General features: G+C 39.3%; 2 protein-coding genes across 2 annotated transcripts; both read right to left on the bottom strand.

Moving 5' to 3' along the window:
- Positions 1–29,482: 29,482 nt before the first annotated feature.
- Positions 29,483–30,667, bottom strand: RBMXL2 (RBMX like 2). Its single transcript, XM_037133593.2, has one exon. The coding sequence runs from the start codon at positions 30,665–30,667 to the stop codon at positions 29,483–29,485; it is 1,185 nt and encodes a 394-aa protein (XP_036989488.2).
- A 7,927-nt stretch (positions 30,668–38,594) lies between these two features.
- Positions 38,595–63,542, bottom strand: NLRP14 (NLR family pyrin domain containing 14). Its single transcript, XM_037133595.2, has 12 exons — positions 63,251–63,542; positions 62,237–62,305; positions 61,820–61,828; positions 58,509–60,105; positions 55,005–55,166; positions 54,057–54,224; positions 50,583–50,753; positions 49,996–50,166; positions 48,324–48,494; positions 46,887–47,057; positions 39,421–39,591; positions 38,595–38,730 (listed from the first exon to the last, which is right to left on the bottom strand). The coding sequence occupies exons 1-12, from the start codon at positions 63,540–63,542 to the stop codon at positions 38,595–38,597; spliced, it is 3,288 nt and encodes a 1,095-aa protein (XP_036989490.2).
- Between the last annotated feature and the right edge of the window lie 8,547 nt (positions 63,543–72,089).

Below are 72,089 nucleotides of genomic sequence, written 5' to 3'. Positions count from 1 at the left end.
AGCATATACAAGATTACATGGTCGCTTATCAAGTTCTAAAGTCCAGATTCACCTGCAGACTTGTCTGGCTCTAAAACCAGTGCTCTTAACCACCATATTTTTCAAAGACAATCTGGGTTGAGTATCACTTGAGCAGAACTGTATTTTAGACTGAGAGCTAGGAGCATGAGATTTTAATTGTGTTTTCCCCTCAACCAGTTTTTTTTTTCCTCCTATCTTCTTTCTGCCACTGCTCCTCTGTGCTCTAGTGCAGATACATTTCTTGTATTCCAAAAGCATCGCAAGCAAGCTGAGCTTTTTCTGCTTCACTGACTGACCTGATAAAATCCAATACTTCTTAAAATAAGCTTCTAAATAGCTCATGGAATCATTCTCAGGCACTGCCTGCAGCATCCAGTTTGCTGTTGTTCTGAATCTCCCGGTAAAAGTAGCTGCCTCACCCTTTCCTCCAACTTCCCTCCTTTCTGAGCAGTGGTTTTCAAGTTATGTTAACAAGAAAACCCACTCATTATTATAATTAATCAAAAACCTCAGGTAGGGGTGAGTAATTCCTCAGCCTGTGATACCCAATGTCTTGCATTTTCATGACTTGGAGAGACTGAATTAATTCAGTATTGAATTAAGTTAATAATGAATTAATTCTGTTTAAATTCAGTTAATTCAAAATGGATATGGGAGATTCCTTAGAATTGTCAGCCATACATGGCTCCATAGAGACTGCAGTAAACAAAATGCCACACACACCAGCCTATTCTTTAGCAGTAATCTCTTAATAGTCCTTTGGGGAAAAAAATTGAATGTACATTAATTTAGTTATTTACAATGTTCTGGGCATTGTGCTGAGTTAAATACTGTAATCCTCCCCAAATCATCACCACGTGTTTATCATGCTCATTTGACAGAGGACAAACAGCTGAGAGGTGAGGAGGCTTGCCTCAGAACCACACTTGGGATGAGGTTCTGACTCACACAGTCTGATCAAGAGCCCAGAAGCTTAATCTTCATGTTTTTCTACTTCTTCATTTTAATTTATTTGCTTCTCTATTTTACTGATTTGCTTCCATGTGCATTTGGGGATCATTAGAAGAAAGCTGAAGTCAGGAAGAAAATGGAAGTAGAAGCCCTGGCCAGTGTAGCTCAGTGGATTGAACACAGGCCTGCAAACCAGAGGATCGCAGTTCAATTCCCAGTCAGGGCATATTCCTGGGTTGCAGGCCGGTTCCCTGCAGGCCAGTTCCCAGTAGGGGATGCACAAAAGGCAACCATACACTGATGTTTCTCGCCCTCTCTCCTTCCCCTCCCCTCTACAGATAAATAAATAAAATCTTTTTAAAAAAAGAAAATGGAAGTAGAGACAGTATCAGAGAAAGTGATTTTTATAATGCTTTCCAAAGCAAAAATAGTAAAAAGAATTCTAGTATGCCTTCAGCCAGGTTTTCTGTTGTTAACATTTGACATATTTTCTCTCTTTCTTTGTGTGTGTGTAGACACATTTTTTTCTAAATTAGTTAAGAATTAAGTTTCAGGCATGACCCATTTCTGCTTTCTTGAAGGACACTCTCCTACATAACTGCAAAATTGAAAAAAATTAACACTGAGATCATATAATCCAGAAGACCCAATCAAATTTCTCAAATTGTCCCAATAATGTACTTTATAGGAAAGGGAAGTACAAAGATCTCTGGTTCAAGATCCATCTGGTGACCAAGCGCTACTACAGTCCATTGTCATTTCTTTTTTCAGTCTGGAACAACATTTCCTGGTTTGTGACCTTGATGTTTTTGAAAAGTACAGGAGTTATTTTGTAGAATTCCCTTCAATTTGATTTTATTCATGTTTCTTCAACATTAAGTTCAAGTTACACATTTTTGGCAAGAATGTCACCAAAGTAATGCTGGGTTATTTTAGCAAGAACACAATGTTGATTTGTAACATTCCTGGTGATGTTAACTTTAATCACTGGGTGAAGGTGGAGCCTATCAAAGTTCTTCACTACAAACTTAGTCTTCCCTTTGTAACTAGTAAGTATCTTGTGGGGAAATCCTTTGAGATTACATTACTATCCCAGTAGTTCAATACTCTATTGATGACTCTGGATGAAATAATTACTATGAATGTTTGCTAATGATAATTTCACTTTGTAACTCTATCATTCTATGTTTATTCATTAGTATGGTATTGTAAGAAAGAGCTTTTCCCGTATTTATTGATTCACTAATTCATTTATAGACTGATCCTTATATAATCAGTAAGTTATAATCCATTATAATCCACTGATGATGAATTCAGTGTGTGATTGGTGAGTCTGAGCGGCCTACTAGATGTACAGAAAGATGCTGATCACTAAGATGCTGAGCAGTAGGGGCTTTGATCACTGAACAATACTGAAGATAAATCTCTGAGAGTCACCTGTGTATTAGTGATAGTGGAACTGGCGATAACAAATGATACAACCTAGAGAATTTTGTTCTGTGAAAGGAGATGCAATGACAGAGCCTGGAAACAAAAACACCCAAGACAAGCTCAGAAGTAGGACTTGCAACCAGGTTTCTCTGTCCTATTTCACTTTACTACCTCTTACAACCTCATTATGTTCTCTCCTCCTTTCTTCTGTCCCACTATGCCTCCTTACTTTTTTTCACATTTTTTATTGCTGTTCAAGTACAGTTGTCTCCATTTCCTCCCCCCAACTCGGCCCCAACCCCAGCCATCCCCACTTCTCACCCTTGATCCTACTTTTATGCTAGTATTCAATTATGCCACAGTCTCCCTTACTCTTATCCTATCAGAATTTCTATCTGCTCCTTCATTTGTGATTAACTTTACATTAGAAAAGCAAGCTGAGTAAATCAAGCCACCCATGGGTGTTAGTATCTGGGAACCAATTTACATTGTGGTGTTTGTTCATTCAGTCTCTCTGGAAAGATGTTTAGGGTAGAGAGGTTTTCCTTAAATCACACCAACTGATACCACTATGCAAAGACCAGGCTTGTGGGCTGAAAGGAATGTACAAGAGGATGGACTTCCAAAACCCTCAAACTTTCCGTGAAATAGGAAAGCACTGCTCTTACTATTTTTTCTTTCTCTAATCACTTTCTAGGGCTTGAGCTTTAAAAATCCCATTCAGAAAGAGAACAGGAGGATTATAGAGATTATAGTTTATAGACCCCAAAATGGAAGTGTCATAACACAGAACATTTAAAAATGGGACTCCCTCAGAAAATTCTAGAACTATTTGCAATGTGAAAATTCAATAGGAGATCAAACCTAGCCCAGGTATTACCTGTACATTCATTAAAAAGTTATTCAGTCCTCTTAAACCTTGGTCTTATCAAAGGGTGATTGTAAGAATGAAATCCTCAAAGTTCCATATAATGTAAAATCCAGAATTGACTCCTCAACCCTTTATAGATAGTATTGCATTAAATCTTCATAGGAATCTACGTGGGAGCTGATATTTCTTACTTCAACTTTACAGATGAGAAAACAGCCAGAAAGGTTCAGGACTCGGGCAGTCTGACTGCAGAGCCTGCACTTTCTAAGCACTACATTATTCTATTTATGGCAGAGTATGATACAGTATTCCATTTGGACCCAATGCAGATGACTGGTGATTTTCAGTGTGGGAAGCATGGGAATCCTGAGGTCAGGGCTTACATTGGATTTATCTTTGTACCCTTCCCTAACACCTCCCAATCTTGTGCTTTGATAGCTACTGTTTATTTTAGTTAAAGAAATAAAACATGAACTCAATAGTAAGTGGCAAATGGTTTTGAATGGAAAAATGTAGATCTTGGTCACTAAAATAGTAATTAAAGGCACAGGATTTTATTTAAGTAATAAGTATGCCAAAAAATAATATTGAAGCTAATTCTTCTGTTCGACCATTCCATCAAAAGCTCAGAATTCACCAATCTTAAAGCACAAATCCTTAGTAAGACTGGAGTTCAAACTAAGAAACTGATTTGCTCAAATTATTCTTTAAAAGCACAGAGCCAATTATAATAACATATTTGCTCTTGGCCTCATTCTGTCTTACTACTCTTAAAAAATGGAAGAAGATATGAAGAAATTGACACTTTATTTTTATGTGGTTCTAAAAATGTCCTAGCATAACATAATGCAAAAGCAACAAAGTGCCCTGCCATCAAATCCTGTCTCAGGCCTGTGCAGCTTGACGTTGTCTCCTCCAGAACAATGCACCTCCACGGTGATGCTGCTGCTCACAAGAATTACAACTTGTCGTCATTCCGTCAGCCACCTGAACATGCTGTGGCAATGTAGTAACTCTCTTATTCTGTAGACAGTGTATGGATTGGTCATCGGAGGTGACCAATCCATCAACACAGTACAATTTTGCAATGTGGATTCCATTCTTGAATAGGTAATTTCCCAGAAGCCCAGATGACCAGTAAGGACACTAATTTCTGACCTAGAACTTACATCGTAGGACTCAGAAACAGTTATGAGACTTGGAAAGATTACTATGTGTGATAGTTACAGTTGTCTTCTGTTTCCAGAATTATCTGTTTCCCAAGGGACCAGTTTTCAGTATGTTCACCTTGGTCATGTTACAGGCATTCCTTAAATATCTGGTGATTCATAGTTGTCCACTTCTATTTAATAATAAGGGAGTAAGATGACTAGAAGCTCCATAGATGTGGTTGGAATTTAACAACTGGCAGGCTTCACACCTTTTCAAATATATTAAATCATTGGTCCATGAGCCAAATTGGGACACACATAATAATTTTTATTTTAAAAATTATATTGTACTTACTTTAAAACTGGATTATTACACAGAAATGATACTCTGGCTGCTTTGGAAAAATAGAGACTATCTACCAGCAATAGTACCACATTCACAAATCCCACTTGGCCAAGTGGGATGGCTTTTCTGCTTGCAACCGTTTTCCAGTTGTGTGTGACCTATCTGGCTCCTAGTCACACTGGAACTTAACTATGTGTAGTGAGCCAGCAGGAGGCTGGACCTTCTTCTGGAGAATCCTTACCTATTCCAATAAAGAGGTTTTTATTCAGACCACATTAGCTGCCCCTGCTCTTTCTGGACAGACCATTTGTTTGTTTCTTTATTCTAGTCTATTGTTTTGTTTTTTAATGTGCCATCAACCCTTTTATTCCATTTTCTTTCATGGACACCAAGTCAAATGTCTTCTATAAGGTCTTGAACAAGTATTATATGGGAAATATCATATTACCTGCAAGTAACACGCAGCCTTACAGGAGAATAGTAACATTAAACCAGGCTTACCCAACCCTGACAACTAAATGAGAAAAGAAAAATAAACAAACACAAACTACAGACTAGACTCACTTTTGAACACAGATAAGAAATTATAAATCAATATTAGAACCTGGAGCCCAGCACTGCATTAGAAAAAATACATCATGATTAGGAGGGGTTTATCTGAAGATATTTGTACACTAGAAGTTTAAAGGACAACACACAGCTGTGAATGTTCAACAGACATTCCTGGTTAAAATGACCAAATAAAACCCCACTACTTTTAGCAAGTTAGGAATAAAGAAACCCCGCAGCAAACACCATGCCTCATGTGAAATGGTAGAAGCAAGCCGAACAACTGTAGCAGAGCGAACAAGGACTCTTATTGTCACTGGTACTAGTAAAAATTTATTGTGTTGCATCCATTTCAATAACAGAAAAAATATAAATAGACCTAATATTGGGGGAAAGGACAAAAAGTGCTATATTGCAAACCATCTAATTATCTCCTTGGAATGTATAATAGAAGCAACAGAAAAACCATTAGAGGTTAAGTGTTAAGTTGTCCCTAGATGAGAGGAGTCTACAAAAATCAACAGCTTCCTATACCAACCAGTGATAATAATTAGGAAAGACTGAGAAGGAAAAATGTTCACTGAAAAAAAGTAAAAATATTAAATACACTGGAATAAACCTAACAAAATCTATAGGAAGAAAATGACTCAATTTACTTAAGGATCTGAAAGGAACTTCATTAAATAGAAAAGTAACCTGCATTGTTGGATGAGACAATTCATATTATCTGCAAGTAGTTTAAAAATAGCAATTCATACCACATTTACCTATAATTCAGGTATATTCTCAATTAAAGTAGAAAATCATTTTTAAGGAACTTGACAAGTTGATTTCCAATCTTGTCATCCATGGGAAGATCCCACAAGACTCTGGAGATAGGAAACAGACAAATTTGGCTGTGAAGGGAAGACGAGTCATAGGTGAGAGCTAGAGAAGGTCTGGAGATCAAGAGAGATTTTTAAGAGACTTGAGCACAGTTAAATGCTGATGGGAAAAAGCCAGTGTAAAGGAAGAAGTTGACACTGAAAAATATAATAGCACAAACCTTCTTATTCAGCTGAGGGGCATAGTACATTACCAATAAAGTTATAGCAAAATGGATATTTACATACTGAATGCTTGTTCAGGGTGGTATCATGAACATATTAGTTTAAATCCTATCTTCAGTCCCTTCTGAATTCTCATTGAAAGGACCAAAAGGATATAATGAAGGTGGAAAGTCTCTGTGAGGAGACTATGGAACATATTTTTACCTGTCAGTTACAATGAGAATATACTGAAAGACATAATGGATATAAGACAGGAAAAAAATTACCAAACTGTAATTTCCTACAAGAGACAGAAAAGCCTATCTGGGAATAAGTGGAAAGCAATGCCAAGGTAATTACTAATTAATCACATCTGTTCTCTAGTCGCCTCCCTGTGCTTTTATTTGATGCTGAGAAGAGGGTGGTAAACTGGAGTATTTGCAGGGAAAGAGGTCTATGTAAATCCTACTGAAATATAAGGGGAAATGACATTGTTAAAACAAAGAATCCAGGCCCATCACAGATTACTAGCTAATTAAGATGAGGGTCCTGCTGTGGTGATATTTTTAAAAGGCAATCACATACATTATTTTTTAAAAAGTGCAGGCTTAAGGCTATTTGAACCCATCCCATATGCTCTATAGAGATTTAAAAAACCTCTTAAACATCTTGACATATATATCACATAATATTTTAATCTCCAGTATATATAACACATATGTTGACATTTATGCCAATATGTATATGTTGACATGTATATTATATAAAATATATATAAATGACATGTCATACATATCTCAAAATAAATTTTCTGTCCCAGCTGGTGTGGCTCAGTCGATTGAGTGCTGGCCTGCCAACCAAAGGGTCACTGGTTCGATTCCCAGTCTGGGCACATGCCTGGATTGCAGGCCAGGTCCGCAGTAGAGGGCATGTGAGAGGCAACCACACATTGATGTTTCTCTCACACTTTCTCCTTCCCTTCCCCTCTCTCTAAAAATACATAAATAAAATATCTTAAAAAATAAATATAAATAAGAGCAGTAATGTGATTATTCCAAAGTCAGGGAAATGGTTACGGTACTTCCAGGAGAAGGAGAGGAGTTCCATTTGGGGAGAGGCAATGGGGGACTGACCTCCTGTGTGCTGCCTTATCTAGTGAGCAATTATATGTGTGTTCACTTAACAATTTCTCTCTAAACAAATAATTTTCTACTCTCTTCTCCATGTATATTTTGCAATACACATTTAAAAGGTAAACCAAGACAAAAAAAAAAAAAACTAAGAGAAGGAGGGGGAGGATGACCACAGAGGAGAAGGACACAGAGGAGGAACAATGAAGGCACCAGGCTAACTTGCATGATTGTTTGTCACAATAAACAAGGAAACATGTCATTTGAGCAACAAGACAATGCTCCTTGCTTTGCCACTCCTCACTCTACAGTTTTAATTTCCCTCATAGGTTTCTGATCTTTAAAATGGAGAAGTAAAACTTGAGAAAATCTAAAATGTTTCCTTCTGCTTGGTGTTTCAAGTATTTAAAAGGAACTAACACAGTCTCTAACAAAAGCCACTCTACCTCCCTGCTTCTAAAACAGAAACACCCCCTCACCAGACAAAATGAAGAAAAATGGTACCCGTACTACAGAAATACTCATCAATGAAAAAGAAGAACAGAGCTGACAAATCCAAACGACGTGACACCAACTGGCCACCCCAAGTAAACTGACTTCTTGTCCTAAGAGAGAACAATCATCAGCAATCTCCAATTCACAAAACAGTATTTTAGAGTACATTCTGAAATGTACTCTCAATGCACTCATTTATGAAATGTGAGCATAAAATTATAAGAGAAGCACAATATGAATTAGGAGATGTTTTTCCAGGTTCGAAAATCATTAATTGCTGGAATTTTTAAATAGAGCCAACAAACAGGAGATTTGCCAAGAGAAAAAAGCTGAGGCAAAGTAAACACATGCTCAAGAAAAATTCTTAAACCTCAAAAAAATGGCCCAACAGAGAGAACTGATGAAATATTAGATACATGAAGAACAAATCAAACACATGAAATATGCATATAAAAAGCATTCTCAAAAAAGTTTGTATCACAAATGGATATTGAATTTTATTAATGATTCATTGGAATCTATGCATATAATCATGTGACCTTTTCTTTTGATCTACTGATAGAAAAGATTATATTAATAGATTTTATGAAACCACATTTCTATTTGTTCATGGTGTATTATTCTTTAAATGTGCTGTGTGGTTCAAAATCAATGAAATAAAAGCAAAACAGGCCTTGAACTAAACAACTACTTGAATTTTCAGGTTGAAATGTTTAATTTTACTCACAAGAAAAATGATGGAAAAAACAGCAGAACCTCATAAAACTCATGAATTATAAGGATTAAAAAGTAAATTCAAACCAGTATTTACATAAAAGATAAATCACAAAGAAAAAATAGAGTCCTGGTGATCTCAGATTTATGCTCCATAACAATAAATGCCAGAAAACCAATCTAGCATTAGCAACAGAATTTTTAAAACAATAGACACACCAACCTTTTCTATCTGGTCTTGTAAGCATTCATTCAACAACCCTCTGAAAGAAATTCCCAGAAAATCTACTCACTGTGTTTCCATCCTTAAAAGCTATTCCAGATTCTACTTTAGCTGACCACAAAATAAATTTACATTTTTAAAAAAATTAGTAAAAGAGATGGTATAAAAATTGGCAGCTAATATTAAAAATAAACAAAACTCATATGATTTAAAATATCCTAGAAGAATTAAATGAAATCATCAGTAATTATTTTTGACAGAATAGCTACGAAAATAATAAATTATAAAATCTAAAATCCCAATGATGTCATTCCAAATTGCAGTGGGTGACAGGCAGAAATTATAGAGAAAGAACTTTCTAATTTTCTCTTTTGGAAAAGTGGGAAGGAATAGAAAATACTGTTTCACTCTCGACATTGAGAGTATCTCCTACCTCATTTATAAACAATTACATGTAAATAATCATGTTATCAGCACATATTTCATTGCTTATTTAATTCCTTTTAGCTTTTTAAAAAATATGCTGACATTCTAAACCAATATTGAGTAATTGTGATGGTAAGTAACAGCCCCATCTTATTCTTTGCTTCATCAGACTCCTTCAGTTTGAGTATTAAGAATGTCGTTAGATGAGTGGCCAAGATGGAGGCCTAGGTAGACACACTACCTTTTGGACAACCAAAAGGACAGTAATTTAAAAAGCAAAAAAACAACCAAAATTGAACAGAAATTGAACTGTATGGAAGTCCGACAACCAAGGAGTTGAAGAAACAGTCCTCCAGACCAGAAGGAGGGATGCAGATGGGCAGCAGCTCAGAGAGGACTTGCAGCAAGACAAGGGGGGCGGCTGGTGGACTGGGCAGTCCCACATTTGCGTGTGGATAAACTGGGACGAACTACTGGGGACTGAGAGAGACCTTGCAACCCAGGGCTCTATCTCGGGGAAATAAAGCCTCAAATCTCTGATGGAAAACACCTTTGGGGGTTGGGAGCAGCAGCGGGAGAAACTCTCAGCCTCACACGAGAGTTCACTAGAGACCCACAGGGTCCTAGAATGCACACAAACCCACCCACTTGGGAATCAGCACCAGAAGGGCCCAATTTGCTTGTGGGACCTGGGGGAAGTGACTGAAAACCGGCAGTGAGCAGAGCAAGCCACAACCCAGTAACCTGGGTTGAACCCCTCTGGTGCATATCTAAGGTGCCGCCCCTCACTACATAACAGACGTGTCAGCCCCCCCCAAAAAGGCCCAAATGAAAGAACAGATCAAAGCTCCCAAAATTATACAACTTAGCGACGAAGAGATAGCCAACCTATACACAGTTCAAAACACTGGTAATCAGGATGCTCACAAAATTGGTTCAATTTAGTAGAAAATTAGATGAAAAAATGAAGGCTATGCTGAGTGAAATATAGGAAAATGTACAGGGAACCAATAGTGATGGAAAGAAAACTGGGACTCAAATCAATGGAGTGGAACAGAAGGAAGAAAGAAACACCTAATCAGAAAAGAATGAAGAAACAAGAACTCAAAAAAATGAGGAGAGTCTTAGGAACCTCCAGGACATCTTTAAATACTCCAACATCTGAATAATAGGGGTACCAGAAGGGGAAGAGGAACAGCCACCAGTGGAAAACTTGTTTGAACAAATAATAAAAGACAACTTCCCCAATTTGGCAAAGGAAATAGACTTCTAGAAAATCCAGGAAACTCAGAGAGTCCCAAAGAAATTGGACCCAAGAAGGAACACACCAAGGCACACCATCATTACATTAGCCAAGATTCAAATGAAGGAGAGAATCCTAGAAGCAGCAAGACATAAGGGGACAGTCACCTACAAGGAGTTCCCATCAGACTGTCAGCTGATTTCTCGAAAGAGACCTTACAGGCAAGAAGGGGCTGGAAAGAAGTATTCCAAGTCATGCAATCCAAAGTCCTACACCCAAGATTGCTCTACCCAGCAAAGCTTTCATTTAGAATGGAAGGGCAGATAAAGCACTTCTCAGATAAGGTCAAATTCAAGGAGTTCATCATCACCAAACCCTTATTATATGAAATGTTAAAGGGACTTATCTAAGAAAAAGATTAAAAAGATGAACAGTGAAAGGACAGCAAACTCACAGTTATTAAGAACCACACCTAAACTTCCGCCAAGATGGAGGCATAGGTGGAGACGCCGAGCTTCCTCACACAACCAAGTTTAGAGACAACTAAATATTAGCAACAGAAAACACAGCCAGAACACAGAAAATTGAACTTTTGGGAAGTCGGATAACAACAAATTCTTCAGCCTGACCGGTAAGAGGCAGCTGGAGGAGCAGGGTTACACAGGAAAACTCGGTCAGACCGACTCAGGCACGCGGCATCCAGGTGCAGGGTTGGACCTGGTGGGCAACTCAGCGAGCGACCGTGGGGAAACAGTGAGGGAGCAGGGCTGCGGGGTTGACTGTGGTCTCGCATCCATGCGTGGATAGACAAGCAAGGGAGTGGGCGATTGGACGGGACCCAGAAGGCCCCAGTGGCGAGCTGCAGCAGAGGGCGCCGCCATTTCCCCACTCTGACCCCACCTCCACATACAGCGTCATAACCCAGCGACCTAAGTGGCCCTGCCTTGGTGAACCACCTGAGGCTCTGCTCCTCACCCAGCGACAAGAAACAGCAGAGGGGGCCGCCATTTCCCCGCTCTGACCACGCCCCCACATACAGCATCACAACCCAGCGACCTGGGAGTCCAAGGCTCCCCTCCTCGTACTTAACGGGTGTGAACAGAACAAAAATGGCTCAAGAAGATCTCAAAGCCCCAGAGCCTATAAATCTAAGCAATGAAGAAATAGCAAAACTCTCAGGCGCACAGTTTAAAACACTGGTGATCAGGATCCTCACAGAACTGGCTGATTATAGCCACGAATTAGATATACGTATGAAGGCGAAACTAATTGAAATGAATGGAATTACACAGGAAATCAATAGTGATGAAAAGGAAACTGGGTCTCAAATCAATGGAGTGGACCAGAAGAAAGCAAATAATGGCCAAACAGAAAAGAGTGAAGCAGCAAGAATTCAAAAAAATGAGGAGAGGCTTAGGAACCTCCAGGACATCTTTAAACGCTCCAACATCCAAATTATAGGGGTACCAGAAGGGGGAAAGGAACAGCCATAAATGCAAAACTTATTTGAACAAATAATAAAGGAGAATTTCCCCAATCTGGCAAAGGCAATAGACTTCCAGGAAATCCAGGAAGCTCAGAGTCCCAAAGAAGTTGGACCCAAGAAGGAACACACCAAGGCACATCATCATTACATTAGCCAAGATTAAAATGAAAAAGAGAATTCTAGAAGCAGCAAGAGATAAGGGGACAGTCACCTACAAAGGAGTTCCCATCAGACTGTCAGCAGATTTCTCAAAAGAGACCTTACAGGCAAGAAGGGGCTGGAAAGAAGTATTCCAAGTCATGAAAGTCTAAGGACCTACATCCAAGATTGCTCTATCCAGCAAAGCTTTCATTTAGAATGGAAGGACAGATAAAGCGCTTCTCAGATAAGGTCAAATTCGAGGAGTTCATCATCACCAAGCCCTTATTGTATGAAATGCTAAATGGACTTATCTAAGAAAAAGAAGATAAAAAACATGAACAGTGAAAGGACAGCAAACTCACAGTTATTAACAACCACACCTAAAACAAAAGCAAACTAAGAGGACAGCTAGATCAGGAGTGGAAACATAGAAATGAAGATCTCAAGGAGGGTTAGCAACAGAGGAGTGGGAGAAGGAGAAGGGGGGAGAAGGTACAGAGAATAAGTAGCATAGACAGTAGGTAGAAAATAGATAGGGGGGAGGGGCAAGAATAGTAGGGGAAATATAGAATCTAAAGAACTTGTGACACATGGACATAAACTAAAGGGGGGGATGGTGGGAGGGGTGTGCAGGGTGGAGGGGAATGAAGGGAAGGAAATGGGACAACTGTAATGGCACAATCAATAAAATATATTAAAAAGAAAAAAATGTTAAATGATATCTTGAAATACATTTTGTCACTTTATATTTTTGATTTACTACGTGTATCAAAAGTGGATATTGACTTTTTATTAATGCTTCACTGGAATGTATAGACAGTTATGACCTCTTTTTCTTTTGTTCTACTGTAGATAAAGATTATATTAACAAACTTTATGAAACTACATTCCTTTTTGTTCATCATATAATATTCTTTAAATGTTGTGTGGTTCGGTTTACCATTACTGAAAATATATTTTTATCTACATTCACAGGTGAAAGTTACCTGTAATTTTCATATTTCTGTCAGATTTAGGTAGCAAGTTTATTTACACTGGCTTGTAAAATGAACTCAGACATTGCCCACCTTTTAAAATATTCTTTAATAATTTATATAGCATGGGAATTACTTCTTTAAAATCTGAGCAAAACAAGTGTGCTCTGAGAGTTCATTCTTTCCCTGGTTTTAAATTGCTTCAGTGGTTATTAGCCTACTTATATATTCTATGGATTCTGAATCTATTTCTATAATTTATATTTTTCAATTAAGACACCTATTTTATTGAGAGTAGAGAGGAGAATCCAGGCAGAGACTGGCCTCAACTAAGCCTTAAATTGAGGATACAGAGATGACAGTCCAGAGAAGGGAACAAGGCCACTACACAGGGCAGAGGAGCAGAAGAATGTGGCACAAAGAGAAAACTCTGCACATCTGCAGAGGGCCCACCTCGAGTATCCACCAAGTACACACAAGTACATGTGTGTAAAGAAGCTGGGGCTGGGGAAAGCACCACCCAAACTGATTAGCAAGGAACAGTAGCAGGCCCTCACACCAAGCCAGGAATAGTGCCTGTTGCCACAGCAGTGGATTAGCCCTTGACTGAGTGCCACTGTGCTGTTATTCTTATTTCTGTATTCTGTTTAGCCAACAGTTACACCCTAAGGAACTAAGCTCTGCTTAATTTCATCTCCCATTGGTATCATTTGGGGTCTACAAAAATGGTTGTTTACAAACATGTATGAAGTCAGATGAGTGTTTTAAGACAGCACATCCCTCCCCTCAAATTTATAAATCTAGCTTTGTTACTAGTCCTGCTCAGAACAAATGAAACACAGGAGTTAATCCAAATATATTAGTTACATGTAGATTGTTTTCTCCCCTGGAAAAATGAAAATAATATTATTGAGGCAATAAAACCCATTTGGTGAGAACTAATCTTCTCAGTTTATTTTATTTATTTTACTTATTTTTTTAAAGATTTTATTTATTTATCTGTAGAGGGGAAGGGAAGGAGAGAGGGAGAGAAACATCAATGTATGGTTGCCTTCGTGCGTCCCCTGCTGGGAACTGGCCTGCAGGGAACCGGCCTGCAACCCAGTATGTGCCCTGACTGGGAATCGAACCACGATTGTCTGGTTTGCAGGCCCGCGCTCAATCCACTGAGGTTGCTATTTTAGTATTACCAAAATGTTCATAGTATTTATGACTTCCTTATAGCAGAGAAATGGTATTTCTTCAAGTCAATTTTGAATTCAGCGTTATGATGTATTTTTGGTGTTCTGTCAATATTTCACTGGACATAAAAGAAGAAACACATAATGGCTTTATCCAGGCCCTGCTTCCTTTCAGCCTTTTATTTAGATTCATTTCTGGTCTTCAAATTTCCTTCTGTTCCAAAGCAAAAGCTTGTTTTCCACTGCTACTTTGAAGTGTTTTCATTTGTACTCTACATGAGTTAGGTTATGATTGCTGGTTTGTGTTTTTCTTTTCCACTGGACTGACTGAGATACACAATCAAGGACAGACTATAATCCATGTCTTACATTGACATCTCCACCTTTCAGCACCATGCTTGGCCAGGGATAAGTGTTGAACTGATCTGTACTAAATGAGTGGCAGGAAGGCAGAACACAGCCACAGCACGCAGTGGCTCCCTTTCGAGTGCCCTCTGCCCTTTCGTTCTTCTCCAGTGGGTTGGACATTTTCTGGGAAACCACTGAGCATCAAAAAGGTGGAATTGCATCTCCAGGCTGCCTAAATGCCCAGAGTGATTACTATCCCAAGATCATCCCCCCCTAATTAAATATCATACAAATGGTTCTTTTCCCCAAGTCTCTAATTTTGGTGGAAACACCTAACATAATATCAACTATAGAAGACAGAGAGATTCACCCAAACACAGAATGAGGTCTGGAGGAAAAGGCTCATGACAAATTTCCAGACTAAAAGGAAGTCTAGAACTATCTGCTACTACATGTGCCTTCAATCATAAAACAAAATACAAGTGAAAGCAAAAACACTGTAATGGCACAAATTTGAGGCTGGAGATGGAATCCTACTATATATCTTGATGTTACTGGAAAAACTGAGGCAGGCAGTCACATAGTGTAATGAAGGAAATTAGGCCATGTAAGTGTTTATAATCTCAAACTAAACAAGAGTCAATGAGTTGCTTGCTGTCTCTGAGGTTGTTGGGAGGATTTGGTGAGGGCATGATCGAGCTAAGGAATTGAACCCTGAGAAGGATTTATCTCAAGTTACATCCACACAACTGCCACCAAAAAGCCGTCAATATGAACGTAGTGTAATGCCCCAAGATTCTAACAAAGCTGCTTTTGACTGGATTTGATACCAAAAATAATTATAGGGCTTTTAAAAGCCATAATTATCAACTCCGATTGAATATTCATTGTGAGATTTCTTAGTTCAAAACAGCTGTCATAATTAAGAGATATGGTACTAATTATAAAATGTTAATGACAAAGTAATTAAAAATAGATAGTAGCCAGCAGATCATAGCAGTGAACCCATTTTCCTACTCTATCCTTATGTTGTTTTGCATTGAAGGAAGTGTGATGTGTGAGTTATAAAATGACATTAACACACTGAGTTAAACTAGGGATTGAATCTACATCCTAACTTGTAATATATTTCCTATCATTGTTTTCTATAATTCTGAAATATTAATGCTTATTAAATGGGCAACAGAACATCCCCCAATTAGTGATTTTCCCTAGAACTTCAAGGTGAGAACTGAGCCACGTGGACTGATGACACAGAGACTCAGGCTCATGCCATGGCCTGCCTGGCACAGGTGACTTTTCCAGGAAGTATAACCTAGTAAGTAAAACCCTGGGCTCCAGAGGCAACTTAGTTGGATAAAAAATATCACTCCATTAAATTTTTGTCTCTATAACCTTCATCAAATGACTTACCCCTACCATAGGCCTCAGTTTCTTCATTTGTAGTATGGGTATAAAAAGGCATCTGTTTCACAGGGTCATTGTGAAGACTAAATGATGTGAATTAACTTCATGCCCGCTCAGAGAAATCACCCAAAAATATTAGTTATTTCTGTTACTCTCACTAAAGCTAGAAAGAAAACTTAGAAATTATATAGGTAAAAAATTATCATAACCTCTCAAGCTTTATTTTTTAATTTGAAGACTATTAGCACAAACTAAATGTTTACATAAATCTACTAATATTGTGATATTTTAATAAGTATATGAAACCTTTTTTTAACTATATAGTTTCTTTTTAGCTGTAAGGTCCAGTATAAAATTAGATTTCCTATTTATTTTAAAATACAATTATAGTCTAAAACATAACAAAGCCCCACAAACCCCTATTCTAATCCAATTGTTAGTATCTTCTTAAAACTCGTATCTTGACACTTCCAGCCATGATAAAGGCATAGGTAGATACGCACTGCCTCCTCACACAACCAGAAGTAGGACAACAAATTTAAAAACAAAAAACAACCAGAACTGTCAGAACATCGAAGTGTATGGAAATCCGACAACCAAGGCATTAAAAAACAAACATTCATCAGGACTTGCAGGAAGAGTGGAGACAGGCAGCTGGGATTCAGAGGACTCGAGGCAAGGTGGTGGCTGGTGGACAGGGCGAGGTGGCAGCTTGAGGACTGGGTGGTCCCACATTTGTGTGCAGATAAACTGGGAGGTACAACTGCGAAGTGAGACAGATCATGCAACCCAGGGTCTCAGTGAGGGAAAATAAAGCCTCAAAACCTCTGAAAAAACCTGTGGGGGTTGTGGCAGCGGGACAAACTCCCACCCTCACAGGAGAGTTTGTTGAAGAAACCCACAGCATCCTAGAACATACACCTAGGAATAAGCACCAGAAGGATCCAATTTGCTTGTGGGTAGTGGGGGAAGTGACTGAAAGCCATTGTCAGCAGAGCAAGAAGCATTGTTCCCTCTTGGACCCTCATCCACATACAGTACCACAACACTTGACCCACTCTGGTGAATACCTAAGGCTCTGACCCTTGCTACATAAAAGGCAAGCTGAGACCACAAAAATGGCCCAAATGAAAGAACAGATGAAAGCTCCAGAAAAAATACAACTAAGCGATGAAGGTATAGCCAACCTATCAGATGCACAGTTCAGAACACTAGTAACCAGATGCTCACAGAAATGGTTCAGTATGGTCACAAAACAGAGGAAAAAGTGAAAGCTATGCAAAGTGAAATAAAGGAAAATGCTCAGGCAACCAACAGTGATGGGAAGGAAACCAGGATTCGAAGCAATGATTTGGAACAAAAGGAAGAAATAAACATCCAACTGGATCAGAACGAAGAAACAAGGATCCAAAAAATGAAGAGAGGCTGAGGTTTCTCTGTGGCAACCTAAAATGTTCCAATATCCGAACTGTAATTTGCAAAAAATAACCTGCCATGCCATGAATCTGCCTGTGGTGTGGTCACATGGCACGGAATTGAGGGGTGGCCACAGCAGTCCCTGGCTGACAGCCAGCAAGGAAACAGGGACCTGAGTGTTACAGATGAATTCTGCCAAGAGAATAAATGCGTGTATAAATATATCTGATAAATTAGTAAATACATGTTGTTATTTAGAAGTTTTAGTCTTTAGGCAATCAAATAACTTTGATACTTTTGCTGCTAGGCCTAGAAAAATCTTCCCAAATTCAAGATTTTACATATATAAACACATCTAATGCCTTCTTTTAAGCTTTTTGCATTTTTTGACATTTAAAAAGTTAACCCAGTCCGCTCCTCACACTTAAAGGGCGAGAACAGACCAAAAATGGCTCAAGAAGATCTCAAAGCCCCAGAGCCTATAAATCTAAGCAATGAAGAAATAGCAAAACTCTCAGATGCACAGTTTAAAACACTGGTGATCAGGATCCTCACAGAACTGGTTGATTATAGCCACAAATTAGACAAACATATGAAGGTGAAACTAATTGAAATGAATAGAATTGCACAGGAAACCAACAGCGATGAAAAGGAAACTAGGACTCAGATCAATGGAGTGGACCAGAAGAAAGCAAATAATGGCCAAAAAGAAAAGAGTGAAGAAACAAGAATTCAAAAAAATGAGGAGAGTCTTAGGAACCTCCAGGACATCTTTAAATGCTCCAACATCCAAATTATAGGGGTACCAGAAGGGGGAAATGAACAGCCACCAGTGGAAAACTTATTTGAACAAATAATAAAGGAGAATTTCCCCAGTCTGGCAAAGGAAATAGACTTCCAGGAAATCCAGGAAGCTCAGAGAGTCCCAAAGAAGTTGGACCCAAGAAGAAACACACCAAGGCACATCATCATTACATTAGCCAAGATTCAAATGAAGGAGAGAATCCTAGAAGCAGCAAGGAATAAGGGGACAGTCACCTACAAAGGAGTTCCCATCAGACTGTCAGCTGATTTCTCAAAAGAGACCTTACAGGCAAGAAGGGGCTGGAAAGAGGTTTTCCAAGTCATGAAATCCAAAGACCTACAACCAAGATTGCTCTATCCAGCAAAGCTTTCATTTAGAATGGAAGGGCAGACAAAGTGCTTCTCAGATAAGATCAAATTCAAGGAGTTCATCATCACCAAGCCCTTATTATATGAAATGTTAAAGGGACTTACCTAAGAAAAAGAAGTTAAAAAAAGATGAACAGTGAAAGGACAGCAAACTCACAGTTATTAGGAACCACATCTAAAACAAAAGCAAACTAAAAGGACAGCTAGATCAGGAGTGGAAACATAGAAATGAAGATCTCAAGGAGGGTTAGCAACAGGCGAGTGGGAGGAGGAGAAGGGGGGAGAAGGTACAGAAAATAAGTAGCATAGACAGTAGATAAAAAATAGATGGGGGGCAAGAATAGTATGGGAAATACAGAATCTAAACAACTTGAGACATGTGGTCATAAACTAAAGGGGGGGTAATGCAGGAGATGGGGGGTAGGGTAGAGGGGAATTAAGAGGGGGAATAGAACAACTGTAAAGGCATAATCAATTAAAAAAAAAGAAAACAAACAAAAAAGTTAACCCACGATTTAACAAGATGAAAAGAGTTCTGTGTATAGATGACAATACTGTAAGACAACAGAGTGAATGTACTTAATGCCACCAAGCTAACTGTACTCTTAAAAATGGGTAAGATGGGACTTCCGACCAAGATGGAGGTGTAGGTAGAAACCCTTCCTTTCTTCTCACAGTCAAAAGGAGGATATCAACCAATCTAAAATCAATAAACAACCAGAAGCACCAGAAAATCAAACTGCATGGAACTCCAACAACCAAGGAATTAAAGAAAAAATCAACCAAAACAACCAGACTGGTAAGGCAGACCATGTGCAGGTGACTCAGAAATACCAAGGAAGGTGGCTGAGGGGTGGGGCTGACTGCTGAACTCAGTGGAGCTGCATGAGAGGTACCAACTTAAGAGGAAAACAGACTCAGAGCTGACTGGGCTAGGCTGGAGTTGGCTCAGCGAGAGAACTTCCAGTCTGACTCAAGAGTCTGTTGGAAAGTGTGCTAGAGATGAGCTGGTGAGCTGCACTGCTCCCTCTCTGGCCCCTCCCCCACAGGCAGCACATTCACCCTGCCTGGGTGAATACCTAAGGTCCTGCCCCTTACAACTCATCAGGTGCACCAAGACAAAGAAATATGGCCCAAATGAAGGAACACAGCAAAACTTCAGAACTAAGTGATGAGGACATTGCCAACCTAACTGATGGGGAATTTAAAGCCCTGGTAATCAAAATACTCTCAGAACTGATTGAGCTTGGTAGAAAAATTAAACAACAAATGAAAGATATACAAAATGAAATAAAGCAAAATATTCAGGCAACCAACAGTGACAAGAAGGAAACCAGGATTCAAAGCAATGATTTGGAACAAAAGGAAGAAATAAGCATCCAACTGGATCAGAACGAAGAAACAAGAATCCAAAAAATAAAGAGAGGCTGAGGTTTCTCTGTGACAACCTGAAATGTTCCAATATCCAAATTATAGGGGTGCCAGAAGGAGAAGAGCAAGAGCAAGAAATTGAAAATTTATTTCAACAAATAATGAAGGAGAACTTCCCAATCTGGTGAAGAAAACAGACTTCCAGGAAGTCCAGGAAGCCCAGAGAGTCCCAAAGAAGTTGGACCCAAAGAGGAACACACCAAGGCACATCATCATCAAGTTAGCCAAGATTAAAGACAAAGAGAAAATCCTAAGAGCAGCAAGAGAAAAGGAGACCATTACCTACAATGGAGCTCTCATAAGGCTATGAGCTGATTTCTCAAAAGAAACCTTACAAGCAAGAAGGGGCTGGAAAGAACTATTTTAAGTCATAAAAGGCAAGGATCTAAAAAAAAATAAATAAATAAATTTTAAAAAGGCAAGGATCTACATCCAAGATTGCTCTATCCAGCAAAGCTTTCATTTAGAATGGAAGGGCAGATAAAGTGCTTCCCAGATAAGGTCAAGTTCAAGGAGTGCATCATCACCAAGCCCTTACTATATGAAACGTTAAAGGGACTTATCTAAGAAAAAAGAGATAAAAAATATGAACAATAAAATGACAACAAACTTGTAACTACCAACAAATGAACCTAAAAGAAATGAAAACAAAAAATAAGCAAACAGCCAGAATAGGAACAGAATCAGAGAAATGAACTTCACATAGAGGGAGTCCAATGGGGAGGGGGAAGGGAAGAATGGGGGGGGGAAGGTACACGGAAGAAGCGTAATTAGATGGGCATAGAATAGATGGGGAAAGATAAAAATGGTACAGGAAACAGAAGACTCAGAGAACTTATTTGTACAACCCATGGACATGAACTAAAAAGGAGGGATGCTGGAGGTTTGGGGGGCAGGGAATGAAGGAAATGAAGGGGAAAACTGTAATAGCATAATCAATAAAAATAGTGTAACTCTAGCCCTGGCTGGTGTAGCTCAGTGGATTGAGCTCGGGCCTGCGAACCACAGGATCTCGGTTCGATTCCCAGTCAGGGCACATGCTTGGATTGCAGGCCGGTGCCCTGCAGGCCAGTTCCCAGCAGGGGATGCACGAAAGGCAACCATACATTGATGTTCCTCTCCCTCTCTCCTTCCTCTCTAAAGATAAATAAATAAAATCTTTAAAAAAAAATAGTGTAACTCTAGAAAGCAATGACATTCATATGCAAAATAATACCCTGGAATATGATATTCAGCTTTGTTTCTAGATATAAATAAATGAATTTAAAATTTTTAAGAAAATGGGTAAGATGGTAAACCTTAAAATTGTATTTTATCACAATCTTTAAGTTTTTACAAACCTTACACCAAAAAGTTAATCTGTGTGGAATTTACTTTGAAGTGTAATGATAAGAATATATATATTACATATATTTTTTCCTCAAAGTACTTAGCCAGTGAGTCGGCATTACTTACTGAATTATTCATTTTTATCTACCAATCTGAGTACTTGTACACACTTGGATATACTTCCAGTCTTTCCAACTACACACACTCCTCACTATCTCATTATATGAATATTTCCAGTTGCCTCTACTTCATTTTCATCATATACTGAAGGAATGGCACAAACACCACCCAGCCATAAAACCCAGACCCTGGAGCTCAAGTTCTAGGTGGTGAATAAATAGGAGACACGAAGCCACAATCCTTAAGCTTTTGGTGCCATCTACTGGACATTGTAATGAGTTAACCTCTGCTCAGAGTCAGGAAATAAGACCAAACCTCAGTTCTCCAATGCCTCCCAGTTTTCTCTGGGAAAACTGAATGATTCAGTTTTCCACCAAGTTGTTCACAGAAAAAAATGTCTTAGTCGTCAAACAAAACTTTGGTTATTGACCCAACAACCCTTTTATGCTGATACCTGTGAAATCAGTCACACATCTCTCAGGCCACAAGGGAGAGAACGCATGAGTATGAGTATAATTCGGTTTCAAACAAATCACTTCTTCAGACTTCTAGAATGAATTAAATTCGAGAACCGAGGTTCCACAGCACTTTCTTTCCCCTACCCAGCTTCTTAACTCACTAGGGCAATTTTGAATACAAAAAAAAAAAAAAAAAAGGAAGGCTTATTATGCATAGGATGGCTCTCTACAGAGCTCCAACCTTTTTCTCTATGGTCTACATTTCAGATGCCCGAGATATAATCAAGTGCAGCTCAGATCACCACTCCAATCTTCAGAAGTTTTAATGGCTTCCAACTGGCCAGGGAATAAAGTACATGTAAATTAACAAAGAGGGGAATAAAATCAACAAAGATGAGGACAATCCTCACGTTAACTACAAATACAAACAAAAAGATCTGTCTGTACTTAAAATAGTAACACTCACACATAAACACCAGCTTCCTTGTTTCAGGGAAAACCTGGAAATTCAAATCCTCTGGAAAGCCTTTCTCTAATTGGAATTCGTTTATTCCCTTAGCACACTGCCCATGCCTGTCTGATAGTACTGATCTTTGCCTGTTCGGTGTTCTAGGTAGTTTAATGCTGAACTATCTGTCAACCAAGAGTCTGAATGACTTGAGGATAAAGACAGCATCTGGTTCACCTCAAGTAGTCCTGACACCTTTAAGTACAGTGATTTCCTCTGTAAAGGTGACTCAGACTTTAAAGGGAGTACCAGTGAATATGCAGTTCATTCCAAAACATTAATCTGGACAATCTACAGCCACTTCTCAGTTTCTACATTTTACCTATTCATTTTTCCCTCAAAATGATCTCATATTTTCTGTCTTTTTTATTGATTCATTTTTGCTCTACTGGCAATCAACCAGGCCTCACCCTTATCTATATAGCTTAAACTTCCAGCAAAAATCTTGATGTCAAAGAACAGCAATAAAATACCACAGCCTCTATTTACTGAGCTTACTATATGCTACTTGTTTTAATATATTGTTTAATTTTCACATCAATTTAGTTCTGATTTATCCTTGACATCTTAATTCAGTCATCGCTTCCTTAAAGATGCAATCTGAAGTCCTAAACTACACCAATCCTTTATTAATATATGGTATCTCACAGCACTATGCAACTTTCATGCTTACAATAGTTAAAATTTCACTTTTTAACCAGAATCTAGCTTCCCTTTTGAAAATTAATCCCTTCAAAGAGCAATAATGTCTGCTTTTGTGTATCACAGTATCTCCACTGCTTAGCTAGGAGAGAATTAACTTGTCTAAAACTAATCCCCAGCAGAGTGACCTCTCAGAAAAAGACTGGCCTCACAGGAAGTTCAGTGGAAACTGGTTAAGGCTATTTTTAAGGCCATCAGTTTGGTCGGCTGCACAGCCTGAACCACAGGTGCCCCTACAGCTAGCATACTAGAACACGGCTAGTGCTTCCCCAGTCATGAATGCTGATCAGAGGATCCTGCCACTAGTTTGCTATGGAACAAGGTTTCAACAGCAAGACTTTGACCTAAGCCCCCACACCACCTTAAAAGATGTGCTATTCAGGGTAACATCTTCACCACTCCCATTTATGTTCTAATTCTACCCTCTCCACCTTCTCCATTCTTGACAGCTGGGCTGGCCAAAAACTTCCACCAGGAGTCTCTGGCCCATTTTTGACAAGTCTGAAGACAGATATCATTATCAACACCGAATTCCTTCCAATCCTAACCATGAGGCACAAGAGGGTCAGAGATAAGGCTCTCTTATATAGTACTATTATACCTTAACCCCTAATTATTCTGGAGTGGGGCTGGTACTTCCTATATTACACAACTCAAAAGCTCCAGACCACAAGTGTAGGATTTCTCTCCCAAATCTGATGTCCAATGCTGCATCTTTGTACATTCCCCTGGCATGCATCTGGACCTCCAGCAACTGCTACTGCACTGTCTCTATGAATCTTCTTAATGAACATGAATTCAGCAGCCAAGTGTGTGTGTGCGCTGCTTTGCTCTTTGTCTTGTTGGCCTGGCATTAGCACAGTGCTTGACATATAGGGGCACTACATGTGTATCTACTCAACATTGTACCTAATTCATAAACAGATAGATGGACAAACCACATTAGGTAAATATCCTTGTCTCATTTTAAAACGGAAACAAAGCAGAGAGTGATATATTAACCTGATGGAAGTCACAGTGAATTTGGTGAATGTAGGATTTAAATTCAGGTCTACTAGATCCCACATGACTTATTCCAGATCACTACACTCTACTGGAACTCAGGGACTTCCCTAGGTGCACTAGGCCCTAGTTCCATGGTAAAGAATAGTAATAGTAATTGCCTCCCTTTTAAAAACCCAGGCACTGTAGCACATACTTTATTTATGGGGTAAAGTGAATTCCCTAAGCCAGCTTTGCCAGAGTAATAAGTCCTTCAAATAGATGATAAAAACATCTACCCACCTCACCTCAGACTGGTTAGGTAGGAACTGGGCACTGACACTGCTGGTGGCAATTTCAGGTCACCCTGGCTGTCAAGTAGAGAAGGCAACAGCAGCAACAGCAGAATATAAGCAAGGGCTGTAAAGAGTCAAATATGTCACCAAGATTTCAAGCTGGGTAAATATAAACTGAATAAATGCAGTAAAACTCTCAGTTTGAATTTTTCTGATGATTTAGTATATAATCAACTTTACTGGTAAGTGGAAAAGGTAAATTCCGAAGAGAAGTCTGCAGTACTGCTGTGTGTAGAATGCTGTGATACTACCATTTAATAAACCCCACTGCATTCCAGGTACTATGCTGCATGCTTGGTACGCATTCCAAATTTTTAAGAGATGACCATCATCACCATCACATATTAAAAAAAAAACTGAAGCTCAAAATTTTAAAGAAAATTGCCCAAGTCACGCTAAGTAATAGAACGAGGAATGAAACACATGACTGAAAGACTGCCTTTCTACTTAATAAGCAGCCTCTACACATTATGGGTAAGCCTCAATACTTTCCATCAATATTCTTCCTAAAAACTTCATAACTGATACTCACTTTTTTTATTCTCCTAGAACATTTTAATAAATGATAGTGGAATACATACAAAGGGGTCATCATTGCTCTGTACTTCCTCCAGAGTTAATTTTTTTGCCCTTGATACTCATATCCAATGTCACAAAACAGTAAGACTCAGATTCATTTTTAAAGAGTTCTTCAATGCACTGCATTGCAGGAGCAATCAGCTTTAGAAGAAATGTCACCACAAACAGAACGTACAGATTCTGAAAGGAATTTCCACTCCTACTGGGTTCCATGTGAGCACAGTAAAGCGATACAGTCTCTGCTTGGTGAGTTCTTAAAAAGGCCCAAAAGAGGAAGACACAGTAACTGTCCCCAAAAAGGACATTTTTGTGTGTGTGTAGAAGAGGGGGAAAATCATATTACCTTTAAGATAAAGGCTAAAACAAAGGCATATGGACCTAACATAATCTAAAAGCTGAGAAATTAGAGGCCCCATGGTAGAAGGAACTCAAGCAGAACTCTTCCCTTATCACCTGTCCTGAGTCAAGGGAAAAAGGGGAACTAAGGAAAAAAAGGGGAAAGAAGTCTACCTCCAGCAACCAGAGAGCCCCAGGACCCACAGTAGAATTCAGGTTGCAGACAGATGCTCAGCCCTCACCTGGTAGGGTAAATTCAGTAATGCTGTCGGTTGCCCCATGGACAGTTTGGATGCTCCTGGAACCCTGTTTTAGACTGAAGGAATGTGACGATGGGGGTCTCAGGCACAAAGAGAGGAGGCAAGCTCAAGATAGAGAATGTAAGGGTTTTGGTCGAGATGTGCATTTCTTAAGTTATACCCAAGGAGTCAGTCCTGCAAACCACCTGATTTGCTCCCTGCCCTTCTTGCTTATCATTATGAAAGCAATTATAAACAAGAATTTCCAACTAGATCTCTCTCATATTTTCCTGCAAAAATAGCTTCAACACATTAATATTCAATAAAGAATTATCAGGAATGTTATTTATATACATGAGAAATTCAGACTTTGTATGTTCCATTTGGACTTATCTAACCTTTGGGTAAGTCTTTATTTCCAAATGTTTGCATCTCAGTTAAAAAAAAAGTATTACTAGTTTCAATATTCAAGAGATTACTCTTCAGAAATAGCTATTCTGTTTCAAAATGAATGTCAAAAAGTGCACTAATACTTGTTTCTCATATTTACAATTTCTACCCTTGAGGTTATGGTGAGCTAGCTATGGGAACATTCTATGAAAAGAAGGTTTTATAGACTGAAACAATAAGAAATCACCCACATTGATGAGAATAAAGTTAGGAGAATTATTGTCAAGATTAGAGTGTTGCAACTCAGATACTTTCTGGATAGACAACATTTTGAGTAGCCATTATGTCGGTGCTGTGCTAAGCTCTATTTTTCACATTAAACTTTGTTATGAAGGATTTTAAAATTATGACATGAGATACCAATGTGTAGACCACAGAAATTTAAGGTGTTAAACATTGTCATTTTTGCTTAAAATCTTTGAGAGAACATTACAGAGTCAGCTAAAATCTACCATTCACCCCATCTTCCTTTCCTAACGCCAAGTATCTTTTATGTATTCATATTTCTATACTTAAATTATACCTATTCTTATGCAATTTGCCTTTTACCTCCAAGTATTTTGATATTTACCTATGTCCATACCTGTGGGTCTGGTTGATTCAAATTAGCTTCTACATAGGACTCCGTTACCTCAGTTGAATCCTCTTCAGGTAGGCCGTTTCTGCTTGTTTCTGCTTCTTAAAGACACTCAAAGGTAGCTCTAAGGCCAAATCTTGTGTATACCTTGTTGTGTGCATGTAACAATTTCTCTAAGTCCTCTCCGTGAAGTGAAATTTCTGGATCACAGGGTATGCACCCTCCAACATTACTAGGTATTGCCACAATTATTCTTGCTGTTTTTTTCTTATATTAATTTCTAACCATTCTTTGGAAGTTATTTCAATGCAAATAAATTCTTCCAATCTATGGTTTTATATTTTTCAGCAGTGTCTTTTATCATAAAAACATTTTAGTAATCATACGGAAGATTTTAGCAACATTTTTCTTCTAGGTTTGTGCTTTTTATGTCTTAAAGAGAAATTCTCTACCCCAGTGATACATTTCTTAATTTTCTTATTAAGTATTTAAAATTTCTCCTCTTCACATTCACATGTTCAAACAATCTAGACTGTGTGTGCTATAAGTTAGAAAATCTCATTTTATCTTTTTGCAGATAGTCATTAAGATCCATCCTTTCACCAATGCCTTTTAAAGCTGGGTCGTGTATCATGTTTTCATATCCAAGTGGGCCTGTTTCTAGGCTATTTTGGTCTACTAGTCTGTTGAGAATACACAGCTTAAAGCTTAACTTGCTAGAAATTTGTAAGAAGTCAAAGGGTATGCATGATCCGTTACTAGGCATTGCCAAAATTATTTTTTCCTGGTGTTTTTTTCTTAAATTGATTTCTAAGCATTTTCTTAGAAGAATGAGTAGTCCTAATTGTTTTTCAGAATTGCTTTGGCTCTTCTTGCTCTTTATTTCACCATGAAAGTTTTAGGATTAGCTAAATTTCCCATTTGTCTTTTTTATTCACCTACTTCTTAATAATTTGTTGATAGTGCAATGCAGCTACTTTGTTTGTTTGTTTGTGGTTTGTTAGCCAAATCTTTTATTTAGTATTCCATCGCTGATCGACACAAATAAATGGTATTAGGAAAGAGGGGTGGGGAGCTGTGTGGAAAAAAATCATGTTGTAATTTCCCTTGAAGTTGAATTGATTTTCCAAATTAATTTGGTGAGGTTGAGAATAGCCATGATAAAAAGTTTTCCCAACCATTTCACATATTGACTCTCCTTTTATTTAGTCTTCTGTTATGTCCTTTAATAAAGATTAATAATTTGTTCCATAAAGGTCTTACCCATTTTTGCTAGGTTCCAGATTTTTTTGTTATTTCTTAACAGTTGGTTCCTGGGCCACAAACGCCTTTCCTATAATTTATCTACTTTACTATTTTTTAAACAAATCATGTTTTTAGAGTTATGTATGTCAGTGTGTTACATTCACATCTTTGTTGTTGTTGTTCAGGTATTGGTCTGTTTCCTCCAGTAGTTACTGTGCTGAACATGGATCCTAATATTTTAACCTAATCCTCCGTTCTCTGGTTGCTAAAGTCCCTTGACTGTGTAATTACCTTCTCTTAGATAAATAGGGGAGTTCCATAGGTAGTGAGTGGAAAAGGTGTTTCTTGCCCTGAGCTTGAGGTGAAAAAAAAGGAGACTGTTACATCCCTCCTGAGTCAGCATGGAGGAAGTCTCTCTGATCTTTGTCTACTGAATGAAGTCCTTTGCCCACCTTAAGATAAAGAACACTCAACCCATTCCCTTGCCTTTCTGAACAGGAAGACCCAAGTCTCACACTAAGTTGAGATCCTCAGACGTTTAACTGCCAAGCTCTCTCAGGGATTCTAGGAGCTTCTGATGCTGCTCACAATTACGAAATTCCTCCACCCTTAAGGGAATAAGCCTGGTTCTTTCCACAGAAGCCAGCAGCTGGTTCTAGAGCCAAGGACAGGTAGCTTTGGAGTTAATAATGGAAGTCATTAAGGTCTCCAAATCCACCACTGGTGTATTTTCTACCGGTTTCTTAATAATGTGGTGGCGGTTAAAATAAATGCTATTAATTGATGTTGTCTGGTCTCTGTTTTGCAGATTTGTGGTTGATTGGCCAAATCTTTGGGGGAACAAGGGGACAAGAAATTCTGCAGATCCCCAAAGAAAAGGCATAAAAAGGCAAAACATGGCCAGCATTATCCATTTGCTTTTGACTTATGAATATAACTTTCTCTATGTAAGCCTCTGATTTAGGTGTTTTGCTGCTGCTAGTCGTTTGTTAATACTGGCAATACTGAGATTCAGTTCAAAGACCCCCTTGAAATCTTAAGAGTAGCATACACCAATTCCTCCTAGTCCCCCTTCCCCCCCAAAATCTGATTTGGACAGAACGATCCATTTTTCCATTTACGTGGGCAGATATTTGTAAACAATCTTAAAACTGTTTGCCTCATTTACCAGGAAAAACTGAGTAGGGAGTAAGACTTTAGCAGAATTTGTACTTGGAAATATAAGACCAGTACGCAGATTCAAGTCATGCTTTTAAACACTTGTTGAAAGAAACGTTAACAATTCCAAAACGAAATTAAACGAGTTTTAACTTTTTCCTCTCAAAAGCATAAAAACTATGGGAGAGGAATTAACAGGAAAGTCTCAAAAGATGAAAACAACTCTTCCTCGTACTAGTCCTTGGGTAGTTACCATCGAACAGGATCTTCTTTTCGAAGACGAATTTTGGTCCCAAGTCTGGTCAAACTTAGTATCTGCTCCGGCCTCCCCCTCTCTCCGAGCGGCTTCCTAGGCGGCCTCCACCTCTGGGAGCCCGGTGGCTTGATCTGCTGTAAGAATCGCGAGGCGGAGGGCAGCCCCTTTCCAGGGACGGGGGCAGCCCACGATCCGCTCTGTCGACCCGGTCGCGGCCCCTCGAGTAGCGGTCGCTCCTGCCGCCGCCGTAACTATCGCGGCCGCCGCCGTAAGCGTCGGGCGAGCAGCCCCGGTACTCGTCGTAGCGGCCTCTGCTGCTGTAAGATGGCGGGGGCCCTCGGGCAGGGTTGCTGCTGCGAGGGTCCCCGTAGCTCTCGAAGGGATCTCGGTAGGAACCTCCGCTCCCATGATCCGCGTAATCACGGCCGCGACCCCCGTAGCCTTCTCGGTCGCCGTAGCCTCTGGATGGGAAGTCGTCCCGGGCACTGGAGTGGCCGTAATCGCGATAGGTGTACTCTCGGGGCGAGGGAACGAAATCCCGGGAGTCGCGGGTGCTCGGGTAGTCACGGCTGGAGTAGCTGTCCCTAGGCGAGTAGCCCTCCTCCCAGGGGCCCGGGTAGGGATCCCGGCGTGGGGGCAGCGGCTCTCGGCGAGGTGGGCCCGCATAGCCTTCTCGCCCACGCGCAGCCGAGGCCCGCCCGCGCATTCCACCACCGCCGCTGCGTGTCGGGCCCGACGGGGCGGCCCTTTTGGGGGAAGGGCCAGCCCTGCGCGGCGGCGGGCCACGCTTCATGGGCATCGGGGCCCTGGACGACCGCAGGTCGAAATCTCCCCCATAACCGCCATCGTCGGCGGACCCACCCCGGGAGGGAGACCTCCGAGGGCCAACGCCACCGCCACGGGCCCCGCCCAGGCCCCTCGGGCGACCACGGCTGCGAGATGGCGGCAGGGGGCCCCGCCGGCCACTCTCAAACGCCGGTTTGGTGGCCTGGGCTACTTTGATGGCCTTACCATCCAGGGACTTGCCGTTCATGTCTCTGACGGCGGCCTTGGCGTCGGCGGGGCTTTCGAAGGTGACGAACGCGAAGCCTCTGGACTTGCTGGTTTCTCGGTCCTTCATCAACAGCACCTCGATGACGCGGCCATACTTGCCGAACTCGGCCTCGAGGGTTTTCTCGTCAATTTCGGGGCTAAGCCCGCCAATGAAGAGCTTTCCAGGGCGATCTGCTTCAACCATGTCGGCGGTCAAGCGGACTGTGGCGGTCGGAAGCAAAGAAGCAGCGTCGGTCGTGGCCTACAAGCCCGGTCACCTAGGCCGGCTTTTACCGGTCAGGCGGCTAGTCGTCAGGCGGCTAGTCGTCGGGGAGTTCAGAACCCCAGTCACTGCGCGCAGGCGGAACGCTCCAGGTTGTGTCGCTTGGGACTGGTTTCCGCAGGTTGCGAGAGCTCCTGCTGGTTGTGATTGGTGGGTAGGTTGGGGCTCTTGCTAGTTGTGATTGGTTGGTAGGGTTCTTGCTAATTGTGATTGGTTGGTTGCCCGAAGACTACGATCCTGCTAGGGGAAGGTCTGCAGTTTGGTGACCTACTTTACCCTTTCTCTAAACTTTATTAACCTGGCCCTGGTTTGTTTTTAAGGTTTCCGCCTAAAGATCGTGAAGAAGTGTTAGGTTAAAAAAAAAGAACTGTTTTCCCCATTACTGTTAATGAAAATTATAATGCATTACCATCAAAGTTACCCAACCCACTTTTAAACGGAAAAAAGTTCTTTAAAAATGAGATTACGACTCAAAAAGTTTTAACATACACTTCGTACATTAAGTGTATTTTACTTTTTGCCACAGGAACAGATGACTTGATAGTGTCCCTTTGGTTGGTGGAATGGGAAGAGGGACTCGTTCCTTCTTTGGATACACCGTTTTCTGCGTTTTCCAAACTTTGAAGGGCTCAGATATGTAATGTTGAAATGGCCCTTTCGAATAAATGTGGTATGGCACAGAAAGTCACGTTACGACAAAAAAAAAAAGGCAAAACACGACAGCACTTGGACAGTCATCAAAGTAGCGCCTGAGCAAGCATAACAAACTGAAGGCTTCACCTCTTTCTCTTCAAAGAGGATAAAAACTATTTTGGGTTCACTCCCAAAAATGTACACAGTTCAGATTTGTTCTTTATAATGTTCTCTTAAGTGTAAAGAATAACTTGGTGAATGCATCTTTGCTTGAGACTTTAACATTTAAAAACACTTTAAAAACTATATTTAATGCAATTTGGGGCTGTATTTTTAAAACATAGTATAATTTTTTCAAAGGTTGCTATAGTGAAAAGTTAATAGTCATGAGAAGTCTTTATGTGTATATATGTGCACATCTTACATTGGTTTATTGCAATGGCTATATAATGTTGAGACAGGTATGAAAGCAGATGTTTTTATGATGTCTCAGACTTTATTGGGGATGCTTTTAAGGTTTTAATGTTTTTTTACTATGCACGAATGGAAGTTAAAGCTAAATGCATCACATCAGTTCATGTGGTAAATTGCAGTAACAGATTTTTATTATTAAATCATTATATTACTTAGGTAAACCTGTTTGAGATGTATTCATTTTTAAATATACAGTTGATTTTTGTTTGTTCGTACTTAGAAATTTTACATTTCTGAACACAAAGGGTATTGCATTATGATTTTTTTCTCATACTAGGAAGATTTTTGCATGAATTTCTTAGTTTTTCCAATTTTTAAAAATTTCTTTAGTTAATTTTTGTAGGATGCACATTTGTAAGAGTTATCTATTTTTGTTTAAATTGAACATTTATTTTAAGTATAGTTGTTTTGCTTTCTTTTCTATGTCTTATCAAAAAAATTTTTTTTTCATAGAACAAGGCTTTTTCTTTGCTGATCCTCTGTTTTGATTTTATTTGCTCTTGTCGCCTTCCTTCTTCCCATATCATCTGGATTAACAGCTTGTGTATCGTTGTTCCAAATGTTTAGGTAAGACACTTAGCACATTGAATTTTGAAGAAATATTTCTTTTAATTGTTGTATCTAAGCTTAAAATTTATTCTATATGGACTAGTTAACAACATGTCCTGCGCTGGCATGCATAGTGGGTTGTTTCTTGTTTTTTTTAGTTTTAACTCAATTCAGTAAACAGACATGACTTTATTTTGAATTGATTCCAATAGTTCACAGTTTAGTTGTACACAAATCCAGAAATTAATAGGTACATTTGAAGATAAGCAACTTAGTGTTCTAATTTTTTAATTCTGTTTAAATTCCTAGTTGTAACAAGACTTTTCTTTAGTCCAAACAATAGTACTGTTATATTGCTTATAGCCCCTGAGCTTTTTTAATTTGCCAAGTACAGTTTACATTCAATATTATTTTATACTAGTTTCAGGTGTATAGCATAGTGGTTATTAGACATTTATGTAATTTAAGTGATCCAAGTCCAGTATACACCTGGCACCATATAGTTACTATAATATTATTGGCTATATTCCCTATGCTGTACTTTATATACCCCCCTGACTATTTAGTAACTGCCAATTTGTACTTCTTAATACCTTAACCTTTTCACCCTCACCCTCCCCTCTGCCAACCATCAGTCTCTTCCCTGTCTCCATAAGTCTGTTTCTGCTTTGTCTATGCTACTCTTTAGATTCTAAATGTAAGTGAAATCATATGGTATGTGTTTCTCTGGCTGGCTTATTTCACTTAGCATACATAATACCCTGTAGGCCCATCCATGCTGTTACAGAAAGGTAAGATTTCATTCTTTTTTATGGCTGAATAACATTACATTGTGTGTATGTACCACAGCTTTTTAATCCACTTGTCTATTGATGGGTACTTGGGTTGCTTTCACATCTTGACTGTTATAAATAACACTGCAATGAACATATGAGTGCATCTATCTTTTCAAATTCGTGTTTTGGATTTCTTTGGTTAAATATTCAAGAGTGAAATTGTGGGTCATAAAGCAGTTCCATTTTTAGTTTTTTAAAGAAACTCCATCCTGTTTTCCACAGTGGCTGTACCAATTTGCAGTCCCTTGTAGTACACAAGAGTTGTTCCTTTTTCTCAATCTACATCCCTGCCAACTGTTCTTTGATGATTTATTGATAACCATTCTGACAGGGATGAGGTAATGTTTCACTGTGGTTTTAATTTGCATTTCTCTTATAATTACTGACATTGAGCATATTTTCATGTGTCTATTGGCTACCTGTATGTACTCTTTGAAGAAAGGTCTATTCAGGTACACACTGCCAGTTTTTAATTGGATTGTTTGGGCTTTGGGGATGTTAAGTTGTATGAGTTCTTTATAAATTTTGGATGTTAATCCTTTATCAGTTGTATCACTGGCAAATATCTTCTCCCAATTGGTAGGCTTTCCGTTTTGTTGGTGGTTTCCTTTGCTATGTAAAACCATTTTAGTTTGAGATATAGTCCCATTTGTTTGTTCTTTCATTTCCCTTGCCCAAGGAGCTATATCTGAAAAAAATATTACTGAGAGCAATGTCAAAGAGTTTTCTGCCTATGATTTCTTTTGGAGTTTTATGGTTTCAGGTCTTACATTTAGGTCTTTAATCCATTTTGAGTTTATTCTATTGTGGGATGCCCCAGTCCTGCAGAACTCTCCTGGCTGTGGAGGATGAGAAAGAGTCATCCAGGACACAATCTGTTGTTCTGATGGGAAAGCAGGTGGCAATTTCCTCTAGTGGAGAATGTCCCAAGCTTTTATTGGGATCGGAATGCACAGCGTTATACAGCATGCATGCAAAGCTCATTGATCAAAGTCTAAAGGCCATATTTACAGAATAAAGATATTATTTATAGCTAACAATTGAGGAAACAGAGAGACCTGCCTTAGGTCAGAGTCTGTTAGATATGCTGATGCCAGAGGGTTGCTAAGACGTGATTCATGAGATTAGGAGTTTACTCCTTTATGCTTTGAATTTAAACATCTGGTTTATATCGACAGGACTATACAAAGCAAAGCAAGCTCCAAAGGGTATAATGCATTCTTTAAGCCTGATTTCCCATGGGAACCCTTGGTGTTAGTATCCTGTGGTGCCTGCCATCTGCGTTCCCAGTGTTCCCGTCCAGACTTACGGGCCTCTCTCAAGGCCTGTTTGAGCGGGGCTACAACTTCCAATACCACACAAAGTGGTCCCCAACACTATATACTAGTGGTCTAGTACATAGTGTCAAGAAGATGGTCTAGTTTCATTTTTTAATAACATGGACCTAAATGAACTGATAAGAATGATTATAGTTTTTATAATTTTCTATATAAAATGTTACTGGTGCTTGATCTTTGTTTTCCAGACATAAATTATTTTCTCTCCTAAGTGTCCAATGATCTATGGCAATTTGGTAAATTATACCTTTGTAAGCAAAATTAAAACATTTATCTCTTCCTTCCTACCTGATCCCTCCAAAAGTTCAGGTACTCTGAATCCATATATGACCAAATTTAAAGGTGTTAACACTTGGATGCATATTTCCCATTTAAAGAAAGCTCTTACGCCTGACATCTAATCAGGCTGTTTAACCAACAGATCTTTAAAATTTAAACTTACTAGAAAGTGAAGTAGATAACATCTGTTGTAGGCAACTATTCCAAGATTCCAGACCAGGCCTGTATAATCTACATCTTCATTTTTCCTTTTTTCTCACTTTGGTTCCTTCCTACCTCACAAATAATATGAGAGGCCAAGCAGTCACTATAATAGTTATTGTTTCCTTTTACCCCTTAATTCCTGATTGGAAAGATAACACTGGGCATCATCTTTAAACTTACTTCACAGTTCAGAATATGCAACTAGTTACACACAGAGCCAAGGATGTTTAACGTGTAAGTTTATAAAGTCACAAGTGTATGTATAGGTCAGAGGGAAAAAAAACTCCAATGTAAATAACATTTTGGACATGGGTGCTAATGAATATACTATATATTCAAGCCTGGGGATTTGGCTAAAATATACAAAAAGGGAAATTTATAGCCTTAATCCTTATGATTAAAGAGAGAAAAGACTGGAAATCAGTAAACTACATATCTTACAAGTTAGCTTGCTGACAGGACAAATTCAAAGGTAACAGAATAACATAATAGTATTTTACAAAATAAATTTAATTTTTAAAAAGATAAACTGTAAAGAATTAACCAAGCTAAAGTTTGTTTTGATCACCCTGTTTGATTCTTTGCCCATGCTATTTGTTTCTTAACTGTACTTTTTAAAATTGCAAACACTTCCCAACCCAGGACTGTATTTAGGATGAGGCTACCTGTATGTCCTCTTTGCTCGATACACAAAATTTCAGGAGATGCCCCCCAAAACTCAGAAATCAAGATAAATATTTTAGTACATTTTTAAAAATCAAAATTAATGCAAAAATATCCATAACTGACTATCAAAAATTTTAACAAGAACAGTATCAAACACTGAACTGGCATAACCCTGAGAACAGTGTCTCAGCGGCCTCACCCCAGTCCTTGCTCTTGGATTATTTAACAGCAGTGCTATCCGACATCTTTTTGAAATTTAAATGGCAAAGCTTCTAGTATACTGTTGTTTAGGGTGAACATTCCTCATCATGTTATAAAAGTACCTGACAAAAAAGACTAAATTTTATTGAATGCCTTTTCAATGTATATTAAGGTTATTTGATCTTTCTTCATCAATAACAGATATCTTAAACTGTAACATTCCTCCTAATAACTGTCCTCTCTTGCACTTTTGTTACGAATCATAGTAGTCACGACATATTTAATTGAATGTTGGAGTCAATTTTCAAATATTTGTATTTGGTGTTTGCATATATGTGCATAAATGAAATTCAACTGTAAACTTCTCATGGTGCTATGTTTGTGAAAGTCTATTATCAATGTTTTTCTAGCTTTATAAAATGAATTTGGAAGGTTACCTTCCTCTATTGTGCTCTGCAACAGTTTTGAAAAAACAGAATTTTCCTGTATCTGAAAGTTTGGTGGAAATCACCTTGATAAGCAGCATTTATCAACTGCTTGGAGTTTTGCATGGAAATATAGGTGTATGTCATCTGTAGAATGAGATGCCCACTGCAGACCAAGGCTGCCATATGAAAGGAATGCCACTTCTCTGATGCGTACAGTAGTCTGCCCATTCTCAATCCAATTCAGTTACCCAAGGTCAACCACAGTCCAAACATACTACATGAAAAACTCCAGAAATAAACAATTCATAGGTCTTAAATTGTGTGCTGTTCTGAGTAATGAAATCTTGCAATGTCACACTCCATCCTGCACTGGACACGTATCATCCCTCTGTCCACAGTTTGTCCTTGGTGTTTATGCTCCCCACTCTTACTTAGTAGCCTAACCCTCCCAGTTATCAGATTACCAGCTGTTGTGATACCATAGTGCTTGTGTTCAAGTAACTCTTACTGGCTTCAAAGTGCAAGAAAAGTGATGCTGGCAATTCATATATACCAAAGAGAAGCCATAGAGTGCTTCCTTGAAATGCAAAGGTGTGCATGGTTAGGGAAGAACATAATATGTATAGGGTTCTGTACTCGCTGCAGTTTCAGGCACCCATCCACTGATGGTCTTGGAAAGTATTCCCTATGGACAGGGACTGACTGCTTTTCTGAGTCTGTTCCAACAGTCTGAAGCTAGCTTTCTCTAGCCAGCATGACTGTCATCACTGGGCATCAACCTCCGGGATGACCTCTCTTCTAGGTATCATCTGTGACAAATGTTGGCCATATCCCTCTTCTGTGTAGGTATCAGCTCCAGTAACATTACACACACATTTTCACATGACTACCATCTGCCCCTTCTAACTGCCATGGTCCACTCTTGTCTCCATCCCTACCACATTGTCTCGGGGGCTATTATAACACCTCAGAAGTTTTCTTATCTCCTACAGACAGAGAGGAAAAATGATAGAGTTTTTAGTGGACTAAAGAATGCTACAAATTTTTTAACACTACTTCCATCAAGCATCAAGAAGTGAAAGCCCTTGAATCTGACTGGCCTGTACTGTTTTGACCAATGGAGTAAGATTGAGTGACTTTATGCCAGTTCTGAGGCTAGGTTTTAAAGAATTTGGCAACCTCCATGTGACCTCTTCAAACCCTGAACTCCCATCAAAGAACTTTATTTTCTCTGCTGGAGAGGCTCTAACACTGGAAGGAGGAGGGACCCAACCCAACCCAGGCTTCCAGCCATCCTCTCTGAGGTACGAAGTTCATGGCTAAAGTCATCTTGTGGCTTCCAGACCAATTTGGCTGTCATCTGAATACCACCAAAGGACTCCAGTTGATATTCATGTGGAGCATAAGAAATGCTTAGCTGAGCCTTTTCTGAATTCTAATCCACCAAGTCATGACATATAATAAAGTGGTTATTGTTTGAAGTCACTTATGTTTTAGGACTGTTTGTTACATAGCGATAAATTACCAAAACATTTTTTAACAGAAAATTTTACTGCACCATGTTTCTATCAAACAGAGGAGCCTGTTTTTCACTCTAACCCCAACAATCTTTGTCTCCTTTATCTTCGCAGTAGGCTACAGAAAAGTCACTGCAGAAATGGACTCTGATCTCTAACGACACTAGTGATTCTCAAATCTTGGTGCACCAAAGACTTCCCTGAGAAGTATTGGAAATGCCAGTTCCTAGGACCCTAGCCCAGACAGTCTGATGCAGTAAATCTAGTATGCGGCTCAGGAATCTGCATTTTAAGAAACAATCAAGTGATTGTGACACTAGTCCCAAGAGTGCACGAGAAAAGTATTCAACAAAACATACCAGAGACGGCGAGGCTGCAAACTAAGCCATGGCAGTGGGGATGGAGAGAGAGGAAAATAAGGTGCTCTTCCCTGGCCCCATCCTCCAGATGCATTTCTACAGTTCTCACATGTGGATCTTAAGCTCTGCATCCAATTAAAAACATCATGGTACACTTTCCACAGAGCTTTACAGTTTCCATTTTATTTTAGCCTCCCAAACTCCTCTGTGAGGTAGAACAGACATTTTACAGAGAGTGATTAACGTATATTTAACAGACATCCAATGCAGTATGTCTGGGCACAGGGTATCTAAAGCAGAGAGGCCCAGACCTTGTCACTCTGAGGTCTTTCTTTTACTTTTTCAAAGAATATCAAGTTCTTCAAATCAGAAACACTGCCACCAGGATTCGTCTTCTTCGTTATGGTCGTTAAAATCATGCTTAATGACTAGGTGTGGATTGCTAACCCCCACAGCTTCCAGCAGCTTCTGGGCTTCCTCATCAAATGCCTCTTTGCACAACCTGAGAAAACAAGGGAATATCTCTTCTTGCACTCAATTTTCCAACAGTCCTTTACTTTCTCTGGGACATTTATTTCAGTGGGGTCGGGGGGAACTGTTCTTTTAAAGCAGAGAGAGAATATTAACATAGCTGGGGAGTAGAAAAGGAAACTGAGGGACATGCTAAGGGGGATATTGCAGTTGAAGAAAAATGGAATTTAGAAGAGAAGGGAGAAATAGATTAAAACTTAAAAGGATCCTCCAAGAGCCCTTTTTTTATTAGGCAAAATAGTACTACTAATGATCATGAAAACAGGTAACACATAGACCATTTATTATGTTAGGCACTGTTTTAAAGACCACCTATATTGACTTACAATAAGCCTATGTGTAGATATTAATCATTGCACCCATTTTACAGATAAGGTAACAAACACTGAGAGACTGGGGACTAGCACAAGTTCAAATATGTAGTAAGTGGTAAGGCCAGAATTCAAACTCAGGTAGTCTGGCTCTAGACTTCGTGGCTCCTAACTACTATGCTATACACGTCTCTCAGAATTCAGTGTTCTATGAGGAAAAAACAAATAAGGGCCTAGAAAATACCCAGAGAGCCACAATCAGGTTGATCCTGAGGCCCGGAGTAAATAAGTGGCTCCCCCAAACCCTCATTCCAGAAAACTTCCTTCCTAAAAAGCCAATGAAGACTTACCCTATAACTTGTAGTTTACATTCAGTAGACCTCAAGACTTCACATAACTTCCTAATTCCTTCACAACCTAAGGTATTCTGTGTCAGGTTCATTTGGGTCAGTCTTTGGTTGCTGATAAGAGTAGAGGAGAGGTCCTGACAACAGACAGAGGTCAAACCACAGTATTCCAGCCTGCAGGAAGAGAGACTACAGATAAAATTAAACTTATCCCATGAGAGAGAGCAAGCACACAAGAGATCTGTGAGCTGGGAGTAGAGGATAACTCTAGAAGCTTAAAAAGTGAGCACAATTAGAGGAAATTGATGAAATGTAAGTACTTATAATATTCATTATTCTAGATATTTATAGGCTGACTATATGCCTTGCAATATCATGAGTTACAAATTCATAATTATAGTCCAGGAAATAAAGTATGGAAGCACACTAAGAAAAACTATAAAGTAGTTGAATCTCTAAACAGCATTAAAAATACAGCAACATAAGTGGATTTTAGAAATACAGTATTAGTTAAAAAGCAAGGTATACAATGAGGTCTCTTGCACCATGCCATTTATGCAAATAAAAATGCGTGCACCAAAGAAAAACATCACATCTTAAATTTCAAACACATTAGGTCAGCTGCCTACAGGTGTGAAAGAGAATGGTTAGAGGAGATAAATTAACCAACCAACCAACCAACCAACCAACCAACAATGGGCCCTTGTATAAACCAACTATAATACGATAATACCATGAACTAAGGAAATATGTTAAACTCAATCTTCTGTACCTGATGATTCCCCCTAACCAACTAATTTAAATTTCATTTTCACCTTAATGTTTACCTAGTCATTCAACAATTGAGTGCCTCTGTAGATACAGAGTATACAATTTTTTTAAAGTTGCTGCCCACATGGAGAACACATTAGCACAGTGGATCAATAGTCCCACCACTAATAATGACTCAAAATGCACAAATACCACACAAAATAAATGTTAGGGTAAAAAGCATTATAAAAGATAATCAAGAATGCATCAGTCAATAGTCATTCTAAATTTGTAGTCACTAATAATAGTCAAATAAGCTGCGGTAAATTTATAAAATGGAATACCATATGGCTGTAAAAAGAGGAACTCTTACCTTTTGTGACAGCATGGAGATGATTATGCTAAGTGAAATAAGGCAGTCAGAAAAAGACAAACACCATATAATTTCACATATATGTGAAATCTAATGAACAAAATTAAGTGAGAATAAAATAGAAACAGAGGCGTGGAGACATGGAACAGGCTGACTGCTATGGGTGGGGGTGGGGGTGGGGGTACTGGATTAAAGAAGGTGAAGGGAGTAACCAAAAAACATGCATGCATACCCATAGATACAGATAACAGTGAGGTGATGGCCAGAGGGAAAGGTAGGTGGGGACTGGGTGGAGGTAGACCAAGCAGGGGTGGGGTGGGTGGGTGGGGAAATAGGGACAGAAAGAGACTTTGCTTGGGGTGATGGGTGCATGACACAATGTGCAGATGATGTTTTATTGAGTTGTACACTTGAAGCCTATATGGTTTTGAGAACCAATGCCACCCAAATAAATTCAATTAAAAAATGCAGTTAACCAAAACTAACAACTACAAAATGAAAAACAAATCTACAGTTACAAAGGAGATTTTAAACATTTTTTGCAGTAGTTAAATCATCTGGAAAAATATCATAAAAATATAGATGATTCAAAAACCTGGATTAACAATTTTAACTGATGCGAAATACTGAAGCCAACAGCTCTTAATGCCGCATCCCACTGATGTGCACATGCAAAACTGGCCGTGATCAAATGTCATCTCACGTGTCAAAGAAGTGAAACCATGTATGTTCTCAGACCACAATGCCAGCGAGTAAATATAAAAAGATAACAAGAATCTGCTCTTATTCTCGAAAATCAAGGAATATACACCTTAATATAATCCATGGGTTAAAGAAAAAAATCATAAGGGTAGTTAAATTATTTAGACTCAAAAATAATGAGACCTCACATAATATCAAAACTTGTTTAAAATGAAGTTAATGCAGCCCTAGCTGGCAATAGCTCAGTGGATTGAGCACGGGCCTGTGAAGCAAAGGGTCACTGGTTCGATTCCCAGTCAGGGCACATGCCTGGGTTGTCAGCTAGGTCCCCAGTGGGGGACACATGAGAGGCAACCACACATTGATGTTTCTCTCCCACTCTTTCTCCTTCCCTTCCCCTCTCTCTAAAAATAAATAAATAAATAATTTTTTTAAAAAGATGAAGTTAATGCAATAATTTAAAGAAAATTTAAAATCATTAAAAAAAATTAAGGCTGTGTTGGAAAAGAAGGAAGATTTATGAGCTAAGCATCCAGTTCACGAATTTAGAAAAAGAATGGTAAAATAAACTCAACCAAAGTAGAAGAAAAGAAATAAGATAGAAACAATAATTAACGAAACATCACTAGATACCTAAATCACGAGAGATGATTCAGAAATTAAACAGATAAAAATACTAGACACTTGCCAGTAAGTTTTAAAATTCAGATAAATAAATAAAAGCATAGGGATACAATTACTTGCCAAGATTACTCACTAAGAGATAACCTATATAAATGTATAATTATTTAAAAAATTGAATCATTAGTCAAAAAAGTCACCACACAAAGGAGCCTTCAGATCATATAACTTCACCAGGAATTTCTACAAAGCTCAAAAAAGAAGTCCAATCTTACATAATCATATGCACACCTGACTGGCAAAAATTTTAAAAATTAAGTCTTGACAAAATTTCCAAGAATAGAGAACAACAGGAACTTTTACACACTAGAAGTGGTAGAATAAATTGGTACCATCCTTTTAACAATATCTGATAAAATTGAAGATATATATATTCATGACACAAGTCCACTCTTAATTATTTAGCCTAGATAAATGTGTATGCATGTGCCCCAGAATTCATACATTAAAGTATTTACATCATCAAGTCATAAAATAAAAATGAAAACAACCCCAAAGTCCACCTACAATATAATGGTTATTATAGTTTTTGGTGGGGTCATCTGTCAAAATCTTTTACAGAAATAAAAATAAGTTAACTATAGCTACATGAAGCAACTGGATGACTCCTTCTAATTTTTTTTTAAACCTCGCCCAAGGACATGTTTATTGACTTTAGAGAGAGATGCAGAGAAACACTGATGTGAGAAACATCAATTGGTTGCCTCCTGCACGCGACCTGACTGAGGACAGAACCTACAATCCAGGTGTGTGCCCTGACTGACCGGGAATTGAACCCGCAACCTCTTGGTGTGTGGGAGGATTCTCCAACCAACTGAGCCACCCAGCCAGAGCAGCAGCCAGATGACTTGTACAATCATAACACTAAGCAAAAAATAAATAAAATCATTGACAGAAAGGAATACATAAGGTATGATTATATGTATATAAAGTTTAAAATCAAGCAAAATTCAACTATATAGTTTACATACACTCCTGGTTGGCTGTATAGGACAACAAATAAATGACTGCCATACAATCAGGATAATGGTTGCTTCTTTGAGAGGAGGCAGAAGTTGTGATTTTTGAAGGGATGACTGAGGAGAATTTAGTTAGCTGGAAAAATTCAATTTCCTGACCTGGGTGTGGTTACATACATTTATTATTTTTTAAATATTAGTTTTATTCACTTTTCTGTATTTAGTTTATTTCATAACAGAAATGCTTAAAATGTGATTTGGGAGAGCTTAAAATAACAGAAGAGGAAAATAAAAATTACGTTGTAGAGTAAGTTATATCAGAAGGGGAGAAGTGTATTTTTACCACTGCTGAATAACTTGAATGACTGCTTGGTGTGTCCATAGTATTTTGATTGTCTTTCCTTGGACAGTTTTTCAGAGCCGGTGCCTGCCAGCATTGAAACTAGCTGCAGAAAAGTCTGAAACCAGCAGGTTCTTCCCCTTTTAGTGTCCTTATTTGTTCAAAGTACTTTTTATTTAGGCCTGAATGTCCACAGGTTTAATAATTGTCCTGTGTTGACTTTTCTTTCTTAATGTTTTTCTGGGGAAATGGTGTGCCTTTTTAATCTGAAGATTGTGCTCTTTTGGGGAGGGGGGCGGGGTAGGGTTTCCTATCTTTAATTTTTACTTATGTACTTGTTCAATTTCTTTTATTGTAGGGTCATTAATTATGCTTATGCTGGATCTCTTGTTAGTCTTTCTTATCAGTTAATTTTCTTTAATCTTTTAAAACTCTTCTTTTACTTGATTTTTTTCTAATCCATCCTCTATATTCCTAAATGTATTTTTAGCAGTTGTGAAAATGCTGAAAAGTACTTTTAACAGGTAAGGACAGGGAAGAGGAAGAATCTGCTGGCTTTAGACTTTTCTACAGCTAGTTTCAATGCTGGCAGGCAGTGGACTGTCTGGAAAATGGTCAGGAAAAGGATGATCAAAATAATATGATCATAGCCAAGCAGTTTTTCAAGTTCAAAGAAAAAGAAGACATTTTCAGATATGCAAAAAATCAAGGGGTATAATACCCAGGTCCTCTATTTCAAGGAAACAATGGGTCACTAGTTGGGGTATGCAGGGAACGTTCCATGGTGTCTGCCATCCACAAGCATCTGCTTTGGTGAGCTCTGGAATGGCCCCTCAGAAATAAATCAAAAAGGTTTCCGACTTTACCTCCCTTGCCAACTCCTGATGTACATACCTTAGCAGGGCTGTTTGGTCACACAGCTATCTCCTGAAATGTTTTACCTATTTTGGCCACATCTTGGATAATGATTAGGCTGAAAGTGATAGAAAATTATATAGAACTATTTTGACATCTCAGGATTGATCCGGACCATTTCTGGGCATGATGCTTTTCCTTCCCTAACAGTAACTCCAGGACAGCCTGGTTGGTACGGCCTCCAGGTGGCAGACCAACAGGAAGGATCTACTGTGTTCAACACCTGGATTCTCTTTTGGATTAATTAGGCCCTAAATCATGAGGAAAACGGTCATCTGATTGAGTACAATACTAGACATGAGCCAAGGTATGGGGTATAATGGCTTTCTGTACAAACTGTAAAATTGCTTCTGTCCCTCTTCCACCTAACCCTTCTAGACTGAAGGTCTGGGTACAAGTGGGGGATGATTAGGGCAACAGTGAAGTTACAGATGCTGGGCTAGGACACACCGACTTCATGGCTGGGGGGAAGAGTACAACACCAGTGCCTAGGAAGGAGCACCTCAGAACCTGAGAGGTGCAGGGACTGGGGAGAACAATCAAGACTCCCTTTTTTCCCCAACAATAGGTCCAACAGCGCTGCCTGGCAAAATAAGTACATGATCTGCTTTAGTCACACAGCAGCTGTGACTGGCAACCTGACCAGTTGTCCTGAGGTCTGCAGGCTATGAAAACAGAACATCTCATGTGGACACGGCAGGCCTTAACTCTTCTGTTGTGCCTGAAACCATCGATGGCAGCCCCCAAATGTGGACCCCTCACATATGTTTTCAAACACAACAAGAGGTACAACCTTCTTTTAGTCTGACCAATATAAATTCCTGAGCTTCCCAATGCCAGAACAGCCTGGGGTAGGCCATGTATGGCAAACAAAGCAAAGCAGCTGTAACTACTTAGGGACACAGCCCACATGACATAAGCCAATCAATGCAGTGGTGGCCCAGGTCATGTATAACAACAAATCCCACATCGCAGTGACTGGCACTACTTGTTACATGGTTGCATGTCGGGAAGGGTGGCCCAATGAGTGTTTCTATTGGGGATAAGATTGTGTGTGGCCCAGGTTTGCCACCTTTATTTACTGACAAGGACACCAAGATCAGCAGGACATTCTAACTCCCTATTATGATTTGTAATGGATATTAAGACATATTGTTCCCCCCTAGATCTACTTCAATGGGCTGAGTCCAGGACCTTGAGCACATAGTTGAAATTGATACTGCAATTTGGCCTCATCCTGTGCATGGATTCCTGTTGATAGTGGCTTTAATTAAATGGTGTAGGAGACAAATGAACAAATTTAGTCCTAGATTCTGTTGGTCAGATTAATCAGAATGGCCAATGGAATGGCACGTCCTTCTGAAAATACACCAGAAGCCAAGACTGTATTATGTAAAAAAAAAAAAAAGAGTGGATTTTGTTGGGAGACATTCTTCTATGGGTCTTTAGTTCTCCTACATTTTTTAAAAGATTTATTTATATTTGAGAGGGGGAGAGAAACATTGGTTTGAGAGAGAAATATCATATTGGTTGCCTCTCACAAGCCCCCTACTGCAAACCTGGCCAGCAACCCAGGCAGGTATCCAGACGGGAATCAAACCAGTGACCTTTGGTTTGCAGACTGGCGCTCAATCCAGTGAGCCACACCAGCCAGGGCAGCCCTCCTACATTTTTGCTGACAAAAATGAAAGGCCCTTCACAACTCTTTACCTAACCCATTTCCTAGGATGTGTGTGCAACGAGCAACCTTGAGAGATGAGGCAATGTCTCCCCTTCCAGGACAAAGAGCAGGCTTGCTCACTGCTTGCTATAAAATGGTGAGTCCCCAAACTCAATGTTCCTCTCTCAGGACACAAAGTACTACATGTGTAGGCATCCACTGGGGCCTCCACAACAAGTCTGTGAGGCTTAGGGCACAAGGGAAACTGACACAAACATGCCTAATGCTTGCAGGGCTATGCTATGAGTAATAAAAGTCCTCTTCTCTGGTAAGATTCTGTGTCTCCTTCGAGCATCCATCAGGCAGAAATAGGCTAAGTAAGATAGGCTAACTTATCAGATGATAAGTAGGATAAAATTAAATTTCAGCCCCGACAGTTACAGCATCATCATTGCTGTGGTAAACATATATAAATAGTCAAAGGAAACACAGGAAAAAGCAACACTTTCTTGGAAGATTCCAAGAGACAGATCAGAGTGTCTGGGCTTCCCACTTGTGAAGCAAAATTTTCCACCCATAAGTCAAATAACTCATGCTGTATGGCTAAAAATGCACTCTCCAATATTAGTTCAACATTTTAAAAAATCTAAGCAATATCAGGTTGAACATAAGTATTCAGAACATAGGATAAAATTTGATTAGACTGCAAGCTCCATAAGAGCATTGACAGCTTTTTTGTAGATAGATGATTAGTAAGTCTGAGATTTAATAAGAATCATTAATACATGGCCAGATAGGTTACATGTTAAGGGTGATAGAATATGAAAGACCTAAATTAAGTACCACTTATTTAATACATATTCTGTCTAAGGTACTGAGAAGGATGCAAAGAAATGTGAACTATGGCTTTATACTAACAACATATATCACACATTGATTCAAATATCTGAAATTCAGATTCTCATTTCTGAGTATAACTTACTTTCTACTAACCCCATCTATTTTCCATTCTTCCCCATACACTACATTTCTTCTAGCTATACTAGCTGCCAAATAGCTATCATTTTCCTAATGGAAAACTGAACTCACCCGAGCCTCTGAATATTACAGTTTGGATGTCTCAAAGCTTCACACAGAATTTTGACTCCATCATCCTGCAAGTCATTGTTCCCAAGGTCCAGGCTCTGCAGGCTTGGATTGTTCACAATAGCAGAAGCCAGATCCATACAACACGCACTAGTGAGAACACAACCCATCAGTCTGCAAGGAATACAAAAGAAAAGTAAGACCTTCAGTTGTGAGACACTATTCCTGGGAGAGATGCTCAGGTAGTATTTGAGCCTTTTTTCTGATCCTTTTCTATCTGTAGTCCAGGATACACATAGAGGTCTAACATTAACAGTAGGAACAGATAGGATTCCTTAATAAGCAGAAAAAGACAGTAGATAAAACTGCTTTCTTCCATAAAGAGGTTGCTATCTATCAGGCTTCCCAAATCAAGGATATAAACACTTATTCCTACCAACACTAAACAATAGTATAAGCTTTCCCAAAGAACTGGTACGTATAGTTTCAGTTTCTAATATACTTTTGATATAAAAATGCTTTTCGGGAATCTATCTCAAATTGTTATCCCCACTGAATCAAGAAACTTACATACAGAAAGATATTTCTTTCATGTCTTTGTAGGATATTCTAGAGCATTTACAACCTGGCCTCAAACGTTCTCTTTCCCTCTTTTGTCCCCACCCTATTCCCCAACCACACGACCTATTATTTTACAAATATACCACATCTATCCTCATTCCCCTTTTCTCTCTTCTTTCTTTCTGCCTAGGATACCTACACTTAACAAAATCCCCTTCATTTTTCAAACCTGAACGAACTCATGTCTCCTCTGTCCCATTCTTTGCTTGCTCCTTGACACTTTTGTCATACCCTTATAACAAAACATGGAATAGATCAGAGTTGGCATTTCCCTACTATCAACATTTTGTGAGTGACTTGCAGACTAAAACATCACCTTAGTAATAACCTTTAGTTCCCTTAGCATCTAGCTCATATTCATTATAAACACTGGTTGAGAGAATTGGCCTGGCCTACAGAGACTATGAATGTCACTAAGAAAGCACAAACTAGTCTGTGCTTACAGCAATGCTAAGGAGAGAAACTGGGCTAAACACCTATCTTGTGGGTAGAGGTCACTTAGAAATTATATCTCTGGAGCTGAAATAAAGGCATTGGATTTAATGATAATTTCCATTAAGTAAAATTTTATCTTCTAAGTGAATCATAATCAAGGAAACTTCAGAGAACATATTGTCACCCACATCATATATATTTTCCCAAAGGAAGTACAAGTGCGTATTGAACCCAATAATTCGATCACTTTAGTGTTTATAGATGTGACAAGTGAACTCATACAGAAATTTGGTTATCATGAGTTGGTCCAGTCAAGCCTAACACCTCCCTTGCTCTCACAGTAGTAGTTAAAGCTACACAAAACTAAGGTCAAAGAAGACCTACCCCAGGTCCTGAAGATTACAGCTTGGATGCCGAAGCACATCACACAGAAGCTTTACTCCATCATCTTGCAGCCAGTTGGACCCCAGATCCAGATGTGTCAGGCTCTTGTTGCTCAGGAGAGAAGCTGACAGATGTTCACCGCTAACTGAACTGAAATGGCAACGTCTCAGCCTACAGGAAGAACAATGTGAGAAAAAATGGAGTAATTGCTGGACTGCCTGAATATTTAAATCCTTGAAGAGATTTCATGTTTTCTTGCCCACCTACTTGCCAGTGCTCCATCTCAGGGCAGACAGCCTCTTCCCTCATTGCCTCTTTGACTGTCTCACTTGGGAACCACAGGTCCGCACCAAATTGGGCTACAAACTGGATTGGGCTACAAATTGGATTCGTGTTCTTCAGAATTTTTATTACCATAAATAAAATGTTAATGGCTTTACACTGCCTATAAATACAGTACCCTGCTGCAGAGGTAGCTACATGGGACAGAGGAGCAGGTATATGCAGTAAAATGGGAGTAATTATAATAAAGTACTTTTTGTACATAATAAAAGTGACATTTCCAATCAGTAGGGAAAAGATATATTATGCCATAAATGATTTGGAGACAATAGACTGGACATGGGGGAAAATAAGTTTAATTCTTATAACAAATTTAATTTGGAATAATTTAACACTTAAATGTTCAAAATTAAACCATACGGAATATAAAAAGATGATGTAAGTAGATTTTTTAGGAAGAATGGACGTTCCCATTATGACAAAGTTTCCAGAAGTCATGAACGGGAGGATAGTTATACTTCACAAAAATTATTAACTTCTATATTCTAAAAATGACCATAAAAATTAGAAATATAGCAACATGTGAGGTAAGTTGTTTACAATATATAAAATATAATAGCGATAGTGTATATGTGATATTAATAACCATAATATATAATATAGATAAAGAAAAGAGCCAGAAAAAAATTGAGCCTATGAAGAGACAATTCTTGAATATTAAAGGCCAGAAAAGCTGTTCAACATCAAATCCTTTTTAAAGTTATTTTCAATTATCTAATTCACAATGATCAACAAGGTTCCAGATACTCAGTGAGGATATGAAAATGCAGGCTCCTAGACTGCAGAGGGAATATGACCAATCTGTGTGGAGGCAATTTAACCATATCTGACAAAATAAGTTTTGGCTCATCACTTCCATGTCTACAAAATTATGTAACAGCAACTAACAGAATAATCACACTGTGCTCCAGCCATACCATGGAATGCTATACTTGTGTTTAATGGTACTCCTTCACAGTTACCTGTTCTGAGCCCAGAATGTGAAGCTGGATAGGCAGATTTTAGTCCTGAATCCATTATTTTCTTGTGAGCATTAGGTAAGGTGCATAAACTTTCTAAGCCTCGCATTCTTCACCTGTACAATGGGGCACTTAGAACTCAGGTTGCCAATTTGATACCAACAGGTACTTTTGTATAGGTTAAAAAAATTAGCACAAGGCCCAGCACTCAGGAAGGCCACAATAGATGACACTTATTAATATCATTATCCTCATCATCTTCCTTATCATTAAGGTCAACAGTACGGAAAAAGCAAGGAACAGAATGTGTTCATATTATCTTCCCATTTTAAATTTATTTCAAAATGTGGATTTGATTGGAAGATACTTACACAAGACTCTGTAGAGTGCACTGTGGATGTTTCAAGACATCACTCATAAGCTTTACTCCACCATCTCCCAAGACGTTGTCTGCCAAGCACAAATGTGTCAGCCTTTTATTGCTGATGAGAGCCAAAGAAAGATCCTTGCAACCAGTGACTGTGAGGCCACAGCTTTCTAAGCTGAAGGGAAAACAGATGGGGAAGGGATCAGTCAAATCCCAAAGTTTATGCTTCTCTTCTCCTTCACAGGGAAGTTAGCTGGTACTTAAAACCCCTACACCTCAACTACAGACTCAGTCTCATCAAAGTTTACTTCAAGTACGATTCTGTTTCAGCTACGTGCAGGGTGTAATGACACACAAAAAAGGAAGCAAAAGGAGAAGCCCGGAACTAATGGAAACGAAAAGTCAGTCATGAAGAGAAGTGTCTGGAAGTCAAGGAAAAGAGGAAGGGCAGGAGAGGGAGAAAAGGGGAAGCTCTTCTATGATTGACAAATGAGCTGACTGGTGTCAAGACCCAGGCAGTTTGCCCATTTACATTGTAACTAAGCTATACAAGATTGAACAGGAAACAGAAAACAAAGCAAAAAGACTCACGATAGTCTCTCTAGGTGACACTTTGGATGTCTTAAGGCCTCACACAATAGCTCCACTCCATCATCCAACAGATTATTGGTCGACAGATTCAGAAACATCAGGCTCTGGCTTCTGATGAGAGCCTTGGTGATATTCAGACAACAAAGTGTAGTTACGTTGCAGGATTCTAAACTGGAAAACAATACAGAAAAATAGAAATGGCCCCTCTGAAAGGAGAATTATAACCACCACTCACCCAGCCAGAGCATTTGGCCACGTGGATCTGGGCCTGTGGGACCTTTTCTGAAAACCCAGCTTACCTATATAGAACAAATGTTAATGCAATCACAAGGCTCTGAGAGCAAAGGGGAAAGGGGGGAAGTTTGTATTTTCCATCTCCACATCCCCAATTCCCTAGGAAAATACACACACACACACACACACACACACACATATATATATATTCCAAAATATTTTTAAGTGGTCATCATTTTCTGATTGAGAGGAATGTCCTCTAACTAAAACATGGGTGAAGGTGGACTGAAGGAGGGCGGCATCCTCCCCCTCGGTGACTTCTGAAACTGATGGGCAGGAAACCAGGAGTGAACGCTGTGACTCCCACTACTGTCTGCCAAGGGCTCATTTACAAATGGTCAACCCACACTTTCCAAGGAACCAGCCCTTAAGTATAAAAACAAGTAAATCAGAAGTAAAGGTTTCTAAAAAATAGAGTAAAAGAAGGGAAACAGAAGAAGAAAAGAAGTGCGCGTAGAGCCCCTGTTTTTGAAGACTTATATTTAGAGACCACTCGTGCTCTGGGGTGGCTGGGCCTGATACCAGTCAGCTGTTTGTAAGAAGAGTCCGGCAGCAGTAGTGTTCCTGCAACATGGTGGTGTTCTGGTTATTCCTTTTAACCAAGGGTTTATTGACTTGAGTCCCTTGGGAATGTATGCTTTTCATCAAAATCAGGGCATACGGAGGTAGAAACAGGATTAGTCCTCAAAGGATGACCTAGAACCTGGCCTAAGGCTGAAAACCTCAACTCGCCCTGAAAAGGTGCTTTGGACTGAACGGTGCTCCCCTTTAAAGAGGTAATTCAATTAAATGAGGTCACAAGAGTGGACCGCTAATCCAATAGAACTGGTGTCCTCATAAGAAGAGGACAGGATATCAGGAATGTGCAAACATGAAAGAGGCCACATGAGGACACAGTGAGAAGGCAGCCACCTGCAAGCCAAGGAGAGAAGCCTCACCAGAAGCCACCTGCCAGCACTCTGCTTTTGAACTTCCAGCCTCCGCAACTATGAGAAATACATTTCTGTTGACTAAGCTCATCTGTGGTATTCTGTTATGGCAGCTGGAGTACACTAATACTAACAGGTATGACAGCAGCAGCCGGGCAGGCAGTTAGGGAAATGGAGGAAATCTCATACACTGTATTTGGAGAGAGTTCTTTTAAACACATAAAGAATCTAACATTATGGGATCTATGGATAAATTGTTAAAGTTTAACAGAAAGAAAACATTACTCTATGGGACAGAAAATAGGAACACATATAATATGGCCAGTCAACTGTCCATAGTTCTTAAAACATGAGAAAACTGGAAACTTTCCCACATGAAGTGTCAACAGAAGTTCTATAGGACTCTTGATTACTCACCCACAATAGGACAACATCCAATCCTACATAATGTAATGTTTTATTTTTACAAAGTGCTGATGATTTCTGCTACCAAAACATTCTACTCACTGGTGCAAGGAACCCTACATACAGATGGCCAACAGACATATGAAAAGATGCTCAACATTACAAATCATCAGAGAAATGTAAATTAAAACCATAATGAGACACCATCTCACACTGTCAGAATGGCTATCATCAATAAGTCAACAAACAAGTGCTGGCAAGGATGTTGGAGAAAAGGGAACCCTTTTGCATTGTTGGTGGGAATGCAAATTGGTGCAGCCACTGTGGAAAGTGGTATGGAGAATACCCTCAAAAAATTAAAAATGAATCTGCCTTTTGACCCAGTGATCCCACTTCTGGGACTGTATCTGAAGGAACCCAAAATACTAATTCAAAACACTAATCAGAGAGAACATAAACACCCCTGTGTTCACTGCAGTGTTATTTATGATTGCCAAGATATGGAAGCAGCCCAGGTGTCCACCAACAGATAAGTATTTAAAACAACTATAGGACATTTACAAAATGGAATACTATTCAGCTACAAAAAAGAAAGAAGAATGCAGCAGTATAGATGAACCTGTAGAACATTATGCTAAGTGAAATAAGCCAGTCAGAGAAAGACAAATACCATATGATTTCACTCATATGGAATCTAACGGACAAACTGAAGTAACGAGCAAAACAGACAGATTCATAGATGGAGAAAAGATGACAGCTAGTGGGTGGGGAGGTGAGGGGTGGAGGGATTGAGCAAAAAGGAAAAAGGACTCATGGACATGGGCAACGGCATGGTGACTGCTCAGTAGAGGGAAGTACAAAAGAACTAAAGGGTAATGGGAAAAATACAATAAAAATTAAATAAAAAGTAAAAGATTAAAAAAAAGAATTATCCAACAACTTTTCAGATTGCTGTAAGTGAATTTCACCCTGTAAAAACTAGTGAGACCTAAAAATAAATTCCTAATGGTAACAGAAGTCATGTCTATTTTCAAAAAGGTCTTGCCTCAGATTTTACTTGTATTTTTCTACACACAAATTATCATTTGCTTCCCACAAATACAGACTTATCCTTTCATACATCAAGGTTCATTCTTGTACCATCTCCACTCCAAATGAGTCCAGGGATTACAAAAATTTCTAAGGTAAAAGTTACTGCAGTGACTTTTTTAATTATGCTTTTGTTTTTGGTTTTATTTGTCAGAAACTGAAATATCTTTCATCGGAAAACAAGATCTTTCCTGAAACCTGTTAAACAGTGTGTAGACCCAGTGTGACTGCTAAACCTCTCACTTTCACAGAGAAAGAAAATTAGGCCCACCAGGAAGATCAATAGTGTGTGACAGTGAGAGAACACACTGTTCTTCCTCCATCTCCAGTACTCGTCACTGAGTTGTAATTATAAGGGAAGGGCAATTCATTATCAAAAATTAAGTGAAACTGACCCTGCTCCAGCACTGTCCCCAGTTATCGCTAGGGCACTCTTTCCTGAGTACTCAGTATACAATGAATATACACACTCCTTCATTTAAATACGAAAAAACAAATCTTTATAAATTCTGGGTCTACTTTCTTTTTCAAATTTAGGAGATGGATACACAGAGAACAGTACAATGAGGGGTCTTCAGTCAGGAGTAGGAGGGGGATGAGAGGCATCAGAAGTCCTGTCTAGAGAAAATCAGTTGGAATCTACTCATCCCCCCCCCGTTACTCCTTATCATGCAAACAGATTTAAGATAGCCCTATGAACAGCAATTCCAGACTGGACAAACAAAATTCTCATTGTAGTAAAAAAATCACGACTTACCTCAGATTCTGTAGCTTACAATCTGGGTGTCTCAAGGCTTCGCATAATAACTTTACTCCACGGTCCCCAATATCACTTCCTTTCAGGTCTAGATGCTGCAGATTCTGGTTGTGAGTCAAAGTACTAGCGATATTCCAGTAACCATCAGGGAAAGAAAAAAATCTCAACCTTCAGAAGAAAAATTTGCAGAAGGAATTACGAAATCATCTCTGTCCCTTGCTACAGCACCCTTTTCTTTTCAAACCCAATTTTTAGACATTATCTAAACATTTCTGCCACGTCTTATCCGCCTCTGAGTTTCCCATATTCCAGGTCAGGTCACAGACCTGTTTCAGAATGTCACTTAGAAAAATATTTGGGTTGCAGCTCAGGTGTCCATTATATCCTGACAACTGACACCCTCAACTTTTGTGGGGTTTTTTGCCCGTTTGTTTGTTTTGTGACCTTGAAGAAAAATAAGGTGGTAACATCAGGAAAAGCAATAGGAGGGTTTTTGAACTCTTAACCCCAGGAATGACTATCAGAAATTATTGGGACTATTCCAAATACTGCATTTACAACACTAATTCATGATATTTAATCCTTTAAATGACCCAAGGTGAGTTCACTGTTAATATCAACTATTAATTGTGCACCCTTAGCAAAACACATTATTGCAAAATATGCCCTATCATCTCATGGACCTGCCTAGAATGCCTTACCTCTGTGTTCTTCCTCATCTAGAAAATTCCTAATCAAGTCTCAAAAATCCCATTTCTATACAATCTTTCCCAGAACAGGTTAGTTATGCTTCCACATCCCCAGAGCTTTCCCCTGTTTATGTTCTTAGAGTATTTGACACTGTGAATTTTAAGCATGTCACTGTTGGTTGCCCCTAATAAGCAGGAGTAGGAAGTGGGACAAAGAAAGGAATTGGAACTCTACCAAATTTCCTCATGCCAGACTTACAGTAGTTTTTGTAGTTTACAGTATGGGTGCCTCAGCGCTTGATAAAAAATCTTCAGTGCAAATTCATCAAGGTTGCTATGACCCAGGTCCAATTCTCTCAAGTGTTCATTCGTATGAAGCAGAGAACAGAGATCCTGCCAGTAATAATAAGCATCTCTTTGCCTACAAAATGGGAAAAGAAAAAACCAATGACTCTATTTCACCGCAGGGACCTCTTAGAAGACAGTAGTGGGTGAAAGTAAGTGGCCTTTGGAAACGGCAAGAGTGTCCAGCGTAGGCACAGGCCGCGGGCATGTCTTCCTCTTGGCACTCCAGAGGCTTTCTTTGCCCAATAGCTGCCCCCTCCACCCCTCAACACACTCCTTCAATGCACAGAATAAAAACTAGAGACTTCACTTGGGAGGGAGAGACTCAGGGACGACAAGAGAAGTCTTCAAATATCAGAACAGCCAACATGAAGAAGAAAAAAGTAGTATGTGACCACAAAGAGTAAGATTAGGAACAGTGGCTACACTTTAGGGAACCACAGGTTTGAGCCCCAGCCCTGCCATTTACTAGCTAAAAGTCCTTTAAGCAAGTCACATTAATTCTAAGCTCAGAGTTTCCATCCTCTACAAAGTAGAAATGCCATCTCCCCTCCCAGGGCTGTGAAGGTTTAATAGTTTTAGTTGGTACGCAAAAGCACTTTGTACATTTTAAAATGTCACATAATTTAATTATTAGGCATACTCTCAAGAAAGCCATTATAAACAAAAGGTATTAAGTAATAAAATAGAAGCTAATCTAGTGAGTATAAGCATAAGTTCTAGAATGAAATAGTCATGAGTCCTAAGGGCCATTCACTGAAGTAGGTGATTCTGGCAACATTACTAACCTAAAAAAATGAACATAATAGTATTTATTTCTTAGGATTACTGTGAAGACTAAGACGATCTATAGAAAATGTTTAGCAAATGTTTCACGTTTTAAATTCCCCTACCAGTCAGTAGCTATTTGTATTAAAATATACGTAAGTCCAGCATGTTGCCTTATACATCACAGCTACTCTAGGTAAAAGAAAAAGTATCTTTTTTTCCCCTCTGTCCTCCTAGGTTCCCTGGCTCACACCCTGTAAAATTAGACCTAACAAGAGACAGATTAACAAAAGAAAGGCATACAAATTTTATTAGCATGTGCATCACGGACACACATGGGAAAAAGTTATGGGTAAGGCATGGGGATGGTTAGAATTTGGGGTCTAACAGCCTGGCCAGAATGATTCAGTTGGTTGGAGCACTGTCCTGTAACTGAGAGATTGTGGGTTTGACTCCTGGTTAGGCACATGCCTAGGTTATTGGGTCATGTGACTCCCAGTCTTGACCTGTACAGGACATAACCAATCAATGCTTCTCTCTCACATCAACGTTCCTCTCCCTTCCTTTCTTTCTAAAAGCAGTGGGGGAAAAAAATGTCCTTGGGTGAGGATAAAAAAAAAGAGTTTGGTGTCTATATACCTAATTTAGTAGGGGAAGGCATTGGGAGAAAGGGCACTTACGGAACAACAAGTAACTTTTGGGAAAGACAAGTGGGCCCTGGGAGACCTGGGAGATGGAAGACATGATAGTTTATGACGATGTCCCTCTGGGTGTCCTGCCAACTTCTGTCTGTAAGAAGAGATGAGAGCTGCTCTTGGGAAGAATTGATGACAGCTGAGTACTTTGGGGAAGCTTTGCTTTTAGGTGGATAAAGGATTTAAGGAACTCAAATATCTTCAACTCAAAATAATTCTTACCAAAGTGGCACATTTTGGAGTGGATATCCTGATCCTCTTCACTATTCAATAAACATCAGTCTCCCCCATACCTTACTTAAATTGGAATGGCTTTGCAGTATCCCCTACATCCCCTGAGGTGTTAAATTTGGGGGAAACTAGGCAATATGTTATTTATTCAAACATTCAAGTGCTTACAATGTACAAATATTATGGGTAAAATAGTGAACAAGATAGCAATCCTGTCATTAAGTTTATAATGTAGTTAGGTTGCAGAAGAGACCAAGCTCACCCATAATGTCCCCTTTAAAACACAGGGTTCTCAGACTCTTAATTTTAGCAACAATGCCAACTCTAGTACTAGATAACACTACAAGAGAGGTGAGGGTAAGGTAGCATGAAGACTGGCTAGATAGTGCCCAGAATGCCTTCGTAACATTTATTATTAAGTGTACAATACATTGTAATGGCCTGGGCTCGGTTCCAGAAATTGACTGAAGGAGATTATTTACAACTTCCTGGGGACACTGAAGTGGGGGTCTAGCATCCCAGCCTACAATCCCTACTCCCACAGTTCAGAGAGAAATGAAATGTATTCTTACAAGAGGAATGCTGCAATTGCATGTCCCAGCAATGAGACAGTTTGGGTAGTTGGAAAACTAAGGACTTACAATCAGATGTGTGACCTCCATCATGTTTCACACTTTCTTGGTACCTCAGTTTTTTACAAGTAAAATGGAAATAGGAGCATCCACCTAGGATCTTTAAGAGGCTAAGTGACTTGGGACTTGGAAGACTGTAAGGTATATGCAAAGCAAATCTAAACTATTATTTCATTTCTGCTTAAATCAATGACCTTAAATCAATGACCAATCAAAGTATACTTACTTTCTAGGTGAACTTCTCTGAATCTCAGTTTTTCAGTCTTAAAAATAAATTGCAATGTGGTTTTGACCAGACTTAAATGGTCAAAACCATTTAAGTTCAATATCCTGTGCACTCTATATATCATATAGTAAGCCCTCAATGAATTTCAGTTAAATCTAGAACTAATTCCATAGTTCAATTCCTCCCCCAGGCTTAGATGGGTAAAGTCAGAAAACTCAGCTTGAGGAAGAGGAGAGGGTATAAATAATAATAAGCATAATATGCTGAAGATTCATTTATTCTTTTAAAATATTCATTTAGCACCTATTTCTCCTGACCTACACCTCACTCTCAACAGTTAGGTGTTAAAGGGCTGAGACCTTTCATACAAAGACTGACCTGTTAGGGAAAGGGAGCTAAGTCAGTAGAGGACCTCAGAATATAGCCCAGAAAGATCATCTATGCACACTACGTCCCGAGAGAAATTCCTGGCCTCTATTCCTCTGGAGAGCATTGTTTTTGCAAGTTTTACAGGTGTGGGGTAGAGGATGTAAGTTTGTGCTAGGCCACAGCCCTCCTTGGGGACTGAAGCACTGGTTCCCCAGTTGTTGGGCATGTTCTCAACTGACAGCTCTCAGCCAAGTCCCTCTACTGGAATCACCCTCAAGCCACAGAGCCACTTGAGACAAGTTTTTGCCCATTCCTTACCAGTAGCTGTGACTGGTCAAGAGGGGCTTCCATGCCTGGCCTCCTCTTCTCAAGGTGGGACAACTCTGAGAGGTCATCCTGGCTCTGGGACCTCAGCTAACAACTCCCCTTCCCCTGACAAAATCTTCTTCCTTCACTCCCTGACAGGGCACGTCCGGGACATGACCTAGCACACTTACCAAAATTCAGCTGGGTGGCCTGAGTTTAACATCTTCTTCTCAAAGACCTCAGTTACACACAGTTTAATGGTCTGCAAACACTGGCAATGCTTAAGGCAGAAGGCAGACACAAGCAAGTGGATTTTCTCGCAAATATTAACGACAACCTTTTGGAAATATCTCATTGCCTGGCCTGTAAATGCTTCATCTTGAGTCTCATACAGACAGAGAAACAACTCCAGACATCCCAGCTGTGATGGGAAATAGTCACTGTTTCCTAATATTTCCATCCCCTGAAGTATCTTCTCTTTTATCTCCAGGGACATTTTACAGTTAAAAGTTTCCTCCAGTTGTTTCACTCGATCTTCATTCAAAAGGCCAAACAAAAAGCATTTCATCTGTGTCAGATGAGGTTCTTTATGACTGGTGCTTTCCAGTAACAGCTTCAGGTCTGCAAAAGACTGAGAGGATTGGCTAATGAGTTCCCAGCTGTCTTCCAATATATACAACATAGCTGCAAAAAACTCCTGAATGTGTAGGTGGGCAAACTCATAGCAATGTTCATAATCTGAGTCCTTCTGAAGAATTTTCATGGCCAGAAACATTGAGACATCAGATTTAGTTAACCCATGCTTTCTGAGGTTTTCCTTGTAAAACACATGTGTCATAGTGCATACTCCTTTGGCGGCCAAGTGGCACAGGCTCCTCAGTTGGGTTTGGCTGGGTTGACTAAAACAGCTTCCATCTACGAGAGTGTACAAGCCAGAGACATAGCAGGTAAACAGAGCCGTGATGGTTTTGCAGGTCAGTGTGACATCGACACCTTTCTCTATTTGCTGCTCCAGACAAGTACAAATGACCCAGCACAATGGGGGGATTTTGCACATGCTAAAAAGCATCTCATTGTTTCTGAGTAAGTGCAATGCTTGCAAGGCCCACCTCTTGTCTTCAAAAAACTGGTAAATATAGTCCTGTTTTGCCTCTTCGGTCATACCTAGGAGCTCTATAGAACGCTGATTCTTCAACAAGGGCTTTAGTTTCTTGCAAGCCGTGAGTCTTGTCGTCACTAATAAGAACGACTCAGGGAGCATCACTTTCCTCAGCAAACTACTCATGATGAAGGACACTGGGTGCACCTGGGTCCAGTCTTCGCATAGCACAAACTCAGGTTCCTCAAAGGCAAAGTTCAGCTCATCAAAACTATCAATAATAAAAAGCAGAGTATTTGGCTGGGACAGAATCCTTTCAATGGGGCCTTCTGTGCTGGGCCAGTCCTTTGATATCATTTGAACAAAGCTTCTTTCTCTCCACTGGTTAATTTCTCTCGCATTCAGATAAAAAATATAGGTAAACTTCTGCTGATAGAGATTGCCCCGGGACCAGTCTAACATGGCCTTTTTCACCAAGGTGGTTTTCCCAACTCCAGCAGCCCCCTGAAGCACCACTGTCTGCGGCTGCTCACCGGTGTTGACATCCACATCGAACAAGTGTTCCAACAGTTCTCTACCTTCTGCAGCAATTTCATGATGGAAATCTTTAGATTCTCCAAGCAAATACTTACTGCCCTGTGTGAGGCAAAATTGTTTCTGTATTTGAATTCTATATTCTGTTCCATCACCTAAGTCAGAAAAAAAGCAAGAACAAAACAAAGATACACATGATCAAAACAACTTCTATGATTTGCAATGTTCAGAATACTGGACTTAGACTTATGAACATAGGCTGAGATCAAAGTGGTTTAGGTAAGAAAAAAACTAAACAAAACAAAAATATTCCTGTAGATATAAAACATACATTAGAAATTGAAAAAAAAAGAACTGGCAATACAGAAAAATGTATTTGTGATAGAAAATAAAAATTAATTCCATTCGAGAAATATTATATTTTCTCCACAGAGAAAAAAGATGGTATGTACACAGAACACAGTCACATCCAGATTTAAAAGGCACACAGGCCACAATTAACAATGATGGCCAGAGAGGACCTGAAGACAGAGCCGAAGCTACGGATCAAAATAACCCACTTTATACAAGTAAAACACTGATAGAAATGAACATTGAAACCTAGCCTGAAGAATACTTTTTTCCTTTCATTTTACTTATTTTTTATTGAATTTATTGGGATGATACCGTTTAGATCTCAATTAAATGTCACTATCTCAGGAAGGAAGCCTTCTCTGAATCCCAATGCTGTAAGTTCTCTCTTTCATATATTCTCAAAACACAGACTATTTTTCTTTCATAGCATATAGCACAAGCTATAATTATTTAATTTTTTTAAGTAAATACAGTTGCCCGTTGAACAACACAAGTTTGATCTGCATGGGTCCACTTACACATGGATTTTTTCAATAAATATTCAGTTGACCCTCCATATCCCTGCGTTTTGCATCCACAGAGGCAACCAATGGTGGACTGAACACAGTATTTTTGAACACAGTACTAGTTGGGCACATGGGGATGTGGAGGGCTGACTATATGCATTGTTTTACACCATTTTGTATGTGACTTAAGCACCCACTGAAGAGCCCTGGAACCAATTCTCTCCAGACATAAGACTGCAAATTTTCTGTCTGTTCTACCAGGACACTCAGTACAAACATCTAACATAGTTCATATCCCACTAAATTGTGGTCAATTACCCTCGAAGAGAACTTATGGTACTAGGTACTCTGTATGGTATAACACCTAATACAGTGCAGTACTTAAAAGAAGTAAGGGTAATTTTTGCTTTCCTTGTTTACTTTTAACTGTATTCCACATTTCCTAACAGTAAATTTCTATGGAGATGGAACCTTAGTTTCTTAAATTTGTGGTCAGTTATACACCACAAAAATAAATGTCCTTATATATATTGAGCCAGAAATTAAGGTCAAAGTGGGAAATCATCTTTAGGATCATTTAATACAATAAGCAATTTTTATTTATTAGTCCTTGAAATGAAGCAAGTTCTTGATGATTTTTTTAGTGAAAGAGTGTGGCCTGTTAGAAACCAGCATCGCTGAGTTAAGAATAAAGCTTTTTCACCTGCTCCAGTTTTGTCTGTACTGTAATTCTACGTACATAAGCTGAAATTCAGCTATATAGAATCCAAAACAAGGTAGGGGGGATGGAAATGGGATTGAACTAAGACTGAGAAGACCTGGTTTTGGGAATTACTTTATTTTTTTTTAATTTTTAGAGAGAGGGACAGGGAGAGAGAAAGAAAGGGAAACATCAATGTGTCATTGCCTCTTGTGCACCCCCTACTTGCACCCCTGCATGTGCCCTGACTAGGAATTGAACCAGCAACCCTTCAGTTCATGGGCTGGTACTCAATTCACTGAGCCACACCAGCCAGGGCTAGGAATTACTTTTTATATGGACTAGTCTAGTCAGTCACCATCCTAGGAACTTAACTATAGCATCTCTTCTAAAGAAAGGGAATAGATATGATAGGACAAACACAGTCCCTGCCAACCCAGGGACTCTATTCCATACAACCTAGACATGAGTATACCTTTGTTCATTAGACTTTCTTTGATGATTGGGCATTCCCAAATACCATCCTCTTGAGGCCATGAATCAACATGGCTCTGACTCTGGCTTTGGCCAGAGAGCCAGTTTTGTCGAGTCTTTTTGAAAGATAATCAGCAAATAGATAGGCTATCAGAAGTTAACGAATTAAACAAAAGCACCCTGGCACACAAACCCCATCGTGCTTCATAAGCTCACACTCCTCCCAAATCTAACAAAAGCCCATCTACTTACCCTCCTGGCCCAGGTCATCTTGTGTCTCTCCAGCCCGGGTGTCCTCTGGTCCCATGGCCTGGGCTGCCCCTGCAGCAGGTTCCCACCTGCTGAATGATATTCAGCAAACAGGTAAGATATTAGAAGAACCTAAGGAGTTGAACAAAAGCACCCTGGGGGATAAACCCCATCATGTTTCAAATGCTCAAACTCCTCCCAAACCTGACAAAAGCCCATCTACTTACCCTACTGCCTCCTGGCCACCGTGTGCCTCTCCAGCCCTGGTGTCCTCTGGTCCCACAGTCTGGGCAACCCCTGCAACAGGTTCCAACAGGATCATGAGATTACAAAAACAAGGAGAGCTTTGGTAATAGCCAGAACAGGGGCCAGAGTTATCCTCAGTGGTCCAATTCTATGACCATCGGGGTTTAAGAAAACTAGAGGCAGAAGAGCCTCCCACTGCACCACTTTAGCTGAGAGAAGAGTGCTATGATTGTAAACAACACTGAAGTAGGACCCCCGCCCTCCAACAGGGCAAGTGGTCTAGTCTAAGCCAAAGTTTCATCGTCCGTACAGACATCACAGTGATATGATAAGGCTCAAAGGAAATATGAGTAAGGAATTTTAGATTTCTATAATATTTCATACTTGGGAATGAATAAAAATACTGACTTGGCTTAGGTCCCATAATAATTTTTTTCCATTCCTCATATTTCAGCAAAGACTTAAATCATGTTTGAGATTCCTTAAAATTTAGCCTAATTCTTATCACAGTTGCTTTCATCATGCTAATTGATACCAAATGAATGAATTACCCCCAATTAATGAGCAAGGCTGGGTAATAGTACTCAAGACCTTCCTGCCTCTTCAATGTTTCTCAAATGATCCCACAAGCTCCCAATGTACTTGACCACCATGGAGCTTGTGTCCCACAGAATGGTGTAATCTCTAAAGCCCTTTCATAGAATCATCCTAGCAGGCTCCAGGAAGCACTTCCTTCCCCCTCCCCCCAGGTATGTTCCTAGCATCACTCACGATTGATCGCTGGTTTCACTCTCTCATACAGACCCTTCAGGTTCATCTTGTCGAAGATTTTGAGAGCCATATCCAAGGCCTGCTCTCCTGGATAATGCTTGTTCATCATGTTAGCCAGGTCCTCCCGCTTGGCCTTCTTCACTTCAGCCCAGGGTATCCTGCAGTACCCAGGCCCCATGATCTCATTCTTTAGGAGGAACTTGAATTGATATAATTCCTCTTTGTTTAGCTCCTCCAAGCAAAGGAGCAGCCCAAACTCAGAAAAGAAGGTAGACGATGACGAATCTGTCATCTTGTTCTTGAGTCAATATTCAGGCTTCAGTAGGAAAAAACAACTGGAACACATGGGACCTATGGAAGAAATTAGGAAATGAAATACCTATAAAAGTATAGATTAATTCAACAAAAACATGTTGAAGCTCACTATATTCTGCTCCGTGCTTAGTGTCCTCTGTAATACATTTTCTATCACAAAAACATTCCTCTAATATAGACCACTACATATTCCTTCCACCTTCCTAAGAGTTAGTACTCCCAGTCCCACCATGTATGAGCTGTAAGAAATAAAGACAACCCATCTCTCTGAGCCTCAGTTCACTCCTCTGAAAAGTGAGGGTATCAGAGGCAACCTCAGAGGACTGCAGTATAAATTAAATCAGGTAGAGTGCGTGTATCACCTGGCACGGAACAGGATCGTTCTAACCATTGGCAACTTTCCTCATCCCTTTTCTCCCTCACCAACACTAAACATATATCTCAGCCTAGAAAACATTGTTGTTGTACCCCAACCAAACACATCAATATCTCGTGAAGCACATGCAACTGGAAAATGCTACCATCTACCTCTTCTTGGCATGTCATCTCTGGTCACAAACCCATATGCAGTCACTGTGGGTCTGTGTTCCTAGCTCACAAGCTCCTTTCACCTCCACTCCCCATCACGATTCTGAGTGAATTCAAAGTTAAAGCCCATCCCAAACATCACCTTCTCTCATCCTTGACCTTAACTCCCATGACCTTATTTTACTTCAGCACTTCACTCTGAGGCTCACTTCAGACTTTATCAACAACAACTACTCAAAATCTTAAACCCCAAAGTCCCATAACCCATTCTCTACTAATAATCTTCCAGTTTACTGAGCAGTTGCATGCCATCACTCCCATTGTGACAGTTCTTCAAATACTACCAAATCCTAGTCTTTTGAGCCCTGTATTTTCCTCTCACTTATCTGCCACCTTGAGAACCTTATTCAATTTCCTATTCAGCATGGGTACTCTAGTTAATCACTTAAACCATATCTTCAAGTTCCTTATCTCTTGTTCAGTGACTTGCCTAAAGAGACAGAGCTAGTAAGTGATACAGCTGGAACTTGACCTAGATCTTTCTCTAAACCCCTTTCCAGTCTTTCATAATGCCTCCCTCTATACTTGCCAATGAGATTGGAAGAGTCTCATGGGGAAATTTAAAAAAATGTACCAAAGTAAGATTTTACTTCTTAAACAGAAGGTGCATTATGTTAAAACTATAAAGTAAATCAAGATTATAACCCACAGTAACTGGTGAGTTATCAGTTTTTTTTTGTGTGTGGGGGTGAGGGGGTACTTGGTTTGTTTTTTATTTTAACTGCACTGCAGAACTGTTTTAGATTATAGACTAGGATCTAACCAAAACAGGTTTCATAGTATTAAAAAAAAAGAAGAAAAAGCAAAAGGATCCCTCGGTGGTGTGGCTCAGTGGATTAAGTGCTGGACTGTGAACCAAAGGGTCACCAGTTTGATTCCCAGTCATGGACACATGGCTGGGTTGTGAGCCAGGTCCCCAGCATGGAGTGCTTGAGAGGCAACAACACATTGATGTTTCTCTCCCTCTCTTTCTCCTTCCCTTCCCTTCTCTCCAAAAATAAATAAAATATTTTTAAAAAAAGAAGAAAAAGGAGTAAGTTTGAAGAAACTTCAAAGGAACACTAGACAGACTATAGTGAGAGAAAATGAGACGCAAAACACAATACCCTCAACTTCCTGCCTAGAAATCCACAGACACTACTGTGTGTGGGCCTAACCCTCCACCTGTGATCTGAATCGCCTCAGGATCCAATTATTAAGGGATTTAATCTATTAGTAATCTCTCTCCTCTATCTACAACTTCTCCAATCCAGTAAGTCCTCTCACTAACATTTAAATTTTCCAAATGTACTTTAGTCCTCTACAAATGTTCCCTTTACTCCACATTCCCTTCATCTTCACAAACTTCTTCAGTTTCCTGTATTTTACTAACTATAAAACTCCTCAATCCACTGCAATCTAACTTTCACGACCAAACTTCCACTGAGATAAATCATACAGATTACCACTTTGTTGCAAAACCCAATATGCATTCTTGAATTCAATTTTCATACTTGTAAGCAGAAAAAAATAACAGTACCTACCTGTGTAAGGATTAGATGCTGATGTTTGCACCTAATTTACAGGGTGCCATATGTATCATAACACTATTTTAACAATGCCTCCATTCTTGATATTCTCTCTGCCCCTGACTCTCATAATCCTCTGCTTTCTTCATTTTCCTCCTGCCTTTCTGTGCGTCTCTTTGAGCCAGTATCTATATGGTTCTGAATCCTACTGGGTTTCTACTACATGGTATCCACAATGCTGATGGAAAGTACAACATACTCTGGCCTCCTTCCCACAGGTTTCATGCTATACTTGAGGGCATCTGTTTCATTTTGTAGTCTTCTTTTTGTTTACATTTTTGGGAGGAGAATAACAGATGTACAGTATGGCTCATCTTATGAAAGACATCCCTAAATTCCAAAATGTCCTAAACCAAAATACGAACTCATAGTCTGAAAGGATGAATTTCAATTCGCAAGTTTATTTACATGAATTTTTACCACCTGCAACAATTAAAGCGTATTTGTTCAAAATAAATCAGTCATTTAGCACATGTTAATAATGACCATATTTGTGGAGGATCTACTGTGAAACGTTGTAGGGGACCAGTTTGTTTTGGTCTGGCAAATGTGACTCAGCTCTGTATGGAAAACCTACAGAAGCAAACTGATGGGCAGGAGCCAGACCTTCAAACCGAGTTTTCCTGTGGGAATCAGGCCTAGAAAATGCATACGGACTGTTATGGCTTGCTCTTGCTAAAACTCCATCACCCTAGTTTAAAACAACAAATGTGTATTGTCTATCTTCAAGGTAATATCCAAAGCTTGTGTGAATTTGCCCAAGAACAGAGCTAATTGGCTCATCGCCACTGCCCTCTGCATGTTATTTTCATTTCCTTGATTGTACCTAAAATGTAGACAATGATATTCTGTCATAGATAATAAATCTTTCTATGATGTAAGGCCCCAGGAAAACAATAAAAGCCTGTCTAGGCCAGGGTCGAGGCGCTCCCCTCTTGAGGGAGTGGCCGAGGCACCATAGGCACTCTCCCCTTGAGAGAGCAGTCGTGCCTGTTCCCTTTTTCTCCACAGGATTGCTGTCGCCTGTGCATTTATTCTCGTCGTCAGCCACAACAGGTGGACTCTGCTGGCCTGAGTCCACCACAAAATGTCTATTAAAATTTTCTATAGTCTCAAAAATAGTCGTGATGGTTCAGTTTTATCCATATTTACAGATATAAGCACTAAGAAACTAAAGTACTTGCCAAGAGTTGACAAGTATCCTATAAAACTACAAAGTTCATTCTCTTTGTACTAGATACATTTTTTAAAAGATTTTATTTTTAGACAGGGGAAGGGAGGGAGATAGAGAGGGAAACAAACATCAGTGTGTGGATGCCACTCATATGCTCCCTGCTAGGGACCTGTTCTGCAACCCAAGCATGTACCCTGACTGGTAATCAAACAGGCAACCCTTTGACTCGCAGGCCGGCGCTCAATCCACTGAGCCACACCAGCCAAGTCTCTAGTAGGTACTTTTAATTTCACTTATTATCCAGGGCACTGGGAATTCAGAATTAAATAAAACCTGTGTAGCCATAGTCTGTGATACCTGACTCTGTACTGAACACTGGGCTAACAGAAGAAAAACACCTCTACATACATTGGGCTGGCCAGAAAATCTCCATGGTTTTTTTTCCATAAAATAAAAGAAATTTTTCATGTTTACCAACAACTTTATTGATTTGGACATTTTTGAGTATGTTGGCTATCTCTCACTATTGGCTTCTAGTGGGCAGAGGCCAGGGGTGCTGCTACACATCTTCTAATGCATAAGATGGCCCCACACCAAAGGTTTATTTGGCAAAAATGTCAATAGTACCAAGAAACCTCCCAAACCACTTCTGACACGTTTTCACAGCACCTTTTCCATACACTACACAAATATTTTTTTTGCATTTCAGTTGCATTTTTACCTTTCTTGAAATAATAAAGCATAATACACCAAAAATGTTGTGTATCTTTTTCCATGTTCAATATTGAAATGACTGCACAAAAATTCACTGATCTCAATTTTTTTAATGCACACTGATATGACAGCTGTCACAATGCAATCCAACAAAATTGTTTCAAATGATGTTAAAGGCAGCTAAGCATTACTAGACCCACTGTATGGAAAAAAACTAAACACATTTTTTGGCCAACCCAATAAAACAGCCATTTTCTGAGCTCTACTAGTTCTAAGGGGAGGGGTTCTTTTCTAGAGCATAGAGATGAGAAGGTCTTGAGGAAGTGGCATTTTATCTAGGAAACAGGACATTCCCACCCTTTCCCATTCCCATACTTCTGCTTAATTTCCCTTCTTGGTTGGTCTAACAGGATCTCCTATAGCTGCTTCTCATCCTTGTCACTACTAACTTTTTCTTGCCAGATAATTTTTTTATGTATTTATTTTAGAGAGACAGAAAGGGAGAAAGAGAGAGAAAGAAACATCACGTGTGAGAGATACATCAATTGGTTGCCTCTGACACATATCCCAACTGGGGACCTGGCCCACAACTTGCAATCCAGGCATGTGTCCTGACTGGGAATTGAACAGGTGACCTTTCAGTCCACAGGCTGGTGCTCAATCCACTGAGCCACACCAGCACAGCTATTTATTTGGGGGACACTGTTAAGTGCCCTGTATCTTGTTTGGCAACATTGCTGGTGGGCCTATACTCACCAGACACTATTAGAACCCTCAGTCTCCTGTAGTTGTGACAAACAAAATATCTTTAGACATTGCCAGGTGTCCCCTAGGCAACAAACTGTCCCCAGCTGAAACCACTTCCAAAACCTTACCCTTAACCATGGAGTGTACAACTCCCTAAATCCTTCTCTATGATATTACCATAATAAACAAAACAGAAAAACAGTAAATAGCTTGGGAAAACGCATTCCCAAGAGATTTTAATGTAAAATAGAAGAAATACCCTAATTGGGAAGGGAAGCAGTCACTGCAGATTATTAGGACAATCTGTAAACTAGCCAGGTAAAAATTAATTAGTAGCCTCACAGAATAAATCTCAGATATGTCAATAAATCATTAATACTTCAAACCAGAAGAGAAAAAATAGCAGGGAATATTCATCACACCTTAGAAGAGGAAAACACCAGCTCAGGCACGATAAAGGAAATGATCAAGAATCAGTATGTATATTAGGAGATATTTGTTAATGATGTTAAAATTAAAACATGTTGTCCATAAGAATTCAGACACAAAAGTTAAACTCAAACCAGCAAAATGTTTATTGAAAATCTGGCATATAGAGTGGAAGTGCAAATCAGTAAAACCACTTTAGAACTGTTGGCATTAATCACTAAAATTGGAGATATGCCCCCGGACCCAGATCTTGCTTTCCAATACCATCCTCCAATAAGAGGAACCAGGGCTCCTTGGAGAAATGGCTGATTTTGGAGCAGGGAGCAGGGGGCGGGGAGGGAAATATTACAAACTGAGCCCAGAGTTTCTTGTAGTGCCAGAAGTACAGAAAAGAAAAGGATGAGCCATGTCAAAAAGACACAGGAACCAACCCAAAAGAGGTTCCAATGCTCTAAGTAAACATACAGTGTTGGATTATAACCCAAACTACAAAGTAGCCATGGCTGTTTGCTTATCTAGGAGCATGGTCACCTTCAGATCTCCCTAGAACTCAGGTGTAATAGTGTCCCCATGCAGGAGATCAGCCAGCAACTGTTGTATCTCACAGCCCCTTTGATTTCTGGTAAAATTTAAGGAAGGCAGAAAGCTACATTTGAAGTCAAGAAAAGGGGCTATTTTCATATTTATGTAGCTGTATTTTATACTATGTCATTCTACATTGTCACCGCATATATTTTTCCCAAAGTGAAGAATTCAGAACATGGGTCTGAGTAGCAATATTGAATTTATAACATGAGTAGTTGCAAAAATTCAGTGCAAGATAATAAACAATTAATTCAATGTTGGAAATACTAATATACTCGTTGACAATGTTTTTTACTTAACATGTAGAAAATTTCTTAAAACAAGGCAACTTTTAATGGCAAAAAAAGTAAAATAGTTTTTACTATACAAAATAGATCGTGTTAAAATACATCATTTCATTGTCAAACAACTAATATGCATTTGTAACCTATGGTTTTAGGCTTTATGAACAATTAAAATGCAATGTATAAATGAAAAAATAATTTCATAATAAACTGGTATATGGAAAAGGAAGGAACCACAGCTAAGAAATATAATAAAATGTCACACTGAGTATATTTTAGCCTTAAGAAACTTAGTATAAGTCCACACTGACATACATAAATGACTAAATAAATAAATTAGCTGTGTCGGTGGGTGGATATGAATCTCTTCCAGAAGAATTACAAATATTTTAGGTAGCTCTTTCCTCTTCCAGGAGGTAGATCATACCATACCCTGCCCTCCGCAACCCATCCACCAGTTGTAGACAGTGCTTGATGATCTACTGCGTGGACTAACTTCTAAACACTGCCTTTGCCTGGTGATCAAGGGTAACACTAGTCAGCAGTCATTGTTGACAGTATGCACTATTGACACGACGTGTTGAGGATGTCGCCACTGTGATACTCCTCTCCAAAACCCACAATCCCAGTCTAACTGCAAGGAAAACATCATAAAAACCCAAAATGAGTGCCTGACTAGTACTTCTCAAAGCTATCAAGGCCACCAAAAACAATGAAAGAGAGAGAAACTGCCACAACCCAGACTAAGGAGAAAAGATGACTAAATGTACTGTAATGTGTTATCCTAGAAAGGATTGAAGCACAGGCACACCTCAGAGATATTGTGGGTTTGGTCCCAGACAACCACGATAAGGTGAGTCGTAATTTTTTTGCTGGTGGAATCTTGTCTTCAGTTTGTTTAAAAAAAATTGTGAAGCGCAATAAAGCTAGGTATACCTGTATAGAAAATGAATTAGGATAAAACAAGTGCAACCTGCATTGTGCCTTAATTAGTAGTTTTAATGGCCTCAGTTGTTACAAATATACTATAGTAACAAAGATGTGAGGGAGTATAGGAGAACTCTTCTTGTATATCTAAAACTATTCAAAAAGATATAGTTATTATTTTTGTTAATCCTCACCCAAAGATATGTTTATTTATTTTAAGAGAGAAAGAGAGAGAGGGGGAGGGAGGGAGGGAGAAACACTGATCAGTTGCCTCCTGAACACACCCTGACCATGGATCAAACCAGCAACCTAGATACCAGGAACTGAACCCACAACTTTTCGGTGCATGGGATAACACTCCAACCAACTGAGCACCTGGCCAGGGCAAAAATAAATAGTTATTTTTTACCTGAAGATCTGCATACCCTATGGCCTAGCAATTACACTCCTAGGAATATACCCAATAGAAATGCATGTGCAAGTACACCAAGAGAGATACAAGCATAGTCATGGCAGCAGTGTTTGTCATTCCTATGCACTTGAAAAGATGCAAGAGTTCACCTACAGCAGAGTCAATAAATACATTGAGGTAAAGTCATATAATGAAGTCCTAGACAGTATTGAAAATATATATTCTGCAGCTACATGCCACTAGAACGTATCTCAGAAACGCCATCAGTGACAGAAGTCAAGCCCGAAAAGATATACCATATATAATTTCATTTATAAAAAGATAACTAAAAATTGAAGAACTAAACTATACTGTTTATGGATGCAAGTACAGGAGTTAAAGCCGTATTTTTTAAAATGGGCTAGAGGTAAGGCAGTAACTACCATGAAAGTCAGTTTAACGTTACCTCTGCAGGGAAGGAGGCATTTGTGATCAGGGAGGTGGCCCTGGGGCTTTTGGACTCTGGAATGTTCTCTTCCAGCCCGGTTTACATGGATGATCACTTGGTAATCATCCTCCAATCTGCACATTTATGCTCAATGCACTCTCCTATATGAATTATAGTTTACACTAAAATGTGGTTTTAAAAATTATTCATATCACCAGACAGACATAATTTACAACTAGATAAGCAAAGCATTAAAAGCAAATTACTGCCAATAACCTACTTATAAAGAAAAAAGGTGAATGGTTAACAAGTATTTCAGGAAAAGTTCAAACTTGAGCAGGTATAAAAACTATTACAAACCAGTTGACCACATTTCACAAGAATCGAAATGGCAAAAATAAGTTTTAAAAATAATACCATATGAGGGTAAGAACGGTATGGGGCAGATATAGTTAGTGTAAATGTTAATTGATACACCTCTGGAAAGCTACAAGTCCACAGCTGTGGAGAGCTTTAAAACTATGCATGATTTTTCAACCAATAACCCCTCCTTTGGGAAATTATCCAATGGAATGTATTCCAAATACAGAAAAAAAAGTTTTATGCATTGGGGTGTTAATTTAGAATAGTAAATAACTGTCAGCAAATTAAAATTCAATTATGATTAAT

This window comes from Artibeus jamaicensis, unplaced genomic scaffold (assembly GCF_021234435.1).
Source record: "Artibeus jamaicensis isolate MK-2021 breed Jamaican fruit bat unplaced genomic scaffold, CSHL_Jam_final contig_759, whole genome shotgun sequence".
NCBI lineage: Eukaryota > Metazoa > Chordata > Mammalia > Chiroptera > Phyllostomidae > Artibeus > Artibeus jamaicensis.
The sequence above is the reverse complement of the archived record's forward strand: the minus strand, read 5'-3'. Positions and strand labels throughout refer to the sequence as shown.

What these genes read in the sequence shown, in the direction of transcription:
- RBMXL2 (XM_037133593.2), bottom strand. Translation starts at nt 30,667, where the DNA reads ATGGTTGAAGCAGATCGCCCTGGAAAGCTCTTCATTGGCGGGCTTAGC.
- NLRP14 (XM_037133595.2), bottom strand. Translation starts at nt 63,542, where the DNA reads ATGACAGATTCGTCATCGTCTACCTTCTTTTCTGAGTTTGGGCTGCTC. An exon ending in GGCCACCCAGCTGAATTTTG is followed by an intron (nt 55,167 to 58,508) that starts GTAAGTGTGCTA and finishes CCCATTTTGTAG; the next exon opens with GCAAAGAGATGCTTATTATT. An exon ending in TGTAAGCTACAGAATCTGAG is followed by an intron (nt 50,754 to 54,056) that starts GTAAGTCGTGAT and finishes ATTGTTTTCCAG; the next exon opens with TTTAGAATCCTGCAACGTAA.